The sequence below is a fragment of the Vicia villosa genome, unplaced genomic scaffold, assembly GCF_029867415.1.
Source record: "Vicia villosa cultivar HV-30 ecotype Madison, WI unplaced genomic scaffold, Vvil1.0 ctg.000509F_1_1, whole genome shotgun sequence".
Taxonomy (NCBI): Eukaryota; Viridiplantae; Streptophyta; class Magnoliopsida; order Fabales; family Fabaceae; genus Vicia; species Vicia villosa.
Genome location: NW_026705242.1, coordinates 550,821 through 612,766, shown reverse-complemented (window position 1 = coordinate 612,766; position 61,946 = coordinate 550,821). Strand labels below are relative to the sequence as shown.

Sequence of the window (61,946 nt, the reverse complement as noted above, 5' to 3'; positions counted from 1 at the left end):
AGAAAATTGTGTTTTTCTTTATATCATGATTGTCTCATGTTTTTTATTAAAACAAATATTTACAGCAATTTTTAGTATAAATATTAGCATTTTATCATTAAAAACTTATAATTTACATAGGTATATAATTGTGTGTAATTTAAATGTGCGTATTTCTAATACTAAATTAAAATATATTATAAATATTAATTGTATTTTAGTTATAAACTAAAACCTGTTTTAATATAGATCTATTCAATAAGATTGAGTGAAGTATAAAACAAAATTAAATTGTTTATTATTAGTATATTATTGTTAAATTTTATAGGTAATGTAATTTTTTTTAATATGATAGACACTTTACCATCATTCGTAAACATGATTTTTAGAAATATTCTCTTAAGACTTTTTTTTTTTTAAATTGAGCGAGGTATAATTTTTTTCTATTAATATTAGGGTTTATGTTTGTATATATTACTTAATATTAGAATCACAATTTCATGTATTTAAATTTAAAAGATATGACAAATTAGCATGTTTCATAAGAAAATTATGTATTCATTCATCATAATTGTTTCATAAGAAAGTTATATATAAACTCATTTATAGTTTTTATAAGTTCAAAAATATAAGATATATCTCTTTCAGGACATGAAATTCTGTTTTTTTAAGAATTATGTTTTAATAAAAATATTTAAATTGCCCCTTAAATATGAAAATAATAAGAATAAATTAAATTATCAATAAATGCATTTAATGAAATAAAAATTAACTTAAAACAATTAGAGCTATATAAAATTATAATTAGAATTATGTTAACATTTTCTAAATAAATATTACAATTCCGTTTTGTTCTTTGCTTTTATATTTTGGTTTAAATAATCTTTGTGCTTCCAAAATTGAAATTTTTTATTAAGAATAGTTAAATATAGTTCGTAATTTTTCAGAAATTTAGTTTATAGCTTGTCAGATGTATTATAAATAATCTTTTTCTTTTTCTCAAAACGTAAATTTTATAACTGATAAATTTTCATACATAAATTCTAACAAAACCATTTATTACACATGATCATATATTTATAAGGTTTATGATTTGTATTTCAGCCCAAACGTAATGATATGAATTCGGTAAATAAAAAATCCTTATACGTACATAAAAAAAATCTATTAAAACTATTTTAAATTTTCTGTCAATAAAACTATTTCAAATTTTAAGTGAATAAAGAAAAAATAAGAGTCAAATATAGATAGAGAGACTTAGTAAAAAAATCTCAAAATAACTATCATTAAAATCATTAAAATAAAAAAATAGTATCTTTAATCATCAATTATCAATAAATACTAATATATGCTATAAAAATAATAAATAATAATAATAACTAATCAACTATTAATAAATAGAATAAATGTGAAATAAATTGAACCAATAAAGTTCTTAAAATAAAGAGATGTGGTAATGATAGACTTGTCATATTTTCTCTTAAAAAAACTAATGGTTAAAATATTGAAAAAAATTATGACATAATATATTAAAATATTTGCAAAGTTTTTTTTATAAATTAATATTTTAATATAAATTATTCTATAGAAATTATTATTTTTCTTTATTTTCATAACAATAATCTATCACAACAACATTTCTAAACAACTGCTATTTGCTGCTTATCCTTCCATTATGTGGTATTAAGATCTATCCTTGGCCTCAAACATGCTTCATATCTAATCTTGGTGTGAAGAATCTACAAAAAAAAAAAAAATTAATATAATAAACTTCATTTTAAATTTCAATATATATGACACATATCCAACAAAAGTACTATGGAGAAAAAAAAAACACCTCAAGAATCACAAAGAAAGGAACCATTAGAAAAGCTTGAGAAATATTATCCAAAAACCTAGTGTGTGAAAAATATACTTTTTCAGTGATAGAACAATAATTTACCTTTTTGTCAAAAAAAAAAAAAACAATAATTTACCTCAAACACATTATGTCCAAATATCTTTCTTGGCAACAAAACAAATGAGCAACCAACACAACCTAAAACATCGAAATAATTCTAAAAAAAACATGATATTTTTCTTACAGATTTCAGAGTGAATCAACACAATTACCTCGAAACTCAGTCCCCATACAATTATGCAACAATGACAAAATTATAAGCACATCCATTCTCTTTAAACCAAATTCTGAAAGAACTACATGGCTGAACTCCAAAAAAACATAGAAAACATAGTGCTCTACTTTAAAATAAATAAAAAAGCACGAAGTCATCAAAATAATTATAAAAACAGCAACAGTAAACAATTTGAGAAATTGAAACAATTTCACAATTGGAAACAAATCAATTCTAATAAGATTTAAACAAAATTTTACCTTTTTGAACTTTAAATCCTAACAAAATCATTGCTCTAATTTAACAGGAAATTGAAAAAAATCATCAATGGAATGGAAGAGACAGGATTTTGACGAACAATGGGTAGAAAGGAATAAAAGAGATTATTTAGACCTGTTACAAAATCTATGTTAAAATGGACACAGAGAATCAAAATATGGGAATGAAGAAGAATTGGAAAATAATACGTGAAGAAGAATTGAAAGTAACCTAGAATGGTTCTATATAGGGTAGAGAATGGATACGGAAGTTGTGATATCTTGGAATATCAAAATAGTCTATTCTAATTCCAATGATATACATTTAATCTTGTAGTGTAATGATATACATTTAATCTTACCGTGAATATTCAAAATAGTGGTTATTTTTAAATCATGCATTGAATAATATACCATTTAATAATATACCAAATTAATTTGGCTATGTCTATTCCAACTCCTCATTAACCGTGAATGAAATCAAAGAATTCAAATATAAATCAAATAAATAAAAAATAAATAAAAAATAGTGTATAAAATTATGATGGATTGATATGTCAGCAAAATAAAATGGCAAATGAATATGGTAACAGCATAGTCTTGATTAGTCTATTATACCATTATACCATTAGAATAAGCAAAATTATAACATTTAATCAAAAGGTTAGACTTGGAATTTCCATATACTTTACTTTTAATAGATTGATAATAGATTTTAATATTTTTCACCTATTTACTTAATATCAACGTGTTTTCATTATTATTAGCTGAACTACGTGAAGGGAATTTAGATAGCATTTTTTTCTTCCATAAATCCTCTTTGCCAACGCAACTTGATGTTAATTAAAAGTTTGAATATACATTTGACTAAGGCGGTACATTTTATCGGAAAAACACTACACTAAACTGAATTAAATAATGATAAAAGTTCACTCAAATCGAATTACAGATTATTTAGAATCTAACCAATCAAGTTGCTAATAAAGGTATAGCATACTAATTTACAAATTTTCCTTATAATCTGACCAATCAATTTATTTATTTTTTATATATGAATTGAATTGAATTTGTTTGAAGGTTGATAGTTTATGTTTTTATGATGCACATCAAACAGTAGTTGTTAAAGAATGGAAACAGCGGCGGCTGGGCTAGGAACTCGGTGGTGTATATAGAAACCTAAAGGTTGTTCCTTTAAGGGACTGTGTGTTCTTCCAGAAAAATCTATCACTCTAGGTCTCTGATTGCTCACGAATTGTTAATTTTTCTTATTTGAATTTGTATTTTGACTTTTGAAGAAAAATAAAGAAACTATTGAAGGATTAGTTTATCTCTTTTAACTACATCTGTTTTATATTTTTCGAATTCTCTACGGACTTGGAGAGGTGGTGTAGTTGAGTAAATTTGCATGGGAAAGTAGAGAGTTTCTAAGGAAGTTTTGCGATGCGACAATGGAGTTGTTTGTTACTATGATCGGATGGAATGTTTTAATATGATTTTAATATTATATTTTAATATTATATTTTAATATAATTTTAATATTATATTTTAATATGATTTTTGAAACATGAAATTTTCAAATGTTTTTAATCTGTTATGGATATGAAATTAAATGTTGAAGAAGAAATATTGTTTGTTTTAAAATATTGACCGATATCTAGATAGAGAGATGTAAACATATGCAAATAACAACCATTTGTATTTTTTGTGGTTGATTTATTTGTGGATTTTGTTTTGTTTCACGCAGAATTTAAATGGGATTTTATTTTGTTTCACTTTTAATAATATCAATTAATAGTATATGATAATAATAATAATAAATATTAATAATTTGATAATAATCTTTACCGATTCTCCCAACTATTAAAAGAGAATAAGTTATAAATATTTTTATAAACGAGAAAGAGTCAACTGTTGATACAATTATTTTTATAAACGGAAATAAGTTAGAAATATTTTTATAGACGGGAAAAAGTCAATTGTTGATACAATTATTTTTATAATCAGAATAAGTTACAATTATTTGATTAATAAACAAATTTATTATAAATTTGATACGGTAAAATTTGGACAATTTATATTCTCTTACTATATTCAATAAAGATCAATAACTTAATTGATATATTGCATTATATTCAAATTTTTATCTTCAAATATCACAAGAGTCATTTTTCATTTGTATTAGTAAATTATTTTAGAGACTAATGTAGTTTGACTTTTTTGTTTTTGTTTTAGTGAATGAGATGATATAATTTTATTCTACAAAACATATATAATTATATATTATTATTATTATTATTATTATTATTATTATTATTATTGAATAGATTTATATTAAAACGGGTTTTAGTTTATAACTAAAATATAACTTAATATTTATGATATATTTAAATTTAGTAGTAGAAATATGTACATTGAAATTACACATAATTATATACTCATGCAAATTGTATTTATACTAAAAATTGCTATAAATATTTATTTTAAATATGAGACAATTATGATGTATGAAAAACACAACTTTCTTATTAAAAAAACAAATTTGTCATTTTTCTAATTCAATTTATTTTATTATATATTAAAAAAAACCTATTTTATACATTTTATATCCTAGGGACCAAGACTACTTAATTTTTTATTATTTAATTTATTTTCTCTACTAAAATAGACAATACATACGAGTCGAGACTACTTAATTTGTATATTTAATTTTATTGAATTAACGCAATTTCCTTTTAAACATTAATAAAATAATTCTACACTATACAATTAATTTATATTTGAATCACAAGCACGAATTGACATATTTTTTTTATTTTTTAAAGGAGATTTTTTACTTAAAACGTATTTAACCCGTGCCTCGCACGGGTCTAAGTACTAGTTATATATTAAATTGTTAAAAGATAATTTTTTAAAATTGAAATATTTGTCAAAGAATTAAACTGTTAAATAATTTTTCTAAATTTAAAAAAAAAACTTATTTTTAATATTTTTCATTTTCAGTTTCAGTTCAATTTATTTGTTATATGATTTAGTTTTAGAATTGTTTGTACAATATGATTCGATTCACTAATCAAATATAACAGTATAATTATTTTAACTTCGATTTAATTCGAGAATTCGATTCGGTTCATCTTTTTTTTAACAACCCTACATTTGACCAATTAACTTTCCCATAAAAGAAAAGAGGAAATTTTCATTGTGATTTCTCATTAAACTTCTATTCTGTTTTATTTTTAAATTAGTCAAATCACAACCATCTAGATTTAAACTTGTTTAAAATAAAAATTCCTAAATAACCATTTTTTTTTTTTGAAATATTACCAAATTAACCACTTTTCAAATAAAAATTTAGGCAAGTAGATGAGGGGTCACTATGCATGGCGCTTGCACTCTAATTTACACGTAGGTGCCATTGCATGTGGTGCATGCTTATGTGTCATGCCATAGGCAATCACGCATGCACTATAATATTAGGAGGATGTGCCACGTATGCTGGCTCCTATGTTGATTAGTTTTTTAAATTTATTTTAACAAAAAAATTAAATCGAAAAAAATAAATTATAATATTATTACAAAAAATACAAAACGTTGGGAGATAATTTTATAGACACCCTCTACCTAAACGCTTGTCGGTTCAACAGTCTGGCCCCCCGTGTTGGCTTTCGAGGCCTCACTTGATTTCCATAGGGTGTTTGGGATCTCCTAGTATTCGTCTGAGCCAGAGGTGCCGGGTGCGAGGGTCCTGAGATATTAGTGTTATCTAACAAATTGTCGATCATATCTCCCTAGTAAGCAGCGCTAATATAATTGAGTTTGATGCCCATGTTCGTAGTTGGGTCGTGTTGGTTGGATTACGTGTGGGCGGGGTGGTTGGTTAAATTGGACCATTGAATCATTTTGGAAATGAAGCAATGGTTCTTGTGGGGTTTGAGAGACATGTGTTGGTTGGGTGTTTTGGCGGTGTGATGTTTAAGTGTACATTGCAGTGGCACAAGATGGCAACAGTAATATTTCTCCAATTGCCTTCGCTCTGGTTGAAGGTGCGACTGCTGGTGGGTGGAGTTTCTTTCTCAAGCATCTTCGATTACACATTGCTCTGCAATCCAACCATGTTTGATCTCAGACAGGCATCCATCTATTGAGAGTGCATACAATAGCTCTGATAACGGTTGGCAAGATCATTCTTCTACGCATGTTTACTATAGTAGACATATTGCACAATACTTCATGTGGGAGATCAAAGACAAGAAGCTTCAGAAAAAAGTTGTGAATACAGCTTATGCGTTAACAAAACCATCGTTCCAGCCACTACCGTAAAGAGACCAGGTTGACAAATGTGAATGTGTTAAGGTGGATCGATAATATTCCAGTGGAGACATGGCCCAAGTCATTTGACAATGGTCAACGATGGGGCCACATGACAACAAATCTTGTTGGATCAATGAAATCTGTCTTCAAAGGCATCAGAAACCTAACGATAACCACATTGGTGAGAGCAATATATGTTAGATTGTGGTCACTGTTCAAGATTTGGGGTTCAAAATGGATGTCAGTGTTATAATTGGGGCAATTGTTTTGTGAAAGCTCAATGAAATTTATTCAGGAGGAAACTACCAAAGATAACACACTCGGTGTTACAATGCTTGACCGTATTAAAGGTTGGATCAGTGTACAAGAGACAATTGACCATAATGAAGGGAGGCCAAGGGATACTATCGGGTCAAACTAGATAGAGGTTAATGTGATTGCGGAAAGCTTAAGCCTTTCGTATTCGTTGCTTCCATGATATAGAGGCATGTTCACATGCTTGCCATGACCCTTCCAAACATCGATCCTCCGTTTACAATGTCAGAAAGGTATTTAATGTGTACATCAATAGCTTCTCGGTGGTAGAAAAAAAGGATTATTGGCCTACTTATCAAGGGGACATTGTTTAGCACAATGATTATATACGAAGGAAGAAAAAGGGTCGCCCTAACAATGCGCGTATTTAAACTGAAATGGATATGACAAACAAAATGGTAAGATTATGCAGTACAAGTCATCAACCCGGACACAATCGAAAAAATTGTCTCAATGTTAGATTAAGCTCCGCAACATAATTATTGTATGTCACTCTTAATATGTAATTTATTTGTTGTAACCATGAAATTCCATATTAAACTCAACTTTCATTTCATATTCAAGACAACATTCGAGTACAAGAAAATAAAGACAACCACGCATAAAATAACAACACGATAAACAAATAAAACAACTCAACACATTAATATATCTAGGAGATTACAACCATGAAGACAATATCAGCTGATCCATTCATCATTATAAGGACATCCTTGTCGGTTTTAACAGGATCTCAAAAACGAGTTTCTCCATTTTGGTTGAACATCATAACAAGCCTGCCAATTCTTCTATTCTTTTCACCGTCAGGAATGTCTCCATCTAACCAACGGGTCAAGCTCCTATAAAAATACTTGAAAGTCTCCGTGTTCCAAAGTCAGATCTTTATCGGAGGCTTTGTAGGCGGAAAAAAATTGAGCAGTTTTTTTTATAATATAAGACATTTTTGAAGACATGTTTAAGAGTGAAATGAGAAAATGAATAGAAAATGGTGAAAATGAATGACCTATTTATATAAAAAAAAAACAAAGAACACAAGAGCCACCGTGTGTGGCGCATGCTCCTAATACTATAGTGCATGTGTCATGCTCATTGACATGACATAAGTGCATGCGCCACAACAGGTGTCACTTTAGTGAAAAATGTCACTTTAGTGAAAAATAGAGTGCATGTCTCATTGTATGTAGTGTCTCCTCAATCGATCGACTTTTTTTTTATTTATTTAAAAAGTGATTAGTTTAGTATATATTTTTTTTAAATGATAGTTATTTGAGTATTTTATTTGAAAAATGTGGTTATTCTTAAAAGAAATTCACATATAAAATTAGCATCTTGATCCCCACTTTGCAAGCCTACTTCGCGAATAGGTGTAAACTGGAGAAGTTGAGAGGGAATGTATTCTGAACTGTAGCAGATAATGATTGGTATGGTGATGAACAAAACAAATACGTAGTATGTTGATAAAAATTCATAAAACATTAATTTTATACATTCCGCCAACATATTCAATTATTTTAGATTAATGTCAATTTTTATAGAGATTATGTATATTTTAATAACTTTCATTTTATAATACAAATATATGGTAAATAATTATCCGTGCAACTAATTGATAAACATAAAAAAAATTACATTTTTATATAAACTGTTAAATAGAAATAAAATAAATTTTATAAATAAATTAACCTTACATAATTAACTAAGGTTTTGTTTGATAATGTCATATTTTGAGTTTGTAGTTTAAAATTGTTTGATAATATAATTTTTAATTAGTTTCTAATTTATTTTAATTGATTATAACTTTTTAATAAACTAATTCAAATTATTTTATAGTTTATCATCTGCTCTTTCAATTTTACTTCTGCTATTTCAATTTTAAAAACTTAAATATTAATTAAACATATTTTATATTATTTTACATCTATAAATTAATATATTCATTAATTTTATTAAACACTACAAATTCATTTAATTAATTATTTGCTATCATCAACTAACTTATAAACTGCTGATATAAGTTCAGAGCTATAATCTAGTTTATAAAACTTTTCACAAAGAAAGTATCTAGTTTTCTTAAATGTTAAACATCTTTCAAAATTTTTAACAAAGAAAGCATCTATTTTTCTTAAATATTAAATATCATTTAAATTTTTTAACAAATAAAGCATCTATTTTTCTTAAATATGAAACATCATTTAAAATTTCTAACAAGCACCAGGTGATACTAATACAATACTTTGTTCGATAACAATGAGCTCATGAAAGCAAAGAATATATACTTTATTAAATTTTTTGTCTTCTTTCAAGGGAAAGGTCAAAGGTTATTCTTTCAAAGAAAGTGGCAAAACCAATTAATCTTTTGGCCATATATGTTCTCATAGAACACAAGACAAATACTCCTCGGAATCAAATATAAAGAAAATGGTCAAAAATATTTATAGTGTTTGGTCTAAATTCTTACTAAATAGTACATAGATTTGGTTTGACAAACATTTGCATGTATAAATAAATATTTTTCTTATAAAAAATAAAAAGAATTTTTTAAATAAGTTTTAAAAATTAAATTATACAATATTTTTAGAAAATTTCTTCACCCACCTCACAACCTTCTTGCCCACCCCTGGTGAATTTACCACAATACCCCTTGTTTCGGAAGTTCATTTCCGAAACTGTACTTTTTTTCTTAAAAAAGGTGTTTTCGGAAATGCATCTCCGAAAACGTGTTTTTTTTAATATAAAATATTGATTTCGGAGATGCATCTCCGAAATAAAGTTACTTTTTCAGAAAATGTGGTGTTTCGGAAGTTCATCTCCTAACGCACCCCCCTTGGGGAATTCGGAAATGAACTTCCGAAAATATGTCTGGACAGAAGAAAATGAAAAACAACAACAATTCGCTTTATTTAATCGGGTGAAGATTACAACGATAATATTACATATAATTAAAGTTACATATTGTTGATCACAGGTAGGTGGGGATGAGTCAACATTTTGATAACATCGTCCGCCGATCTTTGAAGTTTCGCGTCCAACTCGATCGGGCCTTTCGAAGAAAATCGGTCGAACGTTGTCCACATAACCGCCAAATCTTCGTCGTTCTTGATCTCAAAAGGTGTGAACTTAATGCCTCCCTCGTCGTTAAGCGATGGCGAGCGGTACTCGAGCTTGACAACCTTTCGATTCTCGGGATAGTGCAAAAGCGTGTTGAGCGACGGTATCAACTCCGCAAACGGCGTGTCGCGCGAGAAGCGAAATTGGAACGGCATCGGGTAGCCGGTTTCAAAGTAGACGAATGCTAGGTGGGGGTAGGTTTGTGTCATTTGTGTTTTGTGGTGTGGAGAGGATGAAGAAGAGTGTGTATTTATAGACTTATTGGAGCATTGATGGCCTAACAAACCTTATCCTGCCTCAGGGGACATTTCGGAAATGAACTTCCGAAAATAGGAGGCAGACTAGCATATTTCGGAAGTTCATTTCCGAATTATGCAGAAACAGACATAAATTTTGCATTTTGTTGATTGCTTAGTGTGTTGTCTAAATTGAACATATGGAATTGACATTAACCATAAATTAGACAAGCAAGTCATAAAACATAATTATATTATACATGTATTGAATCGGTCCGATTTTACATGATAAACAACAATACATACAAAAAACGATCCGGAACAAACTAAAATTCACCGAACCAATCGGTGGATCCTAAGTCCAAAATAGGCTCATTCTTCGACCGCTCTCTATTTTGCTCGCGCTCTTGGCTCATCATTTCTTCAAACTCCGCCATTCTTGAAACAAAAGGATCCGGCCAAGTCTCCGCCTTATTTGAACGATGTGCGGTCCATTGACAACAAGTAGCCGGTATAGGACACCCCGGTTTCAAAAACACTTGGACGAAGTGCCGCGATCGTAGATACCCGATGCATATGATTCGGCCCGACGAGTCCAATGGCGGTCGACAATGAAGTGGAAAGAAAGTCTCACTTAGTCCAAACCTCGTCAAATCGACGCATACAATATCATATGCACTTGCTATGAGATGACCCATATCGGGGAATGACATCCACTTCGAGACCGGAGCGATACCGGTAAGTGGTGGAACAAGTGAATCATGAATTTTTGCAAACTTTTCTTGATTTTCATATAGTCGGCCGTAGATGTCCGATACGAAGTCAACTCCGCAAGAAGTTCCCGTCGGACTAAAGTGTGATTATTTTCCCCTTTACCGAGCAAACCCGCAACGGCCCGATATCCACAATTGCCGTCTCCTCCAACATCAACGATGTTATCGATATATTTGTGCATAAAAAGTGGCATCTCATCAATGTAGACAATGGGTGACTTTTTTATCGGCGGTGTGCGAGGTGGCTTCGAAATACGGGCACCTTTGTTACCACTACTCTTGGACTTAGGTGTCTCATGAATTTCTGGTAACGATGCATCAACATGTTCAAAGTAGGAAGGAGATCGTTTTGTTGATGTGTCATCTTGTGTAATTTTGGACTTTTTCGGTGCACCTTTAGTCTTAACCGGTTGAGATGGCGGTTTCAAATCGGTGGTCTCCGGAAATGCGATCTTTCGCAATTGTTCTTTTATGTGCATTTTTGTTGTGTCGTCCGCTTTAGCAAACTTCTCCATTATCACTTCCAACTCGTCGGAGATGGTGATTTTGGAGTCATTTTCTTTCGGCGGGTCAAAATCATCAAAACGAAGTTTCTTCCAATGGTCGGCTACCTCATCCATGCGTATGGGTGAATTCAAATTCTTTTTTTTTGCAAGTATACAAGCACATGGTAGGCCGTATGTCTTTCTAATCGTGCACCCACATAATGAACTATCCGGCCCCGTCGTCTCCGACCGCTTAGCTTCATGAAACAAAAAATTCAAACCCATTCGAGATATGTTGTAAATCAATTGGGAGAATAGAATTTGCCCTTTAAACCGGTGTTCCATAACCGTCTTGCTCCGACCGAACGATGTTTGAATTTCATTGTGTTGATTTTCAAGCATTTGGTTCACGGTGTCCCATCCCCGACACAAATCTCCCTTGCTATCACCCAACCACCTCTTGAAGACCGCATGTGCGGATTCAACTCGGTTAGTCGTGGTGCAACCAAGATGTCTAACTCGATTTGTCCAAGCGCACACGACTTTTTCTCTAACTTTGTCAAGAATGGTGGATTCGACATAATGACAAAAAGTCTTAAGGGAACCACACAATGACCTAAAGTGTACCAATTTCTCGGTATACACATCTTCGGAGTAGGCATCCAAAATTTCCCTCCATGCCGCCATTATCCTATCAACCACAACACCGGCTTTAACAACTTTACCGTTTTCATCCGGCCTATCTTTTGTCCCAACCGCGGGTTTCAACTTGCTTCTCACGTTGCAAGTTATGTGATACCGGCAAAGTAAAGCGGTAGATGTCGGGAAGACGGTATCGACCGCATTCATCAAAGCATTGTCCCGGTCGGTGACAATGACGTTTGGCATAACCGCTTGATCAACTAACAAAGACTTGCAAATTCCCAAGGCCCACGTAAAGTTGTCTTCTTTTTCACACTCCAAAAAAGCAAACCCCACCGAATAAGTCTTGTCCGTCGAGGTAACACCGACTATCTCTAGAAGCGGAAGCCTATACTTGTTGGTCTTGTACGTCGAATCCATCACAAGAACGGTTGGAAATGTGTTGAATAATTTGATACTTTCGGGATGAGTCCAAAAAATATCACGCACCGTAACTTTGTCCTCGGAGGTTCGGAAGCTTGAAACATAATTGTTATCGCCTAGTAGTTTCAAAAGTTGTTGCATTTCCGACCGAGGGCCCATATTCAAAACCTTGAGATTGTGCCGTTCATTGTAAATTTGCTTGATATTTGAAACGCTATCCGGTTTCTTACGCTTCAAATCGGCAAGTATGTTGCGAGGCGCCACTTTGACTATCGTTAGGTCCGATATCACATTCCTCTCTTCGCGGGACAAACGACACGCCATTGGATGCCCGTGTAACTTGACATCCAAGGCATGATTATGCATTCCACAAATTACGGTTAACCGCCACAAATCATCAACCCTCCGAGTGGCACGCAACTTAAACGGACACCCGCACTTTCTCGATCCCGTGTCCTCGTGTTTTAGCACCCGGTTTGATTGTACATAACTACCACCCCGTTCGCAATTCAAAACAACGAAAGCTTTCCGCCTATTATTTCCGTTGTCCGACCTTAAAATAACAATTGCAAATCCATTTTTGTTAGCTTCCTTCCGAACCCAATCAAGCAATTGTTCGCGATCGCCGAAGCTCCGATCAATTGTAAAATGTTGCCGAACATCGACCGCATTGATCATAGGAGTAACGTCAATAATCGGATCGTTATTATCGTTGACAATTTCTGGAACTAATAGTCCATCGTCTTGCACAATGTTGTCCGGATGCACCATACCTAACAAATGAATAAATTATCAAAAGTTGGCCAAAACTGTTTTTTTGTACTGCCAGGCCTATTTTCGGAAGTTCATTTCCGAAATATGTTAGGTAACATATTTCGGAAATGAACATCCAAATTATATCAGTGTTCAGCAGAATTTTGTTGAATCAATGTAGTGAAATAGGGAATGAAATAAGTGATGTTTACCTGAAATTGTAGCTTTCTATGCTCCCTTTAACGTGATCAACGGTTTGAAACTTGATTTTAGGACGAAAAATGGATGGAGATTGATTGGGTTTTGGAGAGGGTTTGGAAAAGTGTTGGAGAAAAATGATGAAATAGTGAAGGAGGGAAATTTGTATATGCAGAAATATTTTCGGAAATGAACTTCCGAAAATATTAACGGTTTTGACATTTTCGGAGGTTCATTTCCGAAGACAAAAAAAATTCAAAAAAAAAAGCGCTTCGGAAGTTCATTTCCGAAGCAGGGGTAGTTTTGGTTTTTCGCTGGGGGTGACCCCCATAGGGAGGTGGCTAAAGAAAAAATCTATTTTTAATAGTAAGATAAGAGTTAAACCCTGTCGAGAGACTATAATCTCGCATTTTATTAGATGATATATATAAAGAGTCATTTATTATAATTAGATCAATTGTTGTTTAGCTTATTTGTTTTATTCTATATTTTTGTTTTAAGTCTTATTTTGATAAATTGTGATGTTTGTTCTCTTATCCTTATTTTGTTATTTTTATTGTTAATATGATGTTTACAATTCTTTCAATCTTCCTTTAACTACTTGTCACTTTTAATATTGAGTTTTAAAAAGTTTGACAATATGTTTGTTTTGATTTTGATGATTCGTTATATTAGAAAAAAAATCTTCCGTTAAGGTCGCTAAATTGTTCTCGACATGTTGTCTCAGCCTTTGTATGCATGAAGGCCAAGATTGAATCATATATGACTTCAATTTATCTATTCACCATTGATTATGGTATTGATCATGTATGTCATTCAGTTGTTCTTCTTTCCATTGATTTGGATTTCTTCTTGGTGAGATTTGTTTCGTTTGGTTCTCTCCATGTTAGTTTGGACTAATTTATATTTTGTTTGGTTTTGTTTTGTTTGATATGATTTGGTTTTGATCAGTTTGGTTTGGTTCAATTTAGTTTGGTTTGTAGTTCTCCATGGAGAAAAACATTGTTTACATCTAATTTATGGATGAACCATTGTTTATTGAAGTAAGAGAAATCACTTATCTTACTATGGCCATCTTTGCCACTTGTGAATGTGTCAAAATAGTCCAAACCTTCAATTTTATTATAGCCTTTTACAATTAATTGTGCTTTGAATCTTTACACTAAGTCATCGGTATTGATATTTATTTTGAATATCCGTCTGCAACCAATAGGTTTTGTGAGGTGGCAAATCCATAATTTCTCATGTACATGTTCTTTCAAGAGTTGGAAGTTTAACTTGCATTGTTTGTCTCTAACATTCAACCTTGTTAGTATTAATAAATATGTTTGGCTCAATTAATATGTTAAGGGTCTTAACATAATGACTATATAAAGGAGACAAGTTTGATAAGACATGTACTGACATAAAGTATAATTCATACCTAAGGAGGAATGATTTTGAGCATCAGTGAATGGATTGCAAATATAATCTTTGAGGTATGATGGACGGTTCTTGATTATGGTTGAATGTTATATTGTTTGGCTTTGGGTGGTAGAGTCATGCATGTGGGGTTGGCCGTGTTAGTCATATGAAAAGTAATGTGGCAAGTCGGTGTCATCAATGATCAATGGTGTAGGATGAATGTCATATGATGGAGTTATGGATGTGATTGTGTTTGGCTTAGGTGCAAATGAGGGATGGGAAGGTTCAGAGTTCTGTTTGGTGTTATGTGCATGAATTGGTTGTGTGATATTGGTTGGATTAATTTACCAATTATTGGTGGGAAAATAATGTTTATATGAAACGAGATTATGTGGGCATGAAACTAGACATTTTTATAAATAAATAATTACTGTGAGTGAATTTCAAGTAGAACATAAACCTTGAGGTCTCCCTTATACCCTAGGAATTTTTTGTCTTGCTCGTGCATCTAGCTTGGTTATGTGAGATTGTAAGGTTGATGCATATGCAAGGTATTCAAAAACTTTGAGTGAATTGGGGTTAGGTTATTTATCATATATGATAAAAAAATTGTAAGATAGGAGTGGTCACTCTATTGATGAGGAAATGGACATGGAGCATATGACCAATACAGCTTGGGAAGTTTGGACTGATAGAGTAAGAATCTCCCAATATTTAGGACGTGTTTATGTTTCCTCTCTAATTTATCATTTTGTTGAGGAGTTTCAACACAAGATCTTTGCACTAGTACAAATTTGACATTTGATAAACAGTTTTTACATCAGGTATAAAAATATATGATGGGAAAAATATTTATTAAATGATTTTACATCAGCTTAAATAAACAATTGATGGGAAAAAATTTGAATTTAGTGATTTTACATCAGGTATTTAATTTAAATGATGGAAACAAAAACGCGGTGGCAAACTTGTAAATAAAAAGAAATTGGATTATAAGGGTTTTTACATCGGGCCAAAGCAGCACCGATGGGAAAGCCTTACGCTTTTGGCCATTACATCGGCCCAGTTCCTGACCGATGGGAAAGGTTGCGTAGCATTTGGGCTTACATCGGCCCATTTGATAAACCGATGGGAAAAGTCCCATCCAATAAAACCCTAACTACTAAAAATTAGAGTCACTAAATTCATTTGTTCTCGTTCTTTCTTCTTTCCAGCCTCTTTCTTCCATCGACCCTCCCTTCTCCGACGACCCTACCTCCTTCAACAACCCTACTCCGACGATCCTACCTCCTGCGTTATCCTCCCTTCGACCCTCCCTTCTGCCGACGACCACCATCCCGCCGTCACCACCCTTCTGCCGAAACAAACTTGCGTTCTCCTCCCTTCGACCTTCTACTGCATCTCTCTCATTCACGAGTTTCAAGTTGCGACTTCCTACTGCGTGTCTCTCTCGTTCGCGATTCTTCTTTTCTGGTAAGTCATCTTTGTGACTCTGTCATTGTTGTGGTTGTGATTGTTGCCAAAAATCAGATGTTGTACAAGCTATTGTGTTTACAGTAGCTATTGTGCTTTTAACATGTAATGTGTGGTTAAGATGATATGTGTATATTATACTTTTATAAAAATGAATGTGTGTTTGTTTTACTAAAAAATTGCTTATCGACATTGAACCGAAACTGAAACAAGAACAGTAGAGTAGAGAGATTGAGTGAAAGAGATGAAGATGAAAAATCACTTTTGGGAAAATCACGTTTTCAAAAAAAACGCGTTTGGGCGTCCGAATCGGTTCGTGTAGCTCATATTTGCGTTACGGTAGTTACGTAGCCTGCATTTTTCATATTGCTGTTATGTTAAATTAAATTAAAGATAAAGTTATTATTATGCCACTAATATGTTACCTCCTAAAATTAACCAAATTATAAAATCTTAAGACTTGTGAATTTATGTCATGGTTTTGTTTAGCTTATAAAGTAAATAATGTAAGAAACAAAAACTCAATTAAGAGACAATTCAAAACATGTTGGAAAAATGACAACTAAAAGTTTATAGTCCGTGAGATTTTGTTCTTCTTCTTTTTGTTTTTGTATGTTAAAAAAGTGTGGTAATGAGTGACAAAAATAACAGGTCAGCTTGTTATACAGATAAAGTTATTTTTATATATTAAAAAGTTTTGCATGTTCATAGGATTTTAAGTCTAACTTATACATTTATCTATATAGACGTAAAGTATTTAACAAGGTATACTTGCTTCAACAACAAAAATCAAGCTATCCTCACCTTTTGATATTAAAATAGCATGTTCATAAGTTTAATTGTTGAAATTCTTGATGATAACATTATAATGCTAGATATCTTGTGACTTGAGTTTTCTATACGGAGTTAAATACTTATCTGTTGGAATAAATGAGTACTAAAGCTAAACATGAAATAGTTTCATTAGAAATAATGTCTGCACCCCCTCCTTTTGGACAAATTCTTAATGTCAATTGTAGGCGTCATAATGATTTAATTATGTATGCATTAATTTCGGAACATAGGTATGGATCATAGTTGGATGAGAGCTAATCGATTAAGTGATGAGTACGAACATGGGGTGATGGAATTTCTAGAGTTTGCTGAAAGTAATGCTAAAAAAGATCTTCCTCCTCCTAAAAGTAATGCTGAAGATAGTCACCCTACGCTTTTTCTCTGTCCATGTGTTCGTTGTGCAAATAAAGAACCAAAGCTTAGTAAGAAAAAAATCATGGATCATCTAATTTGTGAAGGGATTTTTCAAAACTATACACAATGGATATGGCACGGTGAAGTGGTAGAAAATTCAAATGTGTCCCAAAGAGATAATGTTAGTGTAGAAATGGATGATCGTCTGGAAGACATGATGTGTGATATTGGACAAGATTCGTTTAAGAGGGCACATGCGTATGATAGTTTATGCAATGACAAGGATACACCTTTGTACCCGGGATGCACAAATTTTACACATTTGTCAGCCGTGTTAAAATTGTTTAATCTGAAGGCAATTAACGGGTGGACTGACAAAAGTTTTACCGAATTGCTTGAACTGTTGACACAAATGCTTCTAGAAGGTAACGTACTGCCAAGTCGTTATTACGAGGCGAAGAAAATACTGTGTCCGATGGGTTTGGAGTATGAAAAGATACATGCATGTCCTAATGATTGCATATTATACAGAAAAGAGTATGTAAACTATAACCATTGTCCGAAGTGCAAGGCGTCACGCTACAAAAAGAGACATGGTGAATCTAGTGATGATGATGAGGTCAAAAAGGGTCCTCCCGCGAAAGTGGTATGGTACCTACCAATAATTTCAAGGTTCAAGAGATTATTCGCTAATGCAAACGATGCAAAGAATCTTAGATGGCATGCAGAAGAAAGAAAATGTGATGGACAAATCCGCCATGTAGTTGATTCTTTGCAATGGAAGAAAATAGATTCTTTGTTTCCAAATTTTGGCAAAGAGTCGAGAAACCTTAGACTTGGACTTTCTATTGATGGAATGAATCCGTTTGGTAATCTAAATACTAACCATACTTCTTGGCCAGTTCTTCTGATGATTTACAACCTATCTCCTAGGTTGTGCATGAAGCGTAAATATGTGATGTTATCCATGATGATTTCGGGCCCAAAACAACCAGGAAACGACATAGATGTTTATCTAAGTCCACTGATCGATGATTTAAAAGTGTTGTGGGAGGAAGGGGTGGATGTTTTCGATGCGCATTCTGGTGAACAGTTCAATATGCGTGCCATGTTGTTTTGCACCATCAACGATTTTCCGGCATATGGCAATTTGTATGGGTATAAAGTTAAAGGGCATAAAGCGTGTCCTATATGTGAAAAAGACACATGTTACCATCAGCTTGAAAAAGGAAAGAAGACTGTTTATCTCGGGCATCGAAAATTTCTAAATCGTTATCATCCATATCGTAGATTGCGGAAAGCTTTCAATGGGGAACAAGAGTATGGTGTTGCTCCAAAGCCCTTAACTGGAGAGGAAGTTTATCAACGACAACAGGGTATTACTGCTATTTTTGGAAAGTACCAAAAGCGGCCTATTGCGAAAAATATATGGAAAAAGAGGTCGGTTTTCTTCGATCTTCCATATTGGTCTAGTCTTGAGGTAAGACATTGTATTGATGTGATGCACGTGGAGAAAAATGTATGTGATAGTGTAATCGGAACACTTCTCAACATTCAAGGCAAGACAAAGGATGGTATTAATGCTCGTCTAGATTTGGGCGTGATGGGTATACGAGAAGAGCTAACTCCATAATATATAGGTACCAACTATGTGTTCAAATTAAGCTATCATTACCTTTTGATGTTAAAATAGGATGTTCATAACTTTAATTGTTGAAATTCTTGATGATAACATTATGTAGGTAACAAGACGTATTTGCCTCCTGCCTGCTACACTTTGTCGAAAAAAGAGAAAACAAGTTTTCGTGAGTGTTTAGAAAGTATCAAAGTGCCGCATGGTTACTCATCAAATGTCAAGAGGCTTGTATCGGTTAAAGATCTCAAATTAGTTGGCTTAAAATCTCATGACTGTCATGTCTTAATGCAACAACTACTACTAGTGGCTATTCGTGGGATATTGCCTAACAATGTTAGGAAGACTATAACTAGGTTGTGCCTGTTTTTCAATGCAATTTGTTGCAAAGCCATTGATCCATTAAAGTTAGAAGATTTGGAAAATGAGGCTGCAATTATCTTGTGCCAATTAGAGATGTTTTTTCCTCCTTCATTTTTTGACATTGTGGTTCACTTGATTGTTCATCTAGTAAGGGAGATTAGATTATGTGGTCCAATTTTTTTACGGTGGATGTATCCAATAGAGAGATACATGAAGATCCTAAAAGGGTATACCAAGAACCCACACCGTCCGGAAGCATCGATTATTGAGAGGTACATTGCAGAAGAAGCAATTGAGTTTTGTTCTAACTATTTGTCGGAAGTGAATGCTGTAGGGGTTCCCAAGTCTCGTCATGATGGAAGATGTGAGGGTGTGGGTACACAAGGTTTAAAGATCAAGAGCTTAAGTATTGATGTGGTTGTTCAAGCGCATTTGTATATATTGAATAACACGGATGAAGTTCAACCTTACTTATCTGCTCACAAAAGCATCATAAAGAAAAAGTACCCCAAGATGAGTGAAAGAGGGTTGTTAAAAGAGCATAATAAGAGTTTATCTGAGTGGTTTAAAGAAAAAATTGCTGGTGATGATAGTGCTTCAAAAACAATTAAGTGGTTGTCCTATGAGCCTAAATGCAACATAATAACTTGGAGTGGATATGATATTAATAAAACTTCCTTTTATACAAAGGCAAAGGATGACCGTAGTACCACACAAAATAGTGGGGTTATGATTGTGGCCGAGTCCATGCACTTCTCTAGTGCTAAAGATAAAAACCCGGTTATGGCATCTACACCCTACTTTGGGGTGATTGAAGAGATTTGGGAAGTTGATTATGTTGTGTTTAAAGTTCCTGTATTTAAATGCAAATGGGTTAATATCAATAGTGGTGTAAGAATTGATGAATTTGGAGTTACATTGGTTGATCTTAGCAAGTTAGCTTATGCGGACGAACCTTTCATCATGGCATCTCAAGCAAAACAAGTTTTTTATGTCACAGATCCTTGTAATAAAAGGTGGTCAGTTGTTCTACAAGGAAAGATGCATGATAGTGATGAAAATCAAGATGCGAATCTTGATATTTCCGAAACTCCTCCTCTCTCAACAAATGTGCCTACCTTCATTGAAGAAGATGTAGAGGATGATGTGCATGCTATTCGCATAGATCATGAAGAAGGGATATGGGAGAACTAGTAAGGTGTTTTTTATAAGTTAATTCGACATTTCTTTGATTTCTAATTGTTTTAATTTTATGCCTAATTTTATGTTTAATCGTTTTTATCTCGTGCTTAATTTTATGTCTATTTGTTTTTATCTTGTGTTTAATTTGATTTCTAATTATTTTATTTTTGTTTAAACAGATACATGGCTGATTCAACTGAGAAGTCCTCTTCATCTGGTAATCCTAATAAAAAAAGAGTTAGAGGTCCAACTATGATGACACAAATTGACAAAGTTCATCAAACGGGTGAAAAGATAAAGGTCGAGTTTGATCAAAGAACTTATGAATGTACTGGTGTTGGTAAAAATGCTGCAAATTTTAAGAGTTACATAGCATCTCTTGCTCGGCAGAAATGTTCTATTTTGAAAGATGAGTGGAAAGACATAGAAAATGGAATAAAAGACGCTATATGGGCTAATGTTCAGGTATTTTAAATTCAACACTTTATTATATTTTATAATCACATATATACTAACATATGCCATATACTGTATGTGTAGATTCATTTCACTATTCCAGATTGGTGTGTTAAAGACAAGGATGGTAAAATCAAGGATCCGTTGAAGAAGGAATGGATTAAATATGCAGGAGAGAGATGGAGAGGTTTTAAGACACAACTCACAGACGAGTATGTTAATAATCCCGAAAAAGATCTCGCTCCTGCACATGTCAGGTATAGTTTTATTAACAAAGAAGTATGGGAAGAGTTTCTAAAGTCTCGAGATACCCAAGAATTTAAGGTTAGTAGGAGTTATATTTGAGTTTTTTTTAATAGAATTTTTATTATGTTTAGTGGTAACTGTTTGATTTTATAATTAATAGGAAAAAAGTCGAAAGGGTAGAGAGAATGTGGCTAAGAATGTATACCCACATGTATTATCTCGTGGAGGGTATCGCATGCTCGAGGAGACAATTAAAAATGAAAGGATATCATCAAGAGATGATTCTACATTAGACGATAATGGTAGTCCATCTCCACCGTCACGCCATGAGTTATGGAAGAGAGCACGACAAAAGAAAGGAGGAGAATACACATCAAAGTCTACACAAGCTGTTGCGGAGAAAATTGTAAGTAAAACTTGAATTTGAAATATATTTGCGGATTGTCATGTGAGCTTGCGTAGTCGTTGTGACTTGACATGTTTGTGATGACTAATTGATGCGCAAAACTTGGAATTAAATTGATTGTCATATGTCATACATACTTGAAGTCATGTCTCTATGTACTAAACTTCGATGTCTTGCTTGCTTACTCTTGTGCTAATTGTCATGAACCAAATTCTTGTGATGATGTATAATTTTGTGGACTAAAATGTGGATTTTGGTGACTTTCTCTTGATTGTTTCGTGGCTGTACCAGGGCTGTTAGAGTCATAATTTTTGTTGCCTAATTTCGTTTCGTATCCATCCTTGCTTGCATGTTCTTAAAGTGTTGATTCATATGATAAAATTTCAAAATTGAAGCATGTTTCCATGAATTTCTACACAAGTGTGCATTGCTGTCCCATATTGAATTTAGTTGTGTTTTTTGCATTTTGTAGGATTCTTTGGTTGAAGAAGCTGGAAAAGGTGACTTTGTTCCACATGGACGTAACGATATCCTAACAGCAGCCCTTGGAACATCTGAGCATGGCGGCCGTGTTCGCGGTGTTAGAAAACACCATAAACAAAGCACTTACTTTGGACGGTCTTATTCACGTCAAGGACAACACATAGATGTGAATGAACAACTTGAACAACTTTAATCAAAATTGGAAGCAAAACTTAGAGCTGATTTTGATCAAAAGTGGGTTGAAGAGCGCAAGGCGTTGGAACAATCTTTTATGGAGACACTTAAGTCTATGGGTTTGTCACAAAGTACTGATAATGCTAAATGCGTTGAAAAAATGGAATTAGTCGAAGCAAGCGGAAAAGGGAGTTGTTCAGCTTCAAAAGGAAGCACCAAAGAGGTTGAAGTTGACGATGTTCAGAGATTGTTACTCATGGTTGTGAAAATGGCTGACAACCACTTGGAAATGGATTTAAGTCATTGTAACTGTGTCATTCATTTTTATATGTCAGCTAAGTGTATCAGAGAGTTGTTGATGGGTTTTCATTGCCTTGACGTGTCTACTCTACAAGTTTGGAGCACGTAAGTACATTTTCTTCTTTTATTACTTTCAATAGGTTATATCTCCATCACTTTGAATCTAATGTTTATTTTAAAATTATTCAGGTATATTCATCGTCTATGTATTGATAATTCCACATCAGAAGTGTATGGAATTATGGATCCTGCTAGGTGTATATATAATGATGATGTGCCGAGATCTTTAGTAGATGTTAGGCAATACGTACAAGAAAAGTTGATGTCGCAAAACAAAGTTTGCTACTTACTACCACTTGTTCATGGGTAAGTTTTTATGAAATTCTGTTTTCTATTTTTTAATTTTGATAACATAAATATTTTATTTGACTTTTGTATTTCCATACACATGTACAGAGAATATTGGCAATTATTTGTCTTGTGTCCAAGAGAGAATACTGTGGTCTTCTTTTGTTCACTTAATTGGGATGTTGATAAAAACACGAAGAAAATTATTTCAACGTAAGTTTATCTTTTATGTGAATTTTGTTATAATATAGTATATATCATATATATGTGGCTGAATATGGATTTTTATTTGAATCAGTGCTTTTGAGGTTCATCAAATTTCAAATGGCAATAGAAAAAAGACTATTACATGGCTTAAGCCCAATGTAAGTGTGATGTAAATTATAATTCTATATTTAATTTTATGATAATTATTCATTAATTATGTCTTTCATTTTGTAGTCAAGGAAACAACATAACAATACTGATTGTGGATACTATGTGATGAAAAATATGTTGGATATTGTCTCTGCCAATATAACTGAATCTTGGATGCAGGTAATAAAATAACTGTAATTTGTTATTTACTTTGCGTTTTGCAACTTAATATGAATTTTCAAAGAATAACTCTATATTGTTATTTACGTATTGTAGGTATTTAATGATCCTACAGAATTGACACAAGAAGATTTGTATGATTTGCGACTCCGTTGGGCAAAATGTTTCTTTGAGTTATATAAAGGATAACTTTATGTTTCTCGTGGATGCGTGTTGGTTTTTCAAGTGCGCGAAAGTACTTTATGTTTCTTTGAGATAATTATCTTGTAGTAGAAAATCGTGTGTAAACCTTTCTTATCATTTTGAACACTTGTTTATTCTAGATTAATATTTTTGTATATTTTGACGAATATATATATATGCATCTTAGCTATTTGGTCTGTGTGCTGTGAGTAAAAAATATATAGCGACCTCTTTGGTCTGTGTGGTATATGAATCTTATATTGAAAATTAGGTACAGAAAAAATTACAGGTTAAAACAGGAAAATAGGAAAAACAGCCATTATGTGGTAAAAAACATAAAACATTTTACATCGGGCTTTACTAAAACCGATGTAAAAAGCCATCTATTACATCGGTGCAGAACTATATCCGATGTAAAATGTGGCTTATGTTTTTCAAATAAAAAATTTCAATATTTTTCACATCGGACCTTTTCCCTAAACCGATGTGAAAAGCAGTCTATTACATCGGCCACGTTCAGAAACCGATGTAAAAGGTTGCGTATTTTTTTTTAATAAATTTTGTTATTGTTTTTCTCATCAGACCTATGAAATCAACCGATGTGGTATGATGACTTTCACATCGGACTCTGACCCGATGTAAAATGTCTCAGACTTTTTACATCGCCTGTGTTTACATCGGGCCTAGAACCGATGTAAAAAGTCTTTTTCGCCCGATGTAAAAACTATTTTCTGTACTAGTGTTGATTTTGCATGCCTTTGGAATTGTAAAATATTTGTAAAGAAAAATCATGTACATTATCAATCCTTATAACTTTAGGAGTGACATTATGTTGGTTTTCAATCATTTGGACAAAATGATTGGACATATGTGGACAAAGGTTTTAATGAGAATGATCCATGTGAATATACAAAAATCATCAAGTATGATCAAAAAGTATTTGTGTCCGTGGATATAAAGGGTTGATATTGGCCCCCAAATGTCAAAGGATAAAGAAACTTCTAATAGTATAAGGAAACTTCTTTTGTTTTTCAAAATGAAAAATATCACAAATTATTTTATTATAACTGTTATTAGAGGGATACAATTTTAATACATTATTCAATCTATGATTTTAAAGATGTCCTAGTCTAAAAAGTCATATAGAAGTTTCAAGAATAAAATGATTTGGGAATATACCACCGGTGTTATTGACATGTTGGGGTCAAGAGTTATTTTTAAGTTGATTACCATCATAAAGAGTTGAGAGGGAACAAACCACCAGCGAACCTTGAGACTGAAGTCTTCACTTGAGTGTTGTTTGACCATATTGTTGACTTCAAAGAGATGACTAGATCTTTAAGAACATCTTCTAAAGGATAATTTGATAGTACATCTTTAGCATCCTTGACCACTTAAGTTGTTTTTAATAGATAAGGACTTCACTAAGTATCGCCTGATCATGTATTTTCATCATCAAAGCCAAATTATCAATTATTTTATTGCAACTTTGCTATAAATAAACTCCACCATCTTGGATAACTTTTTCAATTCATGCAAACACACAGATCCATAAATTCAATGGTGTATCCACGCCTTTTATAGTGAGGGAAATATATGGAGTTGGTCTTACCATTACCTCCATAATTTGATCCTCTGCCTCGACCTAAGACCTTTTTGCATTATAAGCATTGACTAATAAATTAGACTCATTAGATGTAGTAGTAGGAATAATAATGCTTTCCTCATGAGCAACTAAGGAATAAACCTTGTTAATGGATGATAAAGACTCCGTTAACACAAGTTGTGTCTTAATCACCGAAAAATTGATCATTCAAGCCAATTAAAAATTGGATAACTTTGTTATCATGAATGAAATTTCTCGTTGATCCCATGGCCTCACATTTGCATGGATGAAGATAGATACATGAAGGGGTTAAGTCTATATGTAGTTAATTTTTCCCAAAGAGTTTTCATCTATATGAAAAATTACAAAAATGACTTTGATCTTTGTTAGAAAGAGTTGAATTGGGATCTAAGAGTTGACACACAAATTTTATCAATTTTGGATAACCTCTCTTTTAAATCTTTCCAAATTTCAACAAAATTTTCATGAAATAATATGGTTTGGACTATATAGATATCAAAAATTGAATTAATAAGCCAAAAGTGTACTAAATGATTGCACATTCACTTTTAAGGAATGAAATTTTGATTATTAAAAGAGAAAATGGGTCATGCACTGACAGTGTAAAATATTTTTACACTGTCAACCAATCACCACCATGCATCTAATTAAAACATTTTTTTATTTAAAAAAAACTTTAATGACATGACACATTCATGACTCCTTATTGGATGACAGTGTAAAACTATTTTACACTGTCAGTGCACTACCTTTTAACTCTTATTAAATTACATGACAAAAACAACATTAACTTAACTTCTTTAAAAAAACTAGGGGTGGCAATTGGATCCATCAAGCTAAAATCCATCCAATCCATCCACCAAAAAATCCATCCAATCCATCCATCAAATAAAAAATAAGTTAATTGATGGATTAAATCCATCCATTTATATACATGGATGGATCCAATCCATCCAACACATTTTGATAATCCAATGGATTATTTTTATTTTATACTTTAAATGGTTTAAATTATTTACGAGTTTCTTCAGAAAATTGAAAAATCGAGTTTTTTGGGAAAAACAAAAAATCGAGTTTTTTCAGAAAGACAAAAAATCGCGTTTTTACAGGAAAAACGAAAAAATCGATTTTTTTCGAAAAAACCGAGTTTTTTTCGAAAAACGAAAAAAATCAGGTTTTTCGAAAAAACAATAAAGTCGGGTTTTTTTCCAGAAAAACGAAAAAAACGAGTTTTTTTCGAAAAACAAAAAAGACGAGTTTTTTTGGGGAAAACGAAAAAATCGAGTTTTTTTCCGAAAAACGAAAAAATCGAGTTTTTTCCGAAAAAACGAAAAAAACTGAGTTTTTTTTTCAGAAAACGAAAATAATCAAGTTTTTTTCGAAAAAATGAAAAAAGTCTAGATTTTTTGGGGGAAACGAAAAAAGTCGAGTTATTTCGAAAAACAGAAAAATCGAGTTTTTTTTTGAAAAAAGTCGAGATTTTTGGGGAAAACGAAAAAAAATCGAGTTTTTTTTCGGAAAAATGAAAAAAGTCGAGTTTTTTCGAAAAACGGAAAAAATCAATGTTTTTTCGAAAAAATGAAAAAAGCCGAGATTTTTTTGGGAAAACGAAAGAAAATCGAGTTTTTTTCGGAAAAACGAAAAAAGTCGAGTTTTTTTGGAAAGACGAAAAAAAGTCGAGTTTTTTTTCGAAAAACTAAAAAGTCGAGTTTTTTTTCGAAAAACTAAAAAATCGAGTTTTTTTTATGGAAAAACGAAAAAAGTCGAGTTTTTTTTCGAAAAACGAAAAAATTTGAGTTTTTTTTGGAAAAATGAAAAAAGTCGAGTTTTTTTGGGGAAAACGAAAAATCGTTATTTTTTTCGAAAAACGTCGAGTTTTTTGGGCAACACGAAAAAATCGAGTTTTTTTTCGAAAAACGAAAAAAATTGAGTTTTTTGGGAAAATGAAAAAATCGAGTTTTTTTCTCAGAAAAACGAAAAAAGTCGAGTTTTTTTTTTTAAACGAAAAAATCGAGTTTTGTTTGGAAAAACGAAAAATCGAGTTTTTTTTAGAAGAACGAAAAAAATTGAGTTTTTTCGGAAGAACGAAAAAATCGAGTTTTTTTTGAAAAAACGAAAATTCAAATTTTTTCGGAAAAACGAAAAAATCAATTATTTTTCAGAAAAACGAAAAAACTATTTTAAAATATGTAAATTATTATTTTATGAAATTTTTAAAAAAATAAAATATTTTTAATTATCTTTTGGATGGATGGATATCCATCCATTAGAAATTTGTTAATGGATGGATTGGATGGATTTTATTCCTTAATGGATGGATTGGATTGGATTTTTATTTAGAGAGTTTAATGGATTGTAATGGATTAATGGATTGGTTTGATCTATCCATTAAAGATCCAATCCATATCCATCCAATCCATCCATTTTGCCACCCCTAAAAAAAAACTAAACAAAAGAAAATATTATAAAATCCAACAGAAAATCAAGCACATGGCATGTTAAGAAGAAAGTCAAATAGGGATAGAAAAGTTGTTCCCCAAATTATTTTATTTAGGGGTGGTAAATGAGCATGCTCATACCACAAAAATCATAAAAGAAATAAGACGGAACGAGATAGACATATTTGAATTTGTGAATTTAAAATTTTGACCTATCTTTAAAAAAAAAGTAAAGCGGGACAGATCCGTGAACACTACACTTTTAATTTTAAAAAACAAAATTTTATGTTAATTACCGTATCCACCAAAACTTACAAAAGAATTAGATAAAACATAACAAACATATTAAAAGGTGAATATCTAAAATCTTGACCCATAGTTTAAAAAAAGACTTGATCGATAGGACAGATCCATTTTATCAATTATAATTCTATCCTTGCAGTTGTTTAAAAACCTCCATTATCTGAGGTGGGATTTAATGGATAGTTGCATCCACTTCTTCAAAAGCTTAAGCACATTTATTTTTAATACAAAATTTTAAATTCTTTAACATATATTCTTAAAACACAAGTTATATTAATCCCAAAAAGATATTTCTAAGATATTTAAATATTCTAACATTTACACATTTTCATAACCCACCCTAAATAGTAAATACCCTTCTCTTGAGTCAATTCATCTCATTAAAGAATCTTACATCCCCAACATAAAAAGCAAGTGGCTTTTCACCAAAACAAAAAAAACCATATCTCACACATATTTCATAATTCATATCATGTGGTAGACAGACAGATTCATAAACACATTCTCTCCCCTTCTTCCCAATTCCCATCACATTCACACTCACATTCAAAATCTCAACAAAAATATTTATTTTTCACAAAAAAACAAAATAAAAAAAAAAAACCAAACTTTTCTACTTATAAATTTCAAAACAGTCCAAATATCCCTCCCTCTTCAACCCTTTTTCCCTACAACCTTTTGTCTTCAACCCTTTTCTCTATCATCTTCCCCAACAATGTTAACCCTTTTTTCTTCATTGTTTTATCTTCTTTTTTTCACACTCACCCTTCAATGTCTTGTAGCTTCTTCAGCTATTCTATACAGCTTGAAACACCACCACAACAATATCCACCACCAAAGACCAATGATTCATGCTAACCAAACAAACTGTGCATTGTTTGTAGGGACATGGATTCCTGATGACACTTACCCTTTTTACCAATCCTTAAACTGTCCCATGATAGATCCACAGTTCAACTGCAAAATGTTTGGTCGCCCTGATACTAATTACCTTAAATATAGATGGAGACCTCTCAACTGTGAGCTTCCAAGGTAACAAGACTCATAAAGTTTGCATTTTTATCTCATGTAGTTGTTGTGTTTTGTGCTGTTTTGTTTGTTTGTTTCCTCTGAATGGTTCTGTAGCTTGTTGTTGTTAGGTTCAATGGTGTTCAGTTTCTGATGGGATTGAAAGGGAAGAGTATTATGTTTGTTGGTGACTCTTTGGGGAGGAATCAATGGGAGTCATTGATTTGTATGATATATACTGCAGTGCCTCAGTCACAAACACAGCTTGTTAGGGGAGAGATACTCTCAACCTTCAGATTCTTGGTGAGTTTTTGTTGAAACCCATCTCATATTTCCTTAAAAGTTTCAATTTTTTCAATTGGGGTTTTATGATTTTTTTGTTAAATTTTTGTTCACAAGAAAAAGGAAAGTTTTTTTTAGCCCTCTTTGTTAATCCTCCTTAAAAATCAGAGGGAATTAGGTTATTGTTATTGTTGATGAATAGGATTGGACAAAGTATGTAGTGGAAAAAAGGTGTCTTTGATGGGGACACAAAAGTGTTGTAACTATTGAACCATTATTTATGTATTGGGCTAGTTGATGCAAATTGGAAGCAAATTAGTGTTGATGCTGTTGATGTATGTATAAAGTAAAGTAGACTTGTGTCATATGAAAAGTTGCATTTTACAGGTGCAAAACAAGAGAAGTTTTTGAATGAGTTTTGATATGGTATGTGCAGGACTATGGTGTGACCCTTTCTTATCATAAAGTTCCTTATCTGGTAGAGATTGATGTGGCTCAAGGGAAGAGAGTTTTGAAGCTTGAGAAGGTAGATGGGAATGGAGATGCGTGGAGGGATGCTGATATATTGTCGTTTAACTCTGGACATTGGTGGACACATCAAGGATCTCTTAAAGGGTAGGCAAATATCTTTCCTTAATTCCCTGTTATTATAAAAGTTTATTCAACACAATGTTTAGTATTCCGGGCTGGCCAAAATAGTCCACATTATACGACTATTTTGTCCAGCCCGGAAGAGTTTGCCTCTAGTCGAGAGGTGGAGCGGGGTGGATCTGTAAGGTGGACACTCCAACGCCAAAGTGTGTAAACGAGTGAAAGAATAGTTTGAGTGTGTGAATTAGATAATACCTGAAAAGACGCGTGTTGTGTTTTATATAAGACAGACGGTTAAAACCTTCTCCATGAGATCCGGCGCCTCATGCAGGTGGCCGCCGAATCAGATCCAACAGTTAGAAGTGTGTTGGAGGCCAGAATCACGTATCCTCGTAAGATCTCACCTGTTTCAGGCGCCTTTTTGTGCGGTGCTTGCTATTGGACCTTTCATTGTGGACCATGCGAGCTATCCAAAACACTTACAAAATAGGAATTATTGTTCATCTGTCTTTATCTTTATTTCTAATTTCAGAATAATTTTTATGATCTTTAAAGAATTGAACTTTAAAGTAATTTGATTGTTGAGATTATGGTTAAATGCAGGTGGGATTATATAGAATTAGGAGGCAAATACTACCAAGATATGGATCGTTTAGAAGCAATGGAAAGAGGTTTGAAAACATGGGCTAATTGGGTGGACACTAATATTGATCAAAGCAAAACCAAAGTCTTCTTTCTTGGAATTTCTCCTACACACACCAAGTAGGGACTCTCTGACTCTCTCTATTGTCTTGACCTGATTTCTCTCTCATAAATTATTGTACTGTAACATGATTGTGTCTGTTCAATTAGAAAATCATATCCTAAGCCTAGAAATATCTTTGGTTCTATGATTTGCATTTTGAGGCCCATTCTCTTGACCTATTGCAATTTGAGTTATATATAAGCTATGCTAAACCTGAATCACATTGATATGCAGCCCAAATGAATGGATCTATGGATCAACAACAGCAACATCAAAGAATTGCTATGGTGAAACTGCTCCAATCAGTGCAACTGGCACAGCATACCCGGGTATATATCCGGAACAAATGAAGGTTGTAGACATGGTGATTAGAGAAATGAAGAACCCTGTTTATCTTCTAGACATCACGATGTTATCAGCATTTAGAAAAGATGGACATCCTTCGGTTTATAGTGGTGATTTGAGTCCCCAGCAGAGAGCCAATCCTATTTACTCTGATTGCAGTCATTGGTGTCTTCCTGGATTACCTGATACTTGGAATGAGTTGTTCTACACTACATTGTTTTACTAAAATTTTGTGTTTTTAGTACTAGATGATTAATTAACACAATTATTTATCACTATTTTTTTTAATGTTTTTTAAGTAGGTAATGCATTTATTGAGGGTTTCATATGATTGCAGTTTGCAACTGTTTCATATGTAAACATATATTTTAATGAAGTTATGTAAAGACATGTTTCTAAAGAAAATTAGAAAAATTAGGCTTATTACTTTTACTAGCAAAACGTGCAAGACAAGTTGAAGAGAGTCGGCTATGGGAAGATAGAAAGAGATAGTCATAGACTCTATATGTATATTAGGTTTTTTTTTGGAATTAGTACAATTGATGCCCATCACGGGGCCTCGGTAAAATTAATCAAGGCCACACTCCTTCCAATTTTCAAACCGCCTTAGCCACCTTCTTCAACATGGTGAACCGATGAGGCATAACCATAACTAGCAATTACGATCTTGACCAAAATAAGCTTTAGCAGAGATGCATGCTACTATCGAGGAGCTACACTACTCCAATCAGACCTTAGAGGCGAACCCTGTGACCTTTTGGGAGCAGTGCCATGAGTATTTCTAGGCAGAAAACGAGGTCCTGGACCCCAACCTCTTTTAGGCGAGATTTGAGACGCTTTGGTACCAGAGATCTTCAAGCTGCCATCTTTGGTACCCATATGGCAATCATTGGTGCATCTGATTCTATGAAGTGGTAGCTCCTATCCAACACTTTCAAAGAGGCGGTCCTGTGTTGGTTCATGAATCTTCCCGCCACTTAGTAACTAGTTACTAGGATCTCTCGAGGAAGCTGGCCAAATTCTCGGCAAGCAAACATTGGAAGATGTCCACACCTAGTCTGTTCTATTTCCGCGAAAAATTTAGAGTTGCTGAAGGAGTATCTCGTACGTTTTAATGAGACGACCGTCAAGATAATTCACCCGAACCATGAGATATTCGTGGGGCCATTCTAGAACGGTATGACAGCGGGACATTTCAATGAATCACTTGCCCAAAAGCCTGCCGTTTCCATTAACGAAAGCATGACCTGTGCTGAATGTTACAACAAAGGCAGGGAGAGTAACACAGCGCCTCTGGCATATCCGACTCATCGCAGTTGCCGCACATAAACCAATACATTACTTCTCCTACTTTGGAGATTAAACTTATCAGTCTGTACATGAAAAAAATGCATGTATGACCATCATCTTCAATTAAATTTTCAAATTAAAAACATTCTAAAGTACTAACATTGACATGTTTTATTATAATATTTTGACAAAATGAGAGAAAATTTAGTCTGAAGTTTAAATTCAAAAATGTAATATTTATGTCAATTATTCTTTTCTTTTTGTCTGCTGTGGCTCAAAGAATATGCTTGATGCTTCATCTAGCTAAAAGTATGTCATAAGCAGTGTTTAAATAGTGGAATTTGCATTCAAATTTAACATAATACACAACTCTTCTTAATAAGCCAAATTACAATATGAAAGTATCCAAATCACCACATCAATTAAAAACAGACAAGATGTGGATTACACAACATCAAAACACGTAGATACAGCTAAGTAGAAAGCCTTATACATACAAATTTGCCTGGATATAAAATACACAACAGGCAAATTTTTCCTTTATGTTATTCTTTTTATTTAATACTAAATAGGATAATAATAATATCTTGATTTCTTGGGCAAGTAATAGTACTTGCTATGTCTCATTCTAGGTTTGAATGGCAACTCCAAGTGGAGAAACTCCTATCTTTGGTATAATCTTCTCTGGCTCTACACCTTTTGTAACTGCATTGATTTGGTTTTCATAAGCTGAAACATGCACTCCAAGTGCTGCTCTACCAGAAGGATCAAGGTTGCCTGACCAAGAAGCATCCCATTCAATAGCTTTCGCTGTGCTGCATGCAACACTAGGTCCTCCAGGAACTGTAAGCCTTGCTGAGTTCTACAAAAGAGAAAAACAAAGATTTGAGTAGAGACCATTGTTAGGATCTCTTTAGCACCGACACCTCTGAAAAAGGTGTATTCGTGTATGTGTCAGCATGTCAGTATCAGTGTCGTGTCTGGTGTCTGTGTTTGTGTCAGTATCAATGTCGTGTCTGGTGTCTCATGGATACAGATCAAGATGTGAATAAGTTATATACCTGAGGGAAAAACCTTTCAAAGATCATTCTATAGTAATATGCTTCTTTGGTATTTGGAGTGTTGAAAGGAAAGATGTGAGATGCATTGAACATCATTCTGTCAGTGACCTATAAGAAGATTTCAAGAACCAATTATTAACAACATGCATAGTCACAAAAGATAAAATAAAATTGAAGAGAAACAGTTGGATTTTTGTTTACATGTTTTGCAGCATGATCCTTGATGCCATCAATCCAGCCATATCCAACTCCATCACTGAATTGTTCCTTCTGCCTATATAAAATGTGCTGCAGGAAATCAAATTTACATGATGTTAGTTTCACAAATTATGAACAGAAATTGTAGCAAATAATGGGAGAGCAGATTAGAGTAGAGTACCTTAGGCAGATAAGGATTCTCTTCATCATCAAAGGCCTTTCTTAGAATATATTTCTCAATTCTTCCTTCATCATGTTTTATCTGAAAAAAATCGTATTGCGAATTAACCACTTAAAAAAATGTTGCATCTTTAAGCAATGTTTCATCGCAAAATTTTCGGATTCATGTATCGTACCATTTTAAACTCAGGATCAATGTCCATTGCAACCTTGATAAACTCCTTGTCCAAAAATGGAACTCTAGCTTCTAGACCCCATGCATATGTTGATTTATTTGCTCTCAAACAATCATATCTATGAAGAGCTTTGATCTGCATTATCATATCAAAAACTTTAACTTCAAGTACTTCATATTTTTTTCTTTCTAAAATGAGTTATGTGATGTAATTCAATGAACCTTGCGGCACGTTTCTTGGTGAAACTCTTCTTTGTTTGGTGCCTTATGGAAATACAAATATCCACCAAAGATTTCATCAGATCCTTCTCCAGAAATAACCATTTTGACTCCTGATGATTTGATCTTACGAGACATCAGAAACATAGGCGTTGCGGCCCTTATTGTAGTGACATCGTAGGTTTCTGTGTGATAGATGACATCTTCAATCGCATCTATACCATCCTGCATAGACCACACAAGATTTCATAAACATATCTTATAAACTGATTCTCCTTATGATCAAGAATAGTCCGCGGCCGCAATTTAAAGTCGATTATATACCTGAATAGTAAACTGAAACTCGTGATGGACAGTTCCTAGAAAATCTGCTACCTCTTTCCCAGCCTTTAGGTCAGGTGCACCCTAATCAACATTCGACACAACCAAACTAAAGATCATAATCCACTAAAATTGATTTTCCATTCATAATTTAGAATAAGTTTATGCATATCATTATACCTTGAGGCCTACACAGAAAGAGTGCAATTTTGCTCCCCACTGCTTAGCAGCTTTTGTACCAGCAAGGTGTCGAGCAGTGACAGCTGCGACCAACGAAGAATCCAAACCTCCCGATAGTAAAACACCGAAAGGCACATCAGTCATCAACCTCTTTATCACAGCCTGTAATCAATCATCACATCAATCGTATTAATTCTACTGAGTCTAACTCAACCTTACATAAACTCCACCAGACTCATGAAAAATAAACAAGATTTTACCTTTTCGAAGGCGGTCCTCAAAACTAGAGGATCATAAGGTGTTGTTGGAATGATAGCCTCATTGAACCATGGAGGATTGTACCAACGGCGAAACTCTCTTTCTTTGCTCGAGTATAAGTGACCAGGTGGAAAAACTTCGAAATGTTCACATTCATCATTCAGTCCTTTCAATTCCGATGCAATCCAAACAGATCCTATACAACAACAACAAACATGTACCAAATTTATCAAAACTCATTTGCTCTATAGTTTTATGACCACCAAATATTACAAATCAACAAATACTATAAAAAATTACCATCTAGTCCCCAACCAATGTACAAGGAAGTGACACCTATCGCATCCCTCGCAACTATGAAACTGTTGTCGCGAGTATCCAGCACAACAAACGAAAATATACCGTCCAACATATCCACGAAATTTTCTCCATATTCCTCATACTAACAACAAAATCACCAAATTCAATAACAAACAAAAACTCCAACAATGATTGCGCAACTGCAGAAACTGCGATTGCGCAATAAAAGTGACCATGACAACAACTAACCAGGTGTGCAATAACATCACAGTCACATTGTGTACGGAACTTGTGATTAGGCAATTGTTTCCTAAGCTCTTCATGGTTGTAGATTTCTCCATTCACCTGATTTTTTAACAATACATTTTATATATATGTTACCAAATATATGCACTATAACATATAGTAAACCTTATGAGGCTTAATTATTAGTATTATTACCGTGACAATAATGGACTTGTCTTCATTGAAGAGAGGTTGATCACCAGAAGCAGGATCAACAATGGCTAACCTTTGATGAGCCAAATAGTTATCACCATGTTGGTGGAGCCCACTCCAGTCTGGCCCACGGTGCTTCAATCTGTTACATCATATCCACAAACATTAATTAACAAATAAATCATCAATCAAATTGGTAGTTATTAATTATTTACTCAAATTGGACTTAGTACATATGAATGGCCAATTATTACATCTTAACTAGTGGACCCCACATCCCACTTTTTTAATTTATACCTTAATATAAAAAAATTATGTAATAATATGTGTCATAGTTTGTATACTCACCTTGTCAAAGTCAAGTATGTTAATCCTAAATTACTACTACTAGTAGCTAAACATGGGTCCAATATAAGTAAATAATTATATTTTTAATATTTATTCAGAAAATTTTTTTATATATATATATATATATATATATATATATATATATATATATATATATATATATATATATATATATATATATATTATGTTTTAATATTTTTAGCTTATTTGCTAAACATTAGACTGCAAGAACACGAGATAGTCTTCCATGCTTTATTTCTTATCATTACTCAATTCTCAATCATAGCATAACTATCAAATTCAACCTCTCTCATGAGCTTGTATACCACACACACAAAAAAACATTAAAAAAAACTAGTAAAGAAAAGTTTGATCATGCAAAAAAACAAGAATTTTTGAATAAAAATATCAAAGTTAAGCAAAAAAAAGTATATTTTCTATGAATGAAGGACACCCAACACTAACACTGATAGATGATACCGAAAATAACTTAAAATATAATAAATTAAACGTAATCATAAGTGTCTGCACAGATACAGAAAATGAGAAGAATTATTGCCTGCGAGAAAGTTCAAGTATGCGAACTCGTTTAGCTTGTGAATCATCAGAGCAACCAAGCACAGCAAGTATGCCACACATTATGAAAATATTTTCTCCAAACCTTTTCAAAGGGTTTTCAAAGAAACAAAGAAAATGGATAAAACGAGAAGAAGATAAAGAACACAAGACACGAAAAACAAGAAGCAAAGAGTGTGGAAGAACCAACACGTAGAATGTTTCAGTTTGATCGAGTTAAGTACAATATCTATCGACGTACACGTATTTATACACAAAAGGTGGGTTCTAAACGGCGTCGTTTGGGTTTTTGAAGAAGTGTTTACCGGGAACCGGGTGGTGCCGGTGAGTTTGAATTTGGACCACCGCCACGTGCTATGACGTGGTTTGCTATGGGATGTTTTTGTCACGTTATTTAGTTGAATTTATTATTAATTAGTTTTGTTATCATTATTGGTGTTGTTTGGTTGATTATTTTATTTGATTCTAGTTTATGCTTGAGCGGTTTGCTACTTCTTGCAAATGAATGAGTGTGGAAAGGCTTATCCATAACTGTTTTGGTTTTGTTTTTGAGTGCTGCGTCAGCTTGTATCCATTTTGATGGATATTGATAATAGTAGTTAAATAGGTGGGAAAATGTTTAGAATTTTATTTGTTTTTTTTTGATAAAGCAATTTTTAAGTTTCTCATGAGATTGACTTTGTTTCCATGGACTAATTCTACCATAGCATTTCTTGTGCCGATTCAAAAAGCATACCTAAGAAAGCATACATGAGAATAAGGCTCTCTACAATAATCACACAATAATATAAGTTAAGAAGGATTAAGAATTAATATTCTCTTAAATTAAACTCGTTACCGTGTGAGTACGGTATTTACAAGATGATGGTATGTAATAACGATTGACTTTCTCATAAATATATTTGATCCTACACTTTTAAAATGCTCGATCTGTGAGAGATTACATGTCAAGAAGAAAGGAAAACAAATTTAGATTATGAGTCTTCTAAGAGATGATCATCATATTAATCATAACAAATGAAAGAGAGGTTGAAAAGGAAACTCAAATTACTTGTCATTTTTAAACTATAGACTATATATACCCTTGAGTTCGACTGAAAGAGAGGTTGAATGATCAAGATTACAAGAAAAGTCATTAACACAAATTTTCTTAGAATCTCTAATGAGCCCCCTGAAGCTGAAAGCCTTGTACCACTGAAGTAAGACTCGTCGATATTGAGCATGAAAAAATTAGTAAGGAGAGACTTCCATTTCACATTAATTTCATATTTTTTTCTCGACAAAGGAAGATTGATGAAGGAATATATATGATGATGAACATAATGTAGATACCTCTGAAGATTACTGAAAAAAATTCTCAAATCAAGGCAAGACTTTGAAAAATTAGTTGGTTTTTATCTTGCCACAATAAATTTTTCATAAGAGGGTAGACTAGTTTCATTGATTAGTATCAATTGAAAACACTTGAAGACAAATTCATCCACTGCAATAATCCAAGAGTAAAGAAAATACTTCAATTATTGTCATTCATAGTAATAAACTTATTTCATAAATTTTTAACTACGACACAGTCTCTAAGAATGTTGTAGAGAGAATAAAAGTAAGTATTTTTGTGTTATAGTATCCACAAAAGACTGGTGCGATATTACAATCATGCAACGATCTTTATGATTTTAAGAGAAGTGTTTTGAAAAGATATTTGTTCATAAAACTAAGTTATAGTGAAAATAAATGAAAATAAGGTTAACAAATGAAATGAGATTATTGGGGTTTAAATTCATTATCCTATCCTCATGTATTCTTAAGATCAGTTATACACATTCTAATGAACATTTAATATTATCACATATCACTATGGGTATATTGTTTATGTCTAAACAACGACATGATATCAATCATATTTCTTACTTGACAATCTCTTAACCAGTTAACTAATACGATAGCATTAAAAGTCAATAGTGTATGTGATTGTTAAACCTAAATTTATCTCTAGAGTTTAATGTTTAACAGATGAAAATCACGTATCTAGTTATGAAAAGTTTTTCTCAATATAAATTCAAAACCATATATGTAACACCCCAGTTTCTGAGTTATTATTTTAATTCATTTATTTGTATTTTAATTTTATTATTATGTGCGATAATTGAATTAATTTGGGCGATAGGGGTGTGTGACCTCAAGATGAGAGTGCAGGAGTAATTAGAGATTGATAGAAGTGAGCTAGAATTTTTAGGAATTACTTTAGTAATTAAAATATTACTATTTTATTTTAATCAATTAAATGGAAAATAGAGAGTTTGAGGTTGAATAGAGAATAATGAAAAACAGAAGGGAGGAAGGAGTGAGAATATTAGTAAGTGAGAGGTGAGTTTAGAATTTTAACTAACGTAGAATTAGAGAAGGATTCCAAAGAGTACGTGGAAATAGAATTAGAGAGGAAGAGGCTAGAAGACTAAGAGGAGATGAAAAGCTTAGAGTTTGAGGAAAAAGACTCATCAAACCAAAATTTGCACTACTAGGATAACTAGGTAAGGGGGGGGGGGAGGGGAAACTACTTCTCTAATGAGTATATGCATGAGAGATAGAATGAGGAGTCCTTTACCTCCAATAGGATTGTTGGGTTTTGATTGAAATTTTATAAATTGTTGATGAATGGGTGTTATGTGATGATGTTAATGATATAATTCATGTACTGTGATGTGTGATAATTTCTGCTTCGAGTTGTTGATGAAATTCCACAATTGTTATGTTTTTTTTAAGGTTTTGGAGCATATATGAATTCATGGGATTAGATGATTAAATGTGTTAAAACTGATAAATTAATTTGTTATGGATGTATTATAAAATGTGTGATGTGTTTGGTGTTCGATTTGGGTGGTTGGGAGTCAAAATTAGAGCTTGGAATGAGCTCCAATGGTGAAAATCACATTTATGATGTTTGTTGTCCTGAGCGTCTAGGTATAGCCCCAGAAACCTGTGCGTAGCAAGCCTGCGCATAGCCTTAGAAACCTACGCGTAGCGAGCCCGCGCTTAGCCCCAAAAAGCTGGGTATAACGCAAATGACAGTGAAAATTTTTCATTTTTCGATTCCGTTTCATGAGAGAGATCTATTTTGGCGAGTACTAGGACTGTTAGATGCTGACTAACACTGTTGGGCACTATTTGATGTTGATTAATGAATTAATAAATTATTATGTGATTAATTGGTGTTATATGTTAGTATATAGATTACATGTATGATATGGATGGTGATGAGTTATTGAATGTGTAAGTGGTGATGTTGATATATTGCTTTATGAGTATGAATTATATTAATGTATTATTTGATGTTGTTGTGGAATAATAGTTCGGGAGGGAAATTATTATCGTTGAGTCAATGCATATTTTGGTTATTGTCGAGAGGGGACTTTAAACATTATGTTGTTGTTGTTGAATTGACATGCATCATTATGCCGTTGATGTTGATAAAATAGGCAAGTTGAGTTCAATCAAGGTGGATTGGTGACTTGTCCTGAATCCAAGCAGGGTGGATTTGGGGTTCGAGTAGGGTGAATTTAGTTCCTAAGTGAACCAATTGTTGATGATATGGTACCACATGCATATGAGTCTAGTTGATTATGTGAGTCTCATTGTATAATTTAAATGATGAATATGTGATTATATCGAGTACGTTGATGGATTGGGTGTGAGAATGATGTTGTGATATATGTGTAGACGTTTGTATTCTATCATGCAACTTATATCATTTCATTATTGAAGTTAATTCTCACCCCTTGGTTTTGATGTTGTCCACCATGGACATCTTGCAGATAATCAGGATTAGAATTTGCTGCTGTGAGTGGAAGATAGCTTTTGAAGTTATTTCCATTTAGTTTCGTTGTTTATTAAGTGGCTAGCTCTGATCATGTAACATCAGGCTGAGACGCTTATTTTAATTGTTGAATTTGAATTAATATTTTTTAGGAGTTTTTATGATGTGTATTTTGAATGGAGAACAAACATGATTTTATCGAGTATTTTCATTTGATTTTCCACAGCTATTTGAATAAAGTTGAGATATTTTGAAGTTGGTAACACTTTAATAAGCATATCACGCTTTTTATATAAGTTTCGGGGTTATGGTGTTACAATATATAACAAGTTATAATTAGCTAGGTTATAACAAGCATTAAGAGCGAGGATAATCAACAATATTAATGAATAAGTAGAATATATATATATATATATATATATATATATATATATATATATATATATATATATATATAACGCTATGATAAAAATGAATACATGAGTATTTGGACAATTACATATAACCCCAACAAAAGAGAATTCAACTAATCTTACACATTTACAATGATGATTAAGAAATAGGTAAAAAAGCATCAATGAGGATTTCTCTGACCGAACTAAAAGACACCATAACCCTAACCACCCACTAGACGAGGCCAAGTAAACAGAGGGAACACGATTACTATAATATATCGTACATAGTACAGAAAGACCCTTGCCTTCTTATGACCACATAATAAAACTCACTCGAGGACGTTAGAACAAACTACAACTCAACTTCCTTGTCCCTGACTTATGTGAGAAGGGGATACTATTCCATTCCTGGCCTAAGTTATAAGCCATTTCCTCCACAAAGCTCTCTTTAGAGGACCTGATAAGTGGGAGGCGCGATCCATCTATTGACCCTAAAAGATATTGTGAAATATCTATACCCCGAGAATGATTTAGAAGGTATAGGGCCCATGGAATGATCTCGCCCTAATATTTATTAGATTAAAGCCATCAAAGCTTATAAGAACCATTAGGTCATATGAATAAAGTCATTAATATCACACAATAGATGTCAAGCTAATGGCGTCATTTCTATAAAGAAGTTATTCATATAAAGGTTTTAGTATCGCATAACCTTCAAATGGATGTGTTCTAAAAGGACACCTGATAAGAGTTGGCAGTCTTAGAAACCTCCATATCATACTTCCATAAATCGTTTGACACCTACACTCCGAGATCCTTGTAATTAACGAATTTTTTTAGGTCCTTAAAAATCCTAGAACCCTACTACTATAAAAAGGAGACGACACATCAATCTTAAATACACATTATTCTTACCTAAAACTTCATACTTACTGTTGTCATTGACTTGATCGTCGAAGTTTTTGCATATATTACCTTCCTTTTTTGTTGCCGGATTAGAGTTGAAATTTCTATCAAAGTTCATCACTGAATCACACTTCACTTGAGGCAGATACATGCATGACAATAAAGGGGCTTAAGCCCCCACAAAGAAAAAAAATCACTTTAAAATGTATTGTACTTTATATATTTGTCCTGATAAAAAATAGTTATTGTTAAAATAAAATAAATTTTAAAAAAATAAGTGTAAAGAGTTATGGAATAGATAAGATAGAAGAAATAAATAATATTAATTTTAATCATTTGTTTTTTTTTTTAATTTTTATCTTCTGTATTTTTAGCCACACATTATAACTTAAAATGTATCAGAGTTTTTAGAAAAAAATATTTTATATATTATAGACTATTTGGGAGATTTTGTCTGCATTTTATAATTTTACTATGAAGCTCATGCATCTCAAAGAATTGTGTCGCGGTATTTGAAACACGTCAAATTTCGATATTTATATAATATTCGTAAAGGACCCGTGCGTTCGCACGAGTCGCGTCGATGAAATTTATTTAAAATAAATATAAAAAATATAGGATCAATTTATTAACATGATTTCAGCATATATATATATATATATATATATATATATATATATATATATATATATATATATATATATGAATGATATTATAAGGAATTTTTGTTATTAAAAAGTAAATATAGGGGTGATATAAAAAAATAATTATTTTAACATGTATTATATAAATATTTGAGAGCATGATCAAAGAGTTTTTATCATTCTAATAAGAAGGAAGAATGGTGTAAATGGTTTGCATCAGTAGCATATATAACAAAGGCCCCAAAATTTAAGGTCCGAAAAAACAAAATATAGCATAAAAGATTTCAAAGGCCCATAAATTGAAGGCCCAATAAAATATTAAATTGAAGCAATGTATGCAAGAGGTCTTGACACGTTTATGCATGCAAATTTTTATGTTTTTAAATAAAAGAAAAAGTAATGGAAAACCTGAAAAGTATTTTATTAACTGTTGAATAAAAAACTGTTGAGCTGACCTAAGTAAGTTACTCATTGATATGTTAAGGAAACGTGTAGTTTCCACTAAACACTAAACAGTATAAGCATACTAATAGGCCTGCATCGTAATAATGGCTTTGAAAGTTACAAAAACTAATTAATTGTATTTCTCCAAAAACGCATTGAGTTTATTGGAAACTGGTGCATTTGTTATTGGCATGCATCTCAGGTACTACCATCCATCCATCCTAGTTTATTTTGCGTTTCATTCTTTATCCCTGAAACTTCTCTCATCCTCACTTCTCTCTTCCTCATTGTGTTAGACCTAATAAAGACGGCATCGAGCAATCAGCGAGTAGCATCAACAAAAATCAAACCACGGGAGAATCACACAATGAGTCGAGGAAGAAAGTTTTGCCAGACGACATTTCATGCAATAGGTAAGTAAAAACTTCAAGTTGTTATTTTAAGAATACCATGAGTCTATTGTGGCTAACAAATATTAAATTTTATGAAACTTCAGGGTTCATAGGTGTTAGGGTTTGTTTATTGTATTATTTATGATTAGGGTTTTGCGTTTCAAATTGAATGAATACTCCAGAGTTCAGAAATTGGGGTTACAGTTAGGGATCATTGATATACCAAATTAACATTTAACATTACGAGTAATATTGGATCATTAATATTATGAATTCATTTCAGTCAAGGTATATTACAACTGTTGCATGTATACTTTTTTTTATCTATGTAATAGATATGTTAATAATTATAATAGGTGGGACTCTTGCTGTTTATGTTTCATGCATTCTTTAATATGTTAATACACGCCTGTGTTTGTTTAGTGAGGAAGGTGCCATGGATGCAATTAAAGGACTTGTTGATGAGGTAGGAGAATCTTCTGCAAAAAAGAAATCTGCAAACAAAATTGTTAGGCTTGTAGAAGCTCAACAAACTCCAAACTTAGTTGTTCCATCATTGAACAACACGAACATTGTTATGAAAGAAGTGAAGGTCAAAGATGTTGACTTCAATGTTGTTGGTAGAAACAAAACTCAGACAATTAAAGGAATTATGAAGAATTCATCAACTGTTATTGAGAAAAGAGCTGCCAACAAAGCAACTAGCACAAAGAATAGTTCTAACAGGAAGGGTTTGGGCAAGTCAGACAATGAAAAAGTGGTAAGGAATGGAAGTAAGAAAGGGCCGAAGACAACTGTGAAGAAGCCAAATAATCCATTCAATGTTAAGACAACAATGGTAGGGGGAAGAAAACTTATTGTTTGGAAATTGCAATAAAAAATGGAAAAACCAAAAGAGGAAATGTTCAGGTAATATCATCAGTTAATTTATGTCTTGTAATCAAATGGATGTGTTTATGTTGTTTTAATACAATGTTGTTATGCAAAAATAGTCCAAATAAGTAATTTCTTTATGATTGCAGCATTTTCCTAGGGAAGTATCAAAATATTGCTTGCGAAAGAATCAAAAGGAGATTACAATTAAAGATGTTGATTTACATCAAGAAATCAAATGTAGAATCAATACTGCTAATTGTATGGGTGTGCCAAGTCCATTTGAAAAGTACATGACAGAAGGATGATACAACTTTGTGAAGACCAAAGGGTTTAAAAGGGGAGACACGTTGATATGTGAGATGCCTCGTTTTACTCCATTTATGTATATCGCATTGAAAAAGAAATGATGGAAAAGGAGCAACGTTGAAGTGGGAATGTATAAATGAAGTTATTAAGTAGGATGGAAATGTGTTTCCGATTTTGGAAGGATGTTTTTTATTAGCTTTTGTGATTTCTTGTTATCAATGAGCTTTGTTAAACCCCTTTTGGATGTGAATTTGTGATGTAAGAATCTAAGAACATATTGTGTCTTTTTGATACATGTTTTTTGTTGTATGACTTTAAGAACAAATGGTTCCTTATATGGATATTATATTAAACTGTTTTGTGTGTTTCAATGCTCATGTTTAATTATTTAACAACTGCTGAATGTGTTTTTCAAGGATTAATCAAAATTTAAAAATAGAATAGTCCTATCCACTGGTGTGTTTATATCTATTTCAAATATATTATATTTATAAAAATATTTAATATGAATCTTAAATTCTATATGAAATAGTTATGGTGATTTTTGTTCAATCAATATTTATCATTAAAATAAACAAAAATCAGTTAAAATCATTATATAATCAATAGTCTATTAATATATAAAAAGAAAAAAAATTGTGTAGCTAAAACTTATTTAGCAACATTTGGGTTAATTGTGTAATATGAAATACAGGCCCATAACTATTTACCGGCCCAATTTCTACACTTGTAACTAAGTCTATATATGGGAAGATTTCTAATAGGACAGCCAAATACTTTATTATCAATTGAACTTTGGAGATGGTGAAGTGGGGGGGGGGTCCCTTTTGTTCCTTCTCCTACCAACAGGTAAGTAATTTTTGCATGCACAAATATACAATCTTTTGAAAGCATAAATTCATATATATTTTATTAATTCATGCATGAGTAAAAGACTTGCTTGTGTAGAGAGATGTAGTTGGACAAAATTTTGATGTGTGGTATTTTGACATATCTGGTATAACACAAATTTTTGTCTACTTTGTTTCAGTGATCCCGAGAGAGACTGCCTTGAATGGGCGCATGACATACAAAAAGAGTTTGAGGAAGAGCAAAATAAGATGTTTGAGACTCATAAAATATGGGTTTCTTACTGAGGACAAACGCATGGCTGATTATAGCGGGGAGGTAAAGTAGAGGTCGAATGTTACCGAATCAAACATGCACGAACAAAATTGTAAGTATCTAAATCACTTGTATGCATTGATGTTTATGGTGCGTTAGATTTTGTTTAAATTAATGAGATGTGTGTCAAACTACAAAATATTCCAATAGAAATATCAAGGACATGTTTTGGTAAAGAACAAAATGCGATAAGGATGGTAGATCTGATTGATGGAAAGGGATATCATTGTGTCATTATTAGAGCTGGAAGGAATGCGTATGAGAAACATACTGGTCTTGGCCGGTACGCTTTTGCAAAAGAGAAAAAGCTTTAATCTGGAGATGTGCTTGAATTCTCCATGATTCCTTTTTCAGATCTGATGTTTGTGGAGTTAATGAACCGAAGTTGATGATGTTGTTAAGTTCTTACATTAGGGGGTAGTTAAGTTATTGACTGTGTTTTTATTGTACTCCTGGTGTTGTGTGATGAATTCGGTCTTTGGTTTTGTATTTTGAGTAGTCTGTAACTTGTTTACCCACTTTTGAATTTCGTAGCTTCATATGGATGTGAACTTTTGTTCAATTAACAACAGAAACGTGTGGTTATGGTGAAGCATATCTTCAACAAAATGAGATGATGCATATAATTATGTTATTGTTGTAATTTAAAAACATAATATTTATGTTCCATCAGAGTTTAACATGGAGTAATTGATGACTGAAGCATAATTTAACCAAATGGAAAAACAAAAAATACAGGTGAGTAAACAATAAGACCACAATGCAACTGCCCAATGATTAGTCACTCTGATGTTGTATGTTTGATTACAATCTGAACGGTAACTGATGTGCCGATTATAACAGATTGTTGCAGATATTAATAATCTTCAACGAATCTTAACGTGTCAGTTTGAACCGCACTGCTAGTAACAATAAAACAAAATGAACAAATTACAATTGTGAGTGACTTTGCAAAAAATGAATGAAATATATCACTAAAAAATACTCGCATTTTATAAGTTTTCAAAAACCTCTTTGAAAACAACATTTGTTGTAGTCGACAACGGTTTGTTATCTTTGTCATAAATTAATATCTTTAGCCCTTTTTTGCTCTTTACCCTTGAAACTATAACATATAATTGACCGTGGCTGAAGACACTCTTGGGCAAATATATACCGACATAATCCAATGATTGGCCTTGAAACTTATTAATCGTCATAGCATAACACACCATTATAGGATATTGCCTTCTAGTCATCTTAAAGGGCCATGGAGATTGAGTAGGAGTAATGTCCATTTACGCGATATATACGACACCACCAATGTTTTTCCCTGAAATAATTTTTGCTTCGATAACGTGATATGCCAGTCTTGTAACAATAAGTCGTGTTCCATTGCGCAGACCTTCTGATTGATCAATATTTCAAAGAAGCATGATCGGAGTACCAATCTTCAATGTAATCTTATGATTGGGAAGACCTGGACATCTGAGTGTATTTAAAAACTCAAGAGTTAATACATTGAAAGATTCATTGCTGTCACCATCACTTGTATCAACGCAATCAGATGATAAATATTCTTTTAGTTCACTTGAAAATTGGAGAAATTTATTAATCAATAATGCGCATAATAAGAGATTCAAAACGCATAAACATATTAAAACGTATTGTATGATACTTACCTGGAAGAAGTTCTAATACATACTGGTTTATTTGATCAACTGTCTCAATAGTTCCAACCAATATTGCTCTTGATTGCAAGAATGTCTCATTGTTGTAATTGACAACACAATTTGGATATGTATTATGAAAAATTACTTCAAGTGGATTAGCAAAATCTGATATCAACAGTTTGGGAGGAATATAAATCTCTGCATAACCATCATTAGGTTCCACTAATTTTCCATCCTCGAGTTTCAATATCCAGTTCGAAAATTGTTCCAGCTCAGAAGAACTTGTGTTGTTCCCAGACTGTTGAAGTCGCATATTCTTTGTAAGCTTCAAAAAAACACAATAATCCCATATGTACGATGAATTAATTGTCACATGAATTATATCTGAACGGCTTCCTCTAGGTATAACTGGTAGAATCTGCCGGAAGTCGCCCCCAAAAACAATGACCTTACCTCCAAATATCTTGTCAGATGATTTGGATCCACCCATGATGTCTTTAAGGGTTTTATCCAATGCTTTAAGCAATTGGAGCCTCATCCCAAATGATCAACTTTGATAATTTTAATAGGTCACCGCGGTCACTTCCTTTACTAATATCGCACGTGGAAGACTCGAGAGTAGGTATTGGAATCTTGAATTTCAAATGTGTCATCCGAAAACCAACATAGTTGCAAATCGCCATTCCGTCGAAGTACAGCTGATCCATGTATTTGTGACTACCAACATATTGTTAGAACAAGATTTGTTCTTATCAATTATCTTAGTTTTGATGATAACAATAATATGAATTTTGCTTAAGATAATATGGTACTCTAATCCAATGCAATTTCCCTTTCAGGAAATATATAAAGAGTACGCATAATTCAGCGCTCAGAAGATGTGTCTCAAATGGTTCAGCATGCAACATCAGAACATGGTCTGGCAAGACATCAGAAGATGGTCGAAGCAGAATCAGAACATGGGTCTATGAAGCATCAGATAAACAAGAGATCAGAAGCACTGAAGATCAGAAGATGGTATCACGCAACAGAAGCACTTCAAGATCAGAAGATCAGAAGATGCTTTGCACCAAGCTGTTTGACTCTGATGATATTCAAACGTCGTATTCACAAACATCAGATCAGAAGGAAGTACACGTGGCAGACTACGCTGACTGACAAAAGGAACGTTAAAGCTACTAAAGGCAACGTCAGTAGACACAGCGTGAACAAGGCTCGAGGTAGTTGACAAAAGCGTATAACATTAAATGCGAAGCTGTACGGAACACGCAAAGCATTAAATGCACCCAACGGTCATCTTCTCAACGCCTATAAATATGAAGTTCTGATGAGAAGCAAGGTTAACGATCCTGAACAAAGACAATTCAAATTAACTTGCTGAAACGCTGTTCAATCAAAAGCTCAGAATCTTCATCAACTCACTACATTGCTGTTGTAATATCTTAGTGAGATTAAGCTTAAATTGTAAGAGAAATATCACAGTTGTGATTATCGCTTTTAAGAAGCATTTGTAAACTCTTGAATTGATTACATTAAGTTGTAAGGAACTAGAGTGATCGGTTGATCAGAATACTCTAGAGGAAGTCTTAGCAGTTGGCTGAGCAGAAAGTCTTAGGAGTGAACTAAGCCTAGAGTGATCGTGTTGATCAGTAGACTCTAGAAAAGTCTTAGGAGTGAACTAAGCAGTTGTTCCTGGAGTGATCAGGTTGTGATCAGAAGACTCTGGAAGACTTAGTTGCGGCTAAGTGGAAAACCATTGTAATCCGTGCGATTAGTGGATTAAATCCTCAGTTGAGGTAAATCATCTCTGCGGGGGTGGACTGGAGTAGCTTCGTTAACAGCGAACCAGGATAAAAATAATTGTGCATTTTATTTTTATCGCTCAAGATTTAAAGTCACACTTATTCAATCCCCCCCCCTTTCTAAGTGTTTTTCTATCCTTCAATTGGCATCAGAGCGCCGGTTCTAAGGTGCAAGCACTTAACCGTGTTTAGAAAAGATTCAGGAAGAGAAAAACGCTTCATCTAAAAGATGGTTGATGAAAGTGAAAAGACTACATCTACATCTGGCTCTGCTGAGCAATACAACGGTAACAATGGCTATACTAGACCGCCGGTATTTGATGGTGAAAACTTTGAATACTGGAAAGATAAACTGGAAAGTTACTTTCTGGGTCTAGATGGTGATCTATGGGATCTTCTGATGGATGGTTACAAACATCCAGTAAATGCCAGAGGCGTGAAGCTGTCAAGACAAGAAATGAATGATGATCAAAAGAAGCTTTTCAGGAATCATCATAAATGCAGAACTGTTTTGCTGAATGCTATCTCTCATGCTGAGTATGAGAAGATATCTAACAGGGAAACGGCCTATGATATATATGAGTCCTTGAAAATGACTCATGAAGGAAATGCTCAAGTCAAGGAGACAAAAGCTCTTGCCTTAATCCAGAAGTATGAAGCCTTCAAGATGGAGGATGATGAAGACATTGAAAAGATGTTTTCAAGATTTCAAACTCTTACTGCTGGATTGAGAGTTCTTGACAAGGGATACACCAAGGCTGATCACGTAAAGAAGATCATCAGAAGCTTACCCAGAAGATGGGGTCCGATGGTGACTGCATTCAAGATTGCGAAGAATCTGAATGAAGTTTCTCTGGAAGAGCTTATCAGTGCCTTGAGAAGCCATGAGATTGAGCTGGACGCAAATGAGCCTCAAAAGAAAGGTAAGTCTATTGCATTAAAATCCAATATCAAGAAATGCACTAACGCTTTTCAGGCTAGAGAAGAAGATCCTGAAGAATCAGAATCTGAAGAAGAAGATGAACTGTCCATGATTTCCAGAAGGCTAAATCAACTCTGGAAGACCAAGCAAAGGAAGTTCAGAGGCTTCAGAAGTTCAAGGAAATTTGAACGTGGAGAATCTTCTGATGAAAGAAGATTTGACAAGAAGAAGGTCATGTGCTATGAATGCAATGAGCCTGGACACTACAAGAATGAATGTCCAAATCTTCAGAAGGAAAGTCCCAAGAAAAAGTTTCATAAGAAGAAAGGTCTTATGGCAACCTGGGATGAGTCAGAAGATGATTCAGAAGATGAGCAGGCCAACTGTGCGTTGATGGCGACAGAAGATGACGGATCAGAATCTACATCAGAATCAGATTCTGAAGAGGTATTTTCTGAACTTACTAGAGATGAGTTAGTTTCCGGATTAACTGAACTTCTGGAATCCAAGTCTCAGATTTGTATTAAATACAAAAAGCTGAAAAAGCTATTTGAATTTGAAACAAAGAGGCTTGAATTGGAGAATTCTGAATTAAAAGAAAAACTTTTAAAACTATCCAATAATGTTGGATCTCCTTCTGATTCAGAAAAATCCATTCCCAGTCTAAACCATATTCTGAAGGAATATGATTTAAGTTTCAGGAAGTTCTTATCTAGAAGTATTGGCAGAAGTCAGCTAGCTTCTATGATATATGCCGTATCTGGAAACAAAAGAGTTGGCATTGGTTATGAGGGTGAAACCCCATACAAACTTGAACCTGTTGATGAAATGAAACTCACATACAAGCCATTGTATGATCAGTTCAAGTATGGCCACTCTCATGATATTAGGCACACTTCACATGCACAAAGTTTTCACATTACACACACTAAGAAGCATGTGACACAACCTAGGAAATATCATGAAACTCACATTAAGAATTATCATGCTGTTCCTCCTATTGCTTACAATGTTAAATCCAAGTTCAAACAGAACTTGAGAAAATCTAACAAGAAAGGACCCAAGAAAATGTGGGTACCTAAGGATAAGATTATTCCTATTGCAGATATCCTTGGCTGCAAGAAGGACAAAGCACAACATGTCATGGTACCTGGATTCTGGATGCTCGCGACACATGACAGGAAGAAGGTCTATGTTCCAAGACCTGGTACTTAAGTCTGGAGGAGAAGTCAAGTTCGGAGGAGATCAGAAGGGCAAGATAATTGGCTCTGGAACTATAAAATCTGGTAACTCTCCTTCCATCTCTAATGTACTTCTTGTAGAAGGATTAACACATAACCTTTTATCTATCAGTCAATTAAGTGACAATGGTTATGATATAATCTTTAATCAAGAGTCTTGCAAGGCTGTAAATCAGAAGGATGGCTCAATCCTATTTACAGGCAAGAGGAAGAACAACATTTATAAGACAGATCTGCAAGATCTTATGAGTCAAAAGGTGACTTGTCTTATGTCTGTTTCTGAAGAGCAGTGGGTCTGGCACAGGAGATTAGGTCATGCTAGTTTGAGAAAGATCTCTCAAATTAACAAACTGAATCTTGTCAGAGGACTCCCTAATCTGAAATTCCAATCAGATGCTCTTTGTGAAGCATGTCAGAAGGGCAAGTTCTCCAAACCTGCATTCAAGTCTAAGAATGTTGTTTCTACCTCAAGGCCATTAGAACTCTTGCACATTGATCTGTTTGGCCCAGTCAAAACAGCATCTGTCAGAGGAAAGAAATATGGATTAGTCATCGTAGATGATTATAGCCGCTGGACTTGGGTAAAATTCTTAAAACACAAGGATGAGACTCATTCAGTGTTCTTTGATTTCTGCATTCAGATTCAATCTGAAAAAGAGTGTAAAATCATAAAGGTTAGAAGTGATCATGGTGGTGAATTTGAGAATAAATCCTTTGAAGAATTCTTCAAAGAAAATGGTATTGCCCATGATTTCTCTTGTCCTAGAACTCCACAGCAAAATGGGGTTGTAGAACGAAAGAATAGGACTCTTCAAGAAATGGCCAGAACCATGATCAATGAAACCAATATGGCTAAGCATTTTTGGGCAGAAGCAATAAACACTGCATGCTATATTCAGAATAGAATCTCTATCAGACCTATTCTAAATAAGACTCCCTATGAATTGTGGAAGAATAAAAAGCCAAACATTTCATATTTCCATCCTTTTGGATGTGTATGCTTTATTCTGAACACTAAAGATCATCTTGGTAAGTTTGATTCCAAAGCTCAAAAGTGTTTCCTTCTTGGATATTCTGAACGCTCAAAAGGCTACAGAGTATACAATACTGAAACATTGGTTGTAGAAGAATCAATCAATATCAGGTTTGATGATAAGCTTGGTTCTGAAAAACCAAAGCAGGTTGATAATTTTGCAGGTTATGATATTGACATCTCAGAAGTTGTTGAGCCAAGAAGCAACGCATCAGAAGCAGAGCTTCTCAGAAGCAAGGAATCTGAAGATCAAGTATCAGCTTCTCTGGAGGATCTAAGCATTTCTGAAGAACCATTTGTCAGAAGATCATCCAGACTCATCTCTGGTCATTCAGAAGATGTCATTCTTGGAAAGAAGGATGATCCAATCAGAACAAGAGCATTCCTTAAGAACAATGCAGACTGTCAATTAGGTCTTGTATCTTTGATCGAGCCAACTTCTGTTGATCATGCTCTAGAAGATCCAGACTGGATAATTGCTATGCAAGAAGAACTAAATCAGTTTACAAGGAATGATGTTTGGGATCTTGTTCCTAGACCAGATGGATTCAATATAATTGGTACAAAATGGGTCTTCAGAAACAAGCTCAGTGAGAAAGGAGAAGTGGTAAGGAACAAAGCCAGACTGGTGGCTCAGGGTTATAGTCAGCAAGAAGGAATTGATTATACAGAAACCTTTGCACCAGTGGCCAGGTTAGAATCTATTCGTCTATTAATTTCTTTTGCCACTCAACATAACATCACTCTCTATCAGATGGATGTTAAGAGTGCCTTCTTAAATGGTTATATAGATGAAGAAGTTTATGTCCATCAACCTCCTGGTTTTGAAGACTCTATGTCTCCTAATCATGTTTTTAAACTTAAGAAATCATTGTATGGATTGAAACAGGCTCCCAGAGCTTGGTATGAACGCTTAAGTTCTTTCCTTCTGGATAATGGTTTCACTAGAGGAAAAGTGGACACTACTCTCTTCTGTAAAACCTTTGAAAAGGATATTTTAATTTGTCAAATATATGTGGATGATATTATTTTTGGAACATCTAATGCTACACTTGGAAAGGAGTTTGCTAAGTCTATGCAGGCTGAGTTTGAAATGAGCATGATGGGAGAACTCAAGTATTTCCTTGGAATACAAATAAATCAAACATCAGAAGGAACATATGTTCACCAAACCAAGTATGTGAAGGAACTTCTGAAGAAGTTTAATCTTCTGGACTGCAAAGAAGCCAAAACTCCTATGCATCCGACATGCGTCCTAGGTAAGGATGAGGTAAGTAAGAAGGTAGATCAGAAGTTATACAGAGGTATGATTGGATCTCTTCTATATCTGACTGCTTCTAGACCTGACATTCTGTTCAGTGTTTGTTTGTGTGCTAGATTCCAATCAGATCCTAGAGAATCTCATTTAACTGCTGTTAAGAGAATTCTAAGGTATCTGAAAGGTACTACTAATGTTGGTTTAGTTTACAGAAAATCTAAAGAATACAACTTAGTAGGATTCTGCGATGCTGATTATGCTGGAGACAGAATTGAAAGAAAAAGTACTTCAGGAAGTTGCCAATTTCTTGGAAGTCACTTAATCTCCTGGTACAGCAAGAAGCAAGCAACCATTGCTCTATCAACCACAGAAGCAGAATATGTCGCAGCTGCTGGTTGTAGTACACAGATGCTCTGGATGAAGAGTCAGTTAGAAGATTATCAGATATTTGAGAGTAACATTCCTATATTCTGTGATAATACTTCCGCTATATGTTTATCTAAGAATCCTATTCTTCATTCAAAAGCTAAACATATTGAGATAAAACATCATTTCATAAGGGACTATGTTCAGAAGGGTGTTATATCTTTAAACTTTGTTGATACAGACCATCAATGGGCTGATATCTTTACAAAACCCCTAGCTGAAGATAGGTTTAAGTTCATTCTGAAGAACATCAGTATGGATTTATGCCCAGAATGAGAAGATGAGAAGTTCTCATGTATGAGTATCTTCTGAAATGAATGTGGAACATTTTTTTTAATCAGAAGTTCTGATTGAATTCTTTTAGAAATTATGATTCGGTTATTACTAACGTTTCATTGTCTAAGTTGATTCAGAACCTCTTTTAAAGCAAAACAGCTGTTACGCTTTATCTCGGGATGGTAAACCTGTCATTTCTATTCATGGATATGCGCGCGTGCAGTTGAAGGGACGCCGACCATAGGTAACTGTGCTAGTCACCTCATTTGTCTTTATTATATCTCTCCTCACGTCACGTAACATTAAATGCTTGTCCTCATTCGTTTCACTTTATTTTCTTTTAAATACTCTTCAAAATGGTTTTCGGTTTCCTATCTCTTTGTTTTCCTCTTAAAGTTTTTTTTCTCTCTCTCGTTTTTCATTTCTTCTCTCGAAACCTAGCGATTCACCCTAAGTCTGTTGGAGCTCCATGACTCAAAGGCGACAGATCTCTGTGCATCTCGGGATGGCTCTTCTAATACCTCTCAAGTCAGATCCTTCTTTGATGTTGTTATCAACTTTCATCCAAAGACAGAAGACTTTCTTGAGTTGTGGGAAGATATACTCAACTTATATGTTGAGTTTCTTGACCGAATGTTGTATTTTTTATTTTTTGTAGTCATTTCCTCTTTGGAAATTCTACTTTGTAGTTTTCTTTTCCTTGCTGCTTCTGCTTGTTTTGTATTTGCTAGGAATGTTTCTCATCTTGTTAAACATAGGAACCTTTTGTAATATCTTTTGATTATCAATGAAAAGTTTCCTTGTGTTTTACATTCTTGTAAATGTTTTCTTTTGTCGTTTTATACATCTGAATCTTTTTAAATATTCTTTTTGATGTTATGACAAAAAGGGGGAGAAGATAAATGATAAATGATTTGATTAAATCTATCAGTTGCTGGGTAAAGGCTCCCACACATTCACTAACTAGAACTGCAAGTTCTACATGGTTTAAGTGTTCTGCAGGTACAAAGAAGTGAAGTGAATCTTCAGAAGCCAACACTAGAAGCAAAACCATAAGAAGTGTTATTCTGTAAAAGGAATAAGCTCTTGGAAACTGAAGCAAGCTGAGTGCTGTCAAGCTTCAGAAGATCAGAAGCAAGAAAGAAGAATGAATCAGAAGCACTGATAATAGAATTTGAATATCTTTGTCTATCCTGTTCTGACAAAATTCTATTTGCTCTGATACATATAATGTTATGGCTCTGATACATTATTTGCTCTGATACATGTTTTTAGCCTAAAATGCTCTGATACATTTGGCTCTGATACATATCATGTATTTGAATATACATTTTATGTTCTAACTCGTTCATGCTGACTTTTGTCGTTTAGTTTTTGTTCTGTAACATTTCAGGATGTAGAGATGCTCAGATGATGCTCTGGTACATTCAACAATGTTCTGATACAAATCTAGCATGAAGTGATGATTGGTAGACATTCAAAGTTCTGAAGCTATCCGAGGGAAGCAGAAATCAGAAGATGTGAATGTTCTAGAAGATCCAGAAAATTCAAGTTCTGAAGCTGTCCTGAATGGAAGCAGAAGTCAGAAGCTGTGAATGTTCTGAAGATCAAAGAAACTCAAGTTCTGAAGCTGTCCACGATGGAAGCAGGAATCAGAAGCTGTGAGTGTTCTAAGGATCCAGAAAATTCAAGTTCTGAAGCTGTCCAATGGAAGCAGAAGTCAGAAGCTATGAATTCTCTGAAGACAGAAGCTTATATGATCGTCTCTACCGAAATAATCAGGGAAGTCTTTTATCAAAGTTCTTCGAGTATTTATTTCAGGGGGAGATTATTTATCTCAGGGGGAGATTGTTAATCTCAGGGGGAGACATATTCATATGCTTATGCTATAGCTGTGTAATTTGTCTTTTGCCGTCTACTCTTTCTGATCGCAAATTCATATCATTTATATATGTTTTTGTCATCATCAAAAAGGGGGAGATTGTTAGAACAAGATTTGTTCTTATCAATTATCTTAGTTTTGATGATAACAATAATATGAATTTTGCTTAAGATAATATGGTACTCTAATCCAATGCAATTTCCCTTTCAGGAAATATATAAAGAGTACGCATAATTCAGCGCTCAGAAGATGTGTCTCAAATGGTTCAGCATGCAACATCAGAACATGGTCTGGCAAGACATCAGAAGATGGTCGAAGCAGAATCAGAACATGGGTCTATGAAGCATCAGATAAACAAGAGATCAGAAGCACTGAAGATCAGAAGATGGTATCACGCAACAGAAGCACTTCAAGATCAGAAGATCAGAAGATGCTTTGCACCAAGCTGTTTGACTCTGATGATATTCAAACGTCGTATTCACAAACATCAGATCAGAAGGAAGTACACGTGGCAGACTACGCTGACTGACAAAAGGAACGTTAAAGCTACTAAAGGCAACGTCAGTAGACACAGCGTGAACAAGGCTCGAGGTAGTTGACAAAAGCGTATAACATTAAATGCGAAGCTGTACGGAACACGCAAAGCATTAAATGCACCCAACGGTCATCTTCTCAACGCCTATAAATATGAAGTTCTGATGAGAAGCAAGGTTAACGATCCTGAACAAAGACAATTCAAATTAACTTGCTGAAACGCTGTTCAATCAAAAGCTCAGAATCTTCATCAACTCACTACATTGCTGTTGTAATATCTTAGTGAGATTAAGCTTAAATTGTAAGAGAAATATCACAGTTGTGATTATCGCTTTTAAGAAGCATTTGTAAACTCTTGAATTGATTACATTAAGTTGTAAGGAACTAGAGTGATCGGTTGATCAGAATACTCTAGAGGAAGTCTTAGCAGTTGGCTGAGCAGAAAGTCTTAGGAGTGAACTAAGCCTAGAGTGATCGTGTTGATCAGTAGACTCTAGAAAAGTCTTAGGAGTGAACTAAGCAGTTGTTCCTGGAGTGATCAGGTTGTGATCAGAAGACTCTGGAAGACTTAGTTGCGGCTAAGTGGAAAACCATTGTAATCCGTGCGATTAGTGGATTAAATCCTCAGTTGAGGTAAATCATCTCTGCGGGGGTGGACTGGAGTAGCTTCGTTAACAGCGAACCAGGATAAAAATAATTGTGCATTTTATTTTTATCGCTCAAGATTTAAAGTCACACTTATTCAATCCCCCCCCTTTCTAAGTGTTTTTCTATCCTTCACATATGACGAAGGTAGCACAACCCTCCTCCCTGTATTTGAACCTTGAGTCTGGCCATTAGTTCTGGCATCCTCAAGATGGTGATATTTTATAACTCTAAGTTTTGACTGATTCTTTCGAAGCCACTTAAGTCTCTCTGATTCCATCACGGTGAAACCATCAATTGTAAATTGTTGGAAGAGCCTGCGTGATATGAGAATTGTTTGTGCTTCATTATTTCGTGATTGAATCCTAAAGGCAAACCACTCCCTAATGGTAAGTCTATTTATTTTTATTGCTTTCTCCCATGGTACATCTTAAAATACAACATCTGTTTGTGTCATCTCCAAATTAGTAGTAACATTTGAACCTTTAGTCTGATTTCTGACATTAGGCCTATAACCACCCTCACCATAAGGGAAAAGAAGTGGATATTGAAACCCCAAATATGATGTATGATATTCATCTATTCTTTGAAGCCCCCCACATTGTTTCTGCATAATAATGTCTCTCTTCTCTGCAGTATCAACATCGCCAACAATAAGAGCGGCTACTTCAGAAACAGTCGGCTGGTTATAGATTCTTCCATCAGTATTTCGCTCAGAAATTAAACGCAACTTAAGGTCAGAAACATTTCCTTCAGAGAGTCCATCCCTTTCCATTTTAAAATTTTGAGCATGAACATTATATTTATAAAACATGTCTGATAGTTTTCTAACAATATTAACACCGACTCTAGTTTGTATTCTATTCTATAATATAAAATAAAATATTAGCCAAAATTATTTATTATGTGGTACAATTTAAAGAAATATTATTAGATTGAAGGAAAAGAAACTCACCTAAATCCATCGAATCTGTTTTGAATATCATGTTCAGTATCATATATATATATATATATATATATATATATATATATATATATATATATATATATATATATATATATATATATATATATATATATATATAGCTGGGCAAAATGGGGGTTTTGACCTAGCATTGGTAACATGCTGCCGATACGATGACATGATTGACCCTGAATTCAATAAACTGGAGGACCTCTGCCATTATTAAATCGATTGTCCATTTTAGCTCCTGGAGACGTAAATGCGAACCTCATATTGTATAGACGAACTTGTTGTTGAAAATGTTTTGATTCACTTGAGTTTTGTTCAAACAACAAATGTTGTAAAACAGGTGGGGGTGTTTTTAACAGAGGAAGCTGGACCTTCCCTTCTCCACAGCACATAGAAAATTTAGGATTTACAGAATTTCGTGATTCCACCTTCCTATCTTGATACCACATGTTTGCACCACAATGTTGACACTTAATGACTGGATCTCCTATATCATAATACTCTCCTAAATGTTAAAAGAAAAGAATAAGTTAAAAATAGTAATGAACATATTTTTTTCCAGAATGTGCACTGATTCGAAATTTAACATGTACTGTGTACATCCATATGGACCTCTTCATTGTCGGAATTTTTTTTCATCCTCTCCCATAATAGATATAGTATCCGAACTATAACCTATGAACACAGTTACTTTAAGTTAATATAGTAGGAACTATAGCCATGCAATTTATAAAAGCGATATAAAGTTTATTGAAGAAAGTAGCATACATTCGGAATCTGACTTCGCAACATCATCCTCACTGTCGTCTTTAAAAAGCTGGCTGAGTTGGGTTTCTTGGTATGATGGTTGGTTTGCAGATACAGAAGCTCCTTGAGTAAAAACACTATCAAATCTCCTTGCCAAATTGACTCTCAACTTGCTAATGTTTGTGCGAGAAACCACCTTTGGTTGAATATTATTTCTTGAATTTGGAAAGCTTTGAAATACTGGCGTAGCTTGAGTTTTAAGAATGGATTCTCGTGTTGGTCTTATGGAAATTGGGATATTTGGAGAAATTGTACACAGTGGATTTCGGATTCGTGAACCATCTCTGTGAGTAGTTGCATCAGGTTGTTGAGCATTCTCTTTATTAGCTGACCTCAATCTCTTTGATCTTTTGTGTTCAAGTACAACCTTTCTACGATTACTGGCATCTCTTGCTCTTCTCTTTCTCAATTGTGAATGAGAAAAATTCATTTTCAGATGAGTTTAGATTATTCATTTTCAAAACACAATAATGCAGTTTGTCATTGAAGATGTATAAATATTTTGGATGTACATATTATATAGGACGACAATTTTCCCTCCAAATAAATTTATCTAATTGATGTTATTAATAATTTTATACCCCCAATAAAAGTAGAGCAATGATTTATAGTTTGGAGACTGGCAAAGTTATTTAATGTTGCTATAATTAGTGCAAAGCTGTTTCCAATGCACTGGGTGGAGAAGTCGAAGGGTTATTTTATGATTTACTCCCTCCATTCTTATATATAAGCAAATTTTTCACATTTCACACATACCAATAAACTCCATTAAAACTCAATGAATTATTTTACTTCTATAAAAATTAGTTACGTATTGACAGGAATACCCTTTACTATTAATTAAAAAATATTTATAATAATCATTAGCCACCCTAATAATAGTTATCTGCATTAATTGGTGGTGTTTACAACACCATATTTTCATCTCCCTAACGTGTTACTCAAAAAAGTTTTCTCCTGCTTCTTTCAAAAAGTTTTCCAAATTTTCGTTTTGCCGCCTTATGTGTTCTTTAAATTGAAAACTACAATGAAGTTATTTTCCTCAATTATGAATATGCCTCTAAATCTTGATTTAAACAAATCTCCTAAAGAATTTTTGGATGATGAAAGCAGTACAACTTCCATGAATTATTCTTCAAGTTTGATTATGGATAACAACAAAGAAAATCTGAATACTTTTTTCATTCTCTAAGCCAAAGACTAGCCCCTCATCTGAAAATTTATTCAGATCCAAAACAGCTTTGTTGAGGTCTAAAAATGCTCTCTCAAAAGGTTGAACAACTTGGTTACTCACACTTGAATTCTTTTCATCTTCAGAGCATGCATTCACTGAGCACACAACTTCATTAGGGGGGTTGTTAAGGTCAAAATGTTGCATATACTTGTCTATGTTTGCAGCACCTTCATCCTTCAAGTCATCATCAAAGCCTAGATCAAATGAAGGACCATTGAAGAGCTCTTGTGAAACATCCATTTTTAATACTCCTATCAAAATAGATTTTGTACGGTAAATATTCTTAAAGAAGTGAATGAGTATAAAATGAGGGAGTAGTTACTTTTATATATAATCATGTGACCTTTGGTATATCCTACTACCAGTTGTAATACGTATCCAAGCTACTCCTATTACTGCCACTAAAGTGGATTTTCCACTAAAAGGCATTGAAAATTGTATAAATAATTAATGTTATTGAAACAATAAAAACTAAGTAATGAAGGGCATTATTGGTAAAATAATATTATATATAATTAATATAGTCAAATTTGCTTATATTAAAGAACAAAAAATATTGCAATTTTTTGCTTATATATAGGAATGGAGGTAGTATGTATTTGTGGCAACGATGGTTTTATTGGATTCTGCATAATAATGGCTCATTGGTATATCAAATTTGAATTGGGAAGATATATTTAATAATTTTTCTATTCAGGTATTTAAATGTTTTGATGTTCTCTTTATAATAAATTTAAACCATCAATTGTTCAATTGCATCACTTAAAACATATGTTACGTTGGGAATAAAAAAACAATGTTATAAAAATGAAGTTACTTAAAATATTTAGTAGAGTATATTTAGTTTATCAAAACATGTCATTTTGATCATTGAGTGAGTGAATAATGTTGTTCAACTAAAAGAAAAGAAAGGTAGGAATACAGTTTTTTAAAGATATATATATATATATATATATATATATATATATATATATATATATATATATATATATATATATATATATATATATATATATATATATATATATATATATATATATATATAATGATTAATGATTAATGATGCAACAACATAACAAAGTTAAACATGACCATAAGGTTCAACTAAACAGTAACCTTAAAACACAGTTTTCGATCCGTAACTAAAATAGAGAAAATGACAATGACAACAAAAACCTTAAAAAACATAATCATTAAATTCATCAATCAAACATTTGGTTCCATCTTCACTTTCTTCGACGGATTGGTTTTGGAAAATTGTGTAGCTCCATAGACTTCACAATCAACATCTTCAACACTATCACCGACTGAGGCATCCTTAGCAGGGGTATTTGCACAGTTAGTATCAGGATCATTTTCCCCAAATGCAGAGTTTGATTGCTTCAAATATAGAGAAATATAATTAGTACATATGAGAGAAATCACATTCTATTAGGGGAATATGTAAATAATAAAATACATACCACAGCTGCT

At 33.3% G+C, this 61,946-nt stretch overlaps 4 protein-coding genes across 4 annotated transcripts; 2 read left to right on the top strand and 2 right to left on the bottom strand.

Annotated features, from left to right (window-relative positions):
• Positions 1–17,534: 17,534 nt before the first annotated feature.
• Positions 17,535–20,846, top strand: LOC131629119 (uncharacterized). The gene is made up of 2 exons (XM_058899923.1): positions 17,535–19,263; positions 19,399–20,846. The coding sequence occupies exons 1-2, from the start codon at positions 17,535–17,537 to the stop codon at positions 20,844–20,846; spliced, it is 3,177 nt and encodes a 1,058-aa protein (XP_058755906.1).
• A 7,990-nt stretch (positions 20,847–28,836) lies between these two features.
• LOC131629106 (protein PMR5-like) lies at positions 28,837–31,738 on the top strand. The gene is made up of 5 exons (XM_058899909.1): positions 28,837–29,367; positions 29,475–29,646; positions 30,062–30,240; positions 30,820–30,978; positions 31,196–31,738. Exons 1-5 carry the CDS (start codon positions 29,051–29,053, stop codon positions 31,530–31,532), a joined length of 1,164 nt encoding a protein of 387 aa, XP_058755892.1. The 5' UTR covers positions 28,837–29,050; the 3' UTR covers positions 31,533–31,738.
• A 1,204-nt stretch (positions 31,739–32,942) lies between these two features.
• On the bottom strand, positions 32,943–37,078 carry LOC131629105 (asparagine synthetase, nodule [glutamine-hydrolyzing]). Its single transcript, XM_058899908.1, has 13 exons — positions 36,834–37,078; positions 35,930–36,068; positions 35,738–35,833; positions 35,489–35,630; positions 35,191–35,384; positions 34,931–35,092; positions 34,754–34,834; positions 34,433–34,654; positions 34,212–34,346; positions 34,037–34,117; positions 33,859–33,945; positions 33,658–33,765; positions 32,943–33,458 (listed from the first exon to the last, which is right to left on the bottom strand). The coding sequence occupies exons 1-13, from the start codon at positions 36,911–36,913 to the stop codon at positions 33,225–33,227; spliced, it is 1,761 nt and encodes a 586-aa protein (XP_058755891.1). The 5' UTR covers positions 36,914–37,078; the 3' UTR covers positions 32,943–33,224.
• A 10,113-nt stretch (positions 37,079–47,191) lies between these two features.
• Positions 47,192–47,930, bottom strand: LOC131629118 (uncharacterized). The gene is made up of 2 exons (XM_058899922.1): positions 47,450–47,930; positions 47,192–47,346 (listed from the first exon to the last, which is right to left on the bottom strand). The coding sequence occupies exons 1-2, from the start codon at positions 47,928–47,930 to the stop codon at positions 47,192–47,194; spliced, it is 636 nt and encodes a 211-aa protein (XP_058755905.1).
• Between the last annotated feature and the right edge of the window lie 14,016 nt (positions 47,931–61,946).

What these genes read in the sequence shown, in the direction of transcription:
- LOC131629118 (XM_058899922.1), bottom strand. Translation starts at nt 47,930, where the DNA reads ATGGGTGGATCCAAATCATCTGACAAGATATTTGGAGGTAAGGTCATT. An exon ending in TGTATTAGAACTTCTTCCAG is followed by an intron (nt 47,347 to 47,449) that starts GTAAGTATCATA and finishes GTGAACTAAAAG; the next exon opens with AATATTTATCATCTGATTGC.
- LOC131629106 (XM_058899909.1), top strand. Translation starts at nt 29,051, where the DNA reads ATGTTAACCCTTTTTTCTTCATTGTTTTATCTTCTTTTTTTCACACTC. An exon ending in CATCAAGGATCTCTTAAAGG is followed by an intron (nt 30,241 to 30,819) that starts GTAGGCAAATAT and finishes GGTTAAATGCAG; the next exon opens with GTGGGATTATATAGAATTAG. An exon ending in ATTTCTCCTACACACACCAA is followed by an intron (nt 30,979 to 31,195) that starts GTAGGGACTCTC and finishes ATTGATATGCAG; the next exon opens with CCCAAATGAATGGATCTATG.
- LOC131629105 (XM_058899908.1), bottom strand. Translation starts at nt 36,913, where the DNA reads ATGTGTGGCATACTTGCTGTGCTTGGTTGCTCTGATGATTCACAAGCT. An exon ending in GTGATGTTATTGCACACCTG is followed by an intron (nt 35,631 to 35,737) that starts GTTAGTTGTTGT and finishes TTTTGTTGTTAG; the next exon opens with TATGAGGAATATGGAGAAAA. An exon ending in ACCAAGAAACGTGCCGCAAG is followed by an intron (nt 34,347 to 34,432) that starts GTTCATTGAATT and finishes ATGATAATGCAG; the next exon opens with ATCAAAGCTCTTCATAGATA.
- LOC131629119 (XM_058899923.1), top strand. Translation starts at nt 17,535, where the DNA reads ATGGATCATAGTTGGATGAGAGCTAATCGATTAAGTGATGAGTACGAA. An exon ending in TCTAGATTTGGGCGTGATGG is followed by an intron (nt 19,264 to 19,398) that starts GTATACGAGAAG and finishes AACATTATGTAG; the next exon opens with GTAACAAGACGTATTTGCCT.